The sequence below is a fragment of the Haliotis cracherodii genome, unplaced genomic scaffold, assembly GCF_022045235.1.
Source record: "Haliotis cracherodii isolate W230 unplaced genomic scaffold, xgHalCrac1.p SCAF_19, whole genome shotgun sequence".
Classification (NCBI taxonomy): Eukaryota; Metazoa; Mollusca; class Gastropoda; order Lepetellida; family Haliotidae; genus Haliotis; species Haliotis cracherodii.
The window spans coordinates 10,083,396-10,144,343 of NW_027266274.1; the positions used below are offsets into that span (position 1 = coordinate 10,083,396).

At 39.6% G+C, this 60,948-nt stretch overlaps 2 protein-coding genes across 2 annotated transcripts; one reads left to right on the plus strand and one right to left on the minus strand.

The window, feature by feature from the left end:
* Positions 1 to 7,933: 7,933 nt before the first annotated feature.
* Positions 7,934 to 23,894, minus strand: LOC139466936 (uncharacterized). Its single transcript, XM_071248659.1, has 9 exons — positions 23,765 to 23,894; positions 13,207 to 13,393; positions 12,645 to 12,705; positions 10,287 to 10,382; positions 10,091 to 10,101; positions 9,854 to 9,930; positions 9,120 to 9,387; positions 8,754 to 8,890; positions 7,934 to 7,941 (listed from the first exon to the last, which is right to left on the minus strand). Exons 1-9 carry the CDS (start codon positions 23,892 to 23,894, stop codon positions 7,934 to 7,936), a joined length of 975 nt encoding a protein of 324 aa, XP_071104760.1.
* Positions 23,895 to 34,605: 10,711 nt separating this feature from the next.
* On the plus strand, positions 34,606 to 60,606 carry LOC139467095 (phosphonopyruvate decarboxylase-like). The gene is made up of 11 exons (XM_071248812.1): positions 34,606 to 34,857; positions 43,522 to 43,608; positions 45,557 to 45,695; positions 47,630 to 47,760; positions 49,451 to 49,610; positions 51,035 to 51,090; positions 52,647 to 52,753; positions 53,944 to 54,054; positions 55,479 to 55,584; positions 56,202 to 56,402; positions 57,666 to 60,606. Exons 2-11 carry the CDS (start codon positions 43,576 to 43,578, stop codon positions 57,843 to 57,845), a joined length of 1,224 nt encoding a protein of 407 aa, XP_071104913.1. The 5' UTR covers positions 34,606 to 34,857; positions 43,522 to 43,575; the 3' UTR covers positions 57,846 to 60,606.
* Positions 60,607 to 60,948: the final 342 nt, after the last annotated feature.

The following is a 60,948-nucleotide window of genomic DNA, read 5'->3' on the forward strand; positions in this document are numbered from 1 at the left end:
TCTTCAGCAACCCATGCTTGCCGTTATAGGCGACTATGCCTGTCGTAGAAGGCGACTAAAGGGATCGGGTGGTCAAGCTCGCTGACTTGGTTCATGCATGTCATCGTATCCCAATTGCGTGGATCGATGCTTATGATGTCAACCACTGGATTGTCTGGTCCAGACTCCATTATTTACAGACCCCCGTCATATAGCTGTAACATGGCTGGAAGCGGGGTTAAACAACAAACAAAACAAACAAACCACAGCTCCAAGTGTATATATCAACGTTGTGATATAGTTTCTGTCCATATTTCGTAATGAAACACATTTATCCAGTCATGCTGAACTTAACGTAACTGATCACCTTTATTCTTTTAATAAATGCAAAAAAAAGTTACGTTTTGTTTCATTTATCAATTCTGAACATTATATTACATTTCTGAGCACGTATATATTGCAACAAAAATACATGACAATGATGCATTTGCATATGATATTTAATCATGTTACTAAATATGAAATTGTATTTTTCTGTTCTTATTAAATTACATCAACCTTATCGATTTGAATGGAATTGTTTTGGATATGTTGTAGATTCAGTCATGGATAACACACATACTTTTATGGCAGTCTGAACAGCTGGGTGGTTGTGGTCGTTACTGACTATCATGACGATAACATTTGACTTTGAGGCAGTTTAGTCTTTTTCAATGCAGCGCCTGGAAATCCAGTCTCGCTTTCTCTTTTTACAGAAATACAGTGATACCTAGTCAGAAACAATAAATGTTTTCATTTATCAAAAATCTTTGTTATCATGTGAAGCACTTAGCACCTTCCAAATATCTGTGGCATCATTTTAAGCCAGACCCCTTTCCAAATATCTTTGATGGCACGCACTCGTCCCTTTCATAAAATGTTTATCATTTAAAGCATTTTCTTACCCTTTTCCATGAATGGATTTACGCACTTGAACTTTTTCTTTCTATCTTTGTTCTCATTTGAAGCACTAACCTCTTGCCAAATATCCTTGTTATCATATGAAGCACTTGTCCCTTTCCAAATATCTTTGTTATCGTTTTAAGCACGTTCGCCTTTTAAAATATCTTTATTATTTGAAGCACTTTCCCCTTTCCAAATATCTTTGTTATCTCTTTAAGAACTTTCTCTTTGTTATCATTTGATTAAATTTCCCTTTTCAAAATATCTTTGCTATTATTTGGAGCACTTTCCCTTTTCCAAATTTCTGTGTTATCATTTGAAGCACTTTCCCTTTTCCAAATATCTTTGTTATCATTTGAAGCACTTGTCCCTTTTCCAAATATCTTTTTTTATCGTTTTAAGCACGTTCCCTTTTCCAAATATCTTTGTTATCATTTGAAGCACTCGTCTTTTTCCAAAAATCTTTGTTATCATTTGAAGTACTTTCCCTTTTCCAAACAGCTTTGGACACGTGAAGATGAGATTAGAATATGGGGTATTCAGCAACCCATACTTGCCATAAAAGGTGACTATGCTTGTTGTAAAAGGCGACTTACGGGATCGGGTGGTCAGGCTCGCTGACGTGGTTGATGCATGTCATCGATCCCAAATGCGTGGATCGATGCTCATGATATAAATCACTGGATTGTCTGGTCCAGGCTCGATTATTTACAGACCGCCGTCATATAGCTGGAATATTGCTGAGTGCGGCGTTAAACAACAACCAAACCATCCAATTGCGTGGATCGATGCTCATAGATGTCAATCACTGGATTGTTTGGTCCAGACTCGATTATTTACAGACCGCCGTCATATAGCTGTTATATTGCTGAGTGCGTGAATGAAGAGAGGGCATGATTGAGAACATATAATTTAGAACATTTAAAAAATCCAAAAGAAAAATCCGACTGATGAAGGAAAGAAAGTCCAAACATGAATACTGCTTAAAAACGTGTAGTACGTGTAAGCGGTTCCTCTAAACTAGAATATTCTATAGGCATCGGAAAATATGCAATGAAAATACAGCGGATCTAGGATCTCCGTAATTTTTAGCCCCAAGGAATCTGCATAAAGATCATGACTTCAATGATCAAATTTTGCAGCGATTCAGAGATTCGGAAGTTGGCAAGCTCTGCCAGTCTTATGCTCTCATTCAGCAAGTCGGATACCGACATTTCTGCTTGAGGAAATCGAAAAAGTCAAAAAGGGAAGAAATTCGGAAGTGCGTTGTGACCGAAATGCGAGAATTGGCCGGTCTATCTCTGCAATTTTTAAAGTGTGATCAGGTTTTTCTAACGAAGAGAGAAAAAAAAGTGCCAACTCTTAGGGAAGCTATCAATAAGGGCGCGGGGGGAGTAAAAAGAAAAGAAAAACATTAAAACTAAATCTGAATGCTATTATGCAAAAAGCATAAAAGCATTAAAGGGCCTATACACAGAAAACATGCAAGATGAGACGTTTCAGAAATTGGAGAAATTGCAAAATTGCATTTGCATTTAGAGCCGGACAGTCTGCCAGATGAAGAATCTTTGATGACCAGATTTTATTGCAAAGGAAGTGTTGCGGCCTAGCCAACTAAAACAATTCCCGCAACAGTCCTATGCTTGGCTAAGATCCCTTGTGGTGGCTCGCATCACCCTGTTTAATGGCAGGCGTGGGGATGAGCCATCCCGAATTTTTTCTAAGGAGTGGAAAGAAGCAGTCCCTTCAAACCAGTTTGAAGACACATTGAAGACATTTATGGTTTTTGGTTTGGTTTAGTTTGTTATTTTACGCCGCACTCAACAATATTCCAGCTATATGACGGCGGTCTGTAAATAATCGAGTCTGGACCAGACAATCCATGACGAGGCAGAATGATATCTGATTGGCCAACTAAGATTGCCTTACCTACATGGTAATTCCTATAGTAAAATGAAACAATAGTTATCGTTGTTAATAATTGTAAAAAATACTACCTTCGTTAATTACATCATTGTCATTATATTGTAATTTGGCTGTCAACATTCCCAACTAAATCTTCAGAAGCCCTCTTCAGTTCCTGCTAGGCGTACACGTCTTAGCACAGAGTTGCCCACGACTCTTGAGGATGCGCCAAGCAGGAAATCTCACTTCTGTCCTGCTTCAATACATGCTAACCAGGTATAGATTAATAGGGTGATGTGAGGGATTACTTCTGATGTATTAGAGGTAGTATTCAATGAGAACAACAATGATAACTGTTGTTTGATAATTCTTGTGTACCAAACCTTTATTACATCATTGCCAGAATATGCCACAGGGACTGGATGGTTCTGACATCTAGTGATCACATTGGATAGTTAACAGTTTGCTGGTGATACAGCTGGTGATCTGATGCTTTTAAGCCTAATAGTGAGTGAGTGAGTTAATATTTAGAGTCACATCGGCAATATTTCAGCCATATCGTGACTTGAACAAGTTATAGCATATATAAAAAACTGTCGTCGAAGGACAGTACAACAACTAGCAATATATCACAGATTATAACTTTAAAACCAGTTTTAGAACAATAAAAATGATTGGATTAGGACAGTCGACACATCATAAAAACAAGGCTATTGATCACCAACAACTAAAGTTAGGCCACCACACCAGGGACCATGGGGACTTACAGTACCTTTGCTACCTGCATGGACCCCGGCAGGATTTACACCATCCCTTCAGTTATTGGTGATTATGGAGAAATTTAGCCAAAATTAAAACAAACAAACATTCTACGATTAAAAACCTGGTATATATAAATTACTTTGAATGAAGTGGGCTTACGTACCCTCTCCGGGGGGACAACACTTTCACGCTAGTTCAACCCCCATCAAGGGCACAACCAATAGGTAACACCTTATCGAAATCATCTGAAGAGGACTTAAACTCAGATAAAAGACATGAATCAAGCAAATGTGTGTTACAATTTACTAGGTGTGTTATATTTGCTGATATTCTCACTTGTAACATCCCCATCTGGATGTGGATGCCATCCCTGTCTCACAACATGTCACGCTACTAACTACCTTCATGAATTCATTCATTAGTGTGATGACAGCTCGAATGCAGGTATTATGGAAACGGAGTTTGGTATTCACACGAATTATGCTTCTATCAAAACAGTTGTAAGCTCATTTTGCTGATGAAAATCTTACTTTGTTACTGAACGTTAAGTCCCATTATTATATAAAAATCAATATCCAGGGTACAATAGGTCTTCAGCAACCCATGCTTGCCTTAACAGGCGACTATGCTTGTCATAAGAGGTGACAAAAGGGATCGGGTGGTCAGGCTTGCTGCATGACTTCGTTGATGCATGTCATCGTATCCCAATTGCGTGGGACCTGCGAAGATTCCGGGGTAGAATAGGTCTTCCGCAACCCATGCTTGCCGTAAAAGGTGAATGTGCTTGTCGTTAAAAGGCGACTAACGGGGTCGGGATGCTGAGTGCGGCGTTTAACAACTAAACCAACCAATTGCGTGGATCGATGCTTATGACGTCAATCATTGGATTGTCTGGTCCAGACTATTTACAGGCCGCCGTCGCTTGGCTGGAATATTGCTGAGTGCGGCGTTAAACAACAAACAAGCAAGCAAGCATTTTCTCAGAACATCAAATATGTGTCTATGGCAACAACAATGCAGTCTTAATTTCATTTGTATCTCCCCGATCTGGAAAAATGTGGTGAAACATTGGTAAATACAACATATTAATCAATGAATACTGTTGGAAGTTATGCATGAAAATCTAAAAATGCAAATAGTAAATTAGATTTTGAGTCATGAACAATACTAGCTGGCATGTATGAATAGTTCGTCCAGATTTGTCAGCATCCATTTCAATGATAACTTGTGTTTTTCAGTCTCTGTAAGAGGCGACTAACCGGATCGGGTGGTCAGGCTCGCCGACTTCGTTGATGCTTGTCATCGATCCCAATTGCGTGGGACCCGTGAAGATCCTGGGGTAGAATAGGTCTTCGGCAACCCATGCTTGCCGTAAAAGGTGACTTTGCTTGTCGTAAAAGGCGACTAACGGGATCGGGTGGTCAGGCTCGCTGACTTGGTTGATGCTTGTCATCGATCCCAATTGCGTGGATCGATATGCTCATGATATTAATCACTGGATTGCCTGGTCCAGACTCGATTATTTACAGATGCTCATGATGTCAATCACTGGGTTGTCTTGTCCAGACTCGATTGTTTACAGACTATATATACAGAATATTGTTGAATACAGTTTACTGAGTTTAGGCAGGTCATATTCATACCATGTAGAAGCATTTACTATTTTGTCAATGGTTTACATTATGTATTTGTTTGTTTTGTTTATTAACGCTTCACTGAGCAATATGCAGGCTGTATTACGGCAGTCTGTAAATAATTTAGTTTGAACCAGACAATCCAGTGATTGACATGAGAATCTAGCTACGAAATTGGAATACGATGGCATGCATCAACCAAGTCAGCGAACCTGTCAACCCGATCTCGTTAGTCGCCTCTTACGGCATGCACGGGTTGCTGAAGACCTATTCTAACCTGGCTCTTCACGGGAAATTAAGTCAACAATAGTGTTTGGAATAGTTTTGATTGACTTGTGTATGAGGAAAAGGTCACAGCAGCAGCACATGCTAAATAATCAAAACATGACTGGAAGAAATTGGGGGCCAGGGTCATTCAACCAGAAATGCATATATCATTTTTTGTTGCCAAGATCCGTTACTAACAGACTTACCAGGTGAAGAGACCCGTGAAGATCAGGGGTAGAATAGGTCTTCAGCAACCCATGCTTCTCGTAAAAGGCGACTAACGGGATCGGGTGGTCAGACTCGCTGACTTGGTTGATGCATATGTTGGTTGGTTGTTTAACGCCGCACTCAGCAATATTCCAGCTATATGACGGCGGTCTGTAAATAATGGAGTCTTGACCAGACATTCCAGTGATTAACATCATGGGCATCAATCCACTCAGCAATATTCCAGCAATATGACGGCGGTCTGTAAATAATCGAGTCTTGACCAGACAATTCAGTGATTAATATCATGAGCATTAATCCACGCAATTGGGATTGATGACGTGCATCAGCCACATCTATTGTAAATGAAGATGGTGACACACAAACAGCACAGACTGGCTCTCACGTAAGCTGTTTGAATCTGTATAAAACTATGCATCAGAAAATAATACATAATTTATTCATTTTTAAAAACTGGATATTTGTCTAGTTGGTTACAATTTCTCCTCAACAGGGCAATCCTTATCCATTTATAAGATGTTAATGTCACAAGTTGAAAAGGAGCATGGGTACGCCATAACATGTATGCACAGCAAAGTGTCTCAATCTAAACACAGAGATCACAATGCTTAAAAACCAGATTACACTACAACACTTGAAGATGAAATCCGGCAATTGCGCCAGAGACGGCCTCGATTTTCCATCGACAATATCAAAGACAAGGTATTGAAAAGGTATTGTCAATCATTAACATACTAATGGTTTGGATAAATCATACTTTTTAATACAATTTCATCCTATTATCATAATATCCGGTGATTAAAAAAAATGTTTATTGTTTATCTGTACTAATGTTTGCAATATCTTTTGTTAAATTTATTCAAAATTTCATTGGGGTAGAAAAGGTCTTCAGCAACCCATGCTTGCTGTAAAAGGTGAATCACTGGATTGTCTGGTCCAGACTCCATTATTTACAGACGGCCGTCATATACAAATGTAGCTGGAATATTGCTGAGAGCGGCGTTAAACAACAAAACAACCAAATCATTGGGTACTTTTCTAACTGAATCACCGGTAGATTGGGATGAAACGTGTGCACAGCTGATTGCTAATTCCGGCTTAGTTTACGAGAAAATACACACACTAATCTTAATTTCTGCATATAAATCAATGCCTTGGAGAGCAGGAAATACATTTTAAATGGTAAATCATCATGTCCAGTGGGGTGTGATATCAAATATCATATTTTTATTGACCAAGTGTGTTATACATTACCTGTTTTGTTTATTCACCTGAATTTGCTGAAGGGATACTATGTGTTTTCTTGAAAGCGCATATTAATACTCGATAAATCTGTTTTACACTACTATGAATCATAAGAAAACCTTTTATCCTAATCTTTTTGTAAACTCTGAAAGGTGCTCTGTAAACCATGTTAGGTAGGCAGAGGATGTATACTGTTTTGTTGGTCATATACCACCTACGACTCGACCTCCGTTTAAATCGCTGATCATCTACAACGCTCATCAATTATTTGGACCCCGAAGGTTGGTTGGTTTGTTGTTTAACGCCGCACTCAGCAATATTCCAGCTATTATATGACAGCGGTCTGTAAATAATTGAGTCTGGACCAGACAATCCAGTGATTAATATCATGAGCATCGATCCACGCAATTGGGGTCGATGACATGCAACAACCAAGTCAGCGAGCCTGACCACCCGATCCCGTTAGTCGCCTTTTACGACAAGCATAGTCGCCTTGAAGGTAGCGTTGTAGCGAGGGATCACTGTACCTTTTATACTGTTACTTGATCGGTCTGAATGTTCATGATTTGTCATCTCGAAAGTCCGGATATCTAGAAGTTACCTTTTCCTTCTTTTGACATATACCTTTTCAATGAAGTGCTACGTCCCAGAGAAGGCAGACAACAATGATACATGCATTAATACTTTTTGGAGAAATATCAGAATGGATCTATGACAGATGTGACCTCATTTATATGAAAAAAATGTACTTTAACATTTTCAAGGTGCACAAACAAAGCTCTAACATACAAACCTTTCACAGTATCATCAGCTGCTTGAATTCCAACATTGCTCGCTGCATAAGGGCACTTCACCTCAATAATGTCTGGTAGGAAATGCCTTGCTGCAGGTGACTGGAACATAACTGGTATCGTGAAAGCAGCCTTGACCAGGCCGTCTGGGGAATCCCCAAGCACACCACATTCATGCATCTATATTCCTGAAAACACACGAACATGAATAGATCAGTAGTATGTCAAACAGATTTTGTAATTGCAAGCCAACATTGTGGGGAAAATTAATTTTGATAGTTTTCACATTCTATTCTGAAACGAAAAGATTAGTATTTTCAACAATCAAATTCAGCTTCAAAAGGCACAGTGATTTCAGAAAGCACTTAACAAATAGCACCAAAAACTGTTGATCACCAGGAACCTGATACATTGGATTCCTGGTGATCAACAGTGTCTTGGTGCTATTTGTTCAGTGCTTCTGAAATCACTGTGGAACCTGATACATTGGAGACCCGTGAAGATTCCGTGGTAGAATAGGTCTTCAGCAACCCATACTTGACGTAAAAGGCGACTAACGGGTGGTCAGGCTCGCTGTCTTGGTTGATACATGTCATCGATCCCAATTGCGTGGATCGATGATCATGATGTCAATCACTGGATTGTCTGGTTCAGATTCGATTATTTACAGACCGCCGTCATATAGCTGGAATATTGCTGAGTGTGGCGTTTCTTATGAATATTTACAGGGAGATCAGCTGTGGAATTTGGTCAGTTTGGTAAGAAGGACAATACTATACATGCTATACCAAAATCACATGTTTATTATTACAGATTTGTTCTATTTTCCATTTCCGAATCTCAGTGATGATAAGAACCCACATCATATCATATCAAAATATCAGCTTTTTCTTCTGGGAAGATTATGCTTTAGCAGGGTCCAAAATAGTTTAGAAGAGAGAATGAATCATTCCAGGGGGTAAACCATGTAACCATCAGAACATATGATTTCAGAAATTACCTGTATTTTCAATGAATCCGTCACCAGGTTCATATGCCCTGAGAGCAACTGACTCATGATTTATCTCCCAGGCTACACTCTTCACTGCTTCCAGATTGAAGGCTGAGAGTAACCGCTTCATCAGTGATGTCGGATACCTTCAATGTATTGGACACACAAATAGGTGCTCAATAATACAGAAAAATGTGACAATATACCATGACATAAGCTCACTGGGAATGTATGCCTTGGTGAGATATAACAATACAAGAGCAAGTCAATATGTATATAACATGGAAAGTGGCGCTATTTGACAGAGTCCTGCTTTCTACTTGCAAATAGCATTGAAGAAATATTTCATTTTCTCATCGTATTAGAATTCCATACCTATTTCTCCCGATCGACCTCAACACAGCACCAAAGTTGGAGGCAGTGATTCGGTGTTTCCGAACAATACACCACAGAGGATTTGTCCTCTGTCCGGCTGTCCTTTTTGCAATATCTGCAATCCTGGATGGTGACAGCAGGAGTGCCCTGCTCAGCCAAGACTGCTTACACGGTTCTTCCATGTACGCCTGGCTGAGTACAGCATATTCTACAAATGTTATTATTGGCTCCTCAACTGGTGGTTCTAGTGACAGAATCCATCGGAGTGCTGCAATACATAGTTACATAAATAAGTTACAGGTATATTAGCATGATAAGTAATATTTCAATGACAAAAGATCAACAGTGTATAAGTGATTCAGCCTGAGAAAATAGATGTTATTTTTCAAATTGCATATAGCTCATAATTTAAGCAATAAGTAGCTCAGATACTTTTAAGAAATAGATCAAAGTAAATTACAACTTAGGCATGATTGAGAATAAATTTATATGTATAATATGTATTTTAACACAAAGGAAATCATATCAGTATGATTTGTTGAAATACCAGAAGTAATCCTCTTGTAACAAAACAAGAAACACATTTGCTGTCAACTTGCAAATGTATTTATTCTCAACATTATTAAAAATGGTTAGAGCTAGTGCAAGCACACATGTATAGAATAACTTAATAAAGAATAAAACAATGAGACACTAATAGCAACACATCAACATTCAACTTAAAAGGCAGGCACCAGTGAATCGTCCAAGCTTGTCCAGCTCATCATGCATAAATTTGCGGTCGCCATCTGTGACCTCTCTAGGTAGAGCTCTGGTTTATCAAAGGTATAAAATAAGTACTTACAACAAATGAAATGACATTTTCAAAATAACTAAATCATGGAACATTACCATGATTACATACATATTTACCATATATTGATTATAGGGATATCAAAAGGCTGGTATGCAGCTGTATTGAACACACTCACATGTAACTAGGCTTGCGAGGGGTGTATTATCAATTTCAAACAAGAAAGCAAGCATTAGATGTGAGCATGCTGAGTGAACACATTTTAACATTGACAGAAAATATTGTGGCATGGTGTTCGAAATCAACCGAGCCCAATAAGTCAAGTAGGTACATTATTATCAACAATTAGCCTATGTTTTATTACTTAAACTTACCCAAACAAGTGCAGCAGTTACATGGTGACAGGAAAATTGACCCAAAGTTCTCTCACATGATGAGTATGCCACACCAAAGGTATCATCCAGGTGAGGCTGGAGTTAAAGTTTAACAAAATTGGTATAATCTATTCAAAACGTAGGTCCTGATGGCAAGTGTATGCGAGTGTTTTAGTCTCAAGTAAGTAGTCATTCATGCATCTATGTACCTATCTTCTTCATGGTATACTTTTGGAAGAACTTAAATAATTTATTTCAGTAGTTTCTTAGTATTCTAGCAAGTGCAACATAGCAATAATTATCAAATATTGACAGTAGCAGGTGACCTCGCCTTGGTGAACACTACCAAACTATAATTTGATTCACGCATCATGGAATTTGCTCATGTGAGGCACTGTCTTCATCAGCTGAAGAACATCAACAAATACAACTTCAATACTTTAGTAAATGTGTCCCAATTATATCAAAATTAAAAAGCTAAGACTATTTTCACTTGCACCAAAGAATATTTCTAACAATAAATTATTAACAAAAGAATACAACACTCCATCACAAAATAAAGCCATGCAGTGAATAAGATTTCTCAATGTATTTGCCTTTGACCGGAATCGAACCGATGTCTAAAGATTAGACTACCATTCAAAAGCTTCAGAACATCTTAAAATAAATATACACTTATTATGACTTATTACGCACATCAAAGTATGAACCCATCATATATACTTGTGATGAAACAATAAATGTGTGAACCTATCACACTGGTGGATGAAATAATAAATGTGTGAATCCCATCACATGGGGGGATGAAATAATAAATGTGTGAACCTATTACACGGGTCCATGAAATAATAAATGTGTGAATCAATCACACAGGTCCATGAAATAATAAATGTGTGAATCCATCACATGGGGGGATGAAATAATAAATGTGTGAACCTATAACACGGGCCCATGAAATAATAAATGTGTGAACCTATCACACGGGTCCATGAAATAATAAATGTGTGAATCCATCACACGGCTCCATGAAATAATAAATGTGTGAATCCATCACATGGGGGGATGAAATAATAAATGTGTGAACCTATCACACGGGTGGATGAAATAATAAAAGTGTGAACCTACACACGGGTGAATGAAATAATAAATTTAGGCAAATCTAATTGGGACTCACTGTATTACTTACAATGACGAGAAAGCCGGTTTCCCTCAATCATCATTCAGCCATCAAAGGGTGGAGAGCTCAAGCATTGTTAAGTTTTTGCAAATGAAGTGGCCCATACACGATCAATTGAATTGACATTATTATTGTCAATATAGATTATTGACAATAATATTGACAGTTAGTGGGATGTATTGAAGCAAAAAATGATATTGCACAATATTTTGAAGAAATCAAAACTCTGTAGATTTTTATTGAAGGTCCCTCAATATTATTGTCATTGGTGGTCAGTTTCAATATTATTGATCAATATTTCATTGAGGGTTCAAACTTCAAAGAGAAAACATGTCCTCTCAAAATAAAGAAGAAGAAAGAAGATTCTTCCTTGAGTGCATAGATGTCTACAGAGAATTGTCAGCCCTTTGGAAGGTCAAGAGTGATGACTACAGTAACAAAACAAAAAGGAATTGGCATACGAAAAGCTTTTATTGAAATATCGTGAATATTTTCCAAACGCAACAAAGGGAGAACTTAAAAGGAAATTCAATGCTCTACGCACAAATTTTAGAAAAGGACTGAGAAAAGTGTAAGAATCACAAAAGTCTGGGGCTGGAGAAGATGAGGTTTATCACCCTGCACTTTGGCACTATGATGCGATGTGGTTCCTCCAGGATCAGGAATCGTGAGCCGATTCTAGATGTAACATCAACAATGGACTTGCTTCAGATGATCAGGACAATCAAAGTGTAAGTTTAATTCAAGCCAAAGCACATGTTCAAATATGAATTACCAGTCTGTTCAAGATCCAAGCCAATCACAAATCGCGCAATACTTTTCCAATTTCCAGGGATGATTTCAACATTGTTTTTGACTTTTTTGGACTTAAAGTTTGTCTAAACTAGAAAATTACCGTGTGTGGGACAAATTCGTTTTTACTTTTGTATCAATAATCTCACTTAAGCGATGAGAACATTGCTTAATTATCTACGCAATCCGATATATCAAGATCAAGCAATCAGATTATGGTCTCCCATGGCGTGGAGTTCACTGACACATGCGGCTGTGGCGAGTGCCAGCAGGAAGACCGTTTTTTTCGTCAGATGGTAAAACGACACCGCGTTAAGGGGCTCAGAGGGAGCGTTTCTCAACAGGGTTAGAACTACGTTCAAATCTCAAGCTGGCGGACGACCTTTTGCCTTCTGGTCTTCCAGCCGGAATGAGCGGAGCAAGGCCTGTAGATTGTCGTCATCCGGCGATCTTCCGGAACAGCCAGTACAGAGTTGAATGCCACAAGATTGGTCATAAGATTGGTCATAATGGAACTAAGGAAGGAACTCGGCCAAGATTTGAGGTGATGCAGTGGCGAGGTCATGCTGTTTTTTCCCCTGCAAAAGCTCTTAAAGGATACCCACTTGTTATCATAGAGGCTCCAAGTGGACGGATGATGAGCCATCGTGATGGTCTTCGCCGCTCTGGGCGAGTATCCCTTAGCGTTTAACTCTCTCTGTAAATGAATCAGACATGAAGACATAACCTGTCTGGTCCTGGTGTGGCTGCCTGCTGTGAGGGTGGATCAGCAGGTTTGGTCCGGCTGGGAGTGACAGCAGGTCGCAATCGGACAGTTCTCTGAGGTCGACGAACTAGGCCCTCGACGGCTACATGGGCCCGACCAAAGTCAGATCGAGGCGTCTGTATAGGCGCCAAGGGATAGGCCGGCTGGTAGATATGCGCCACGCTGGGTGCCATGGTAGTGGACACCGCCGTGTAGATGGAATGGTGGCAGTCGTCAACGCAGCCTGAGCAGAGACGGCGATAGACCTAGTGGACATCGTGGCCGTGGGGGCCGTGGAAGCCGCTCTCCTGGAAGTGTCCGATATCTTGCGTCGAAGTTTAAGCACCTGCTGAGATGTACGCTTCTTGGACACTCGGATGTAGTGGCTGAGAGCTGTGGGGGAACGCGGGAGACAGTTTTTACACTTATCTGAATGGAAGCATGTTGTCGCACAATTAAGGCACCGGGGATGGGGATCCCACGCTGATATATTACGACGGCACTTGTTGGAACAAGATGGCATGTTATATGCAATGAAGCAGAGTAAAATCACAATGCATCCCCTCCCGGTTGTGTTTGCTATAATCTGTTTTCCCAGCCATGTGGGTTTATGAAAAACAAGATTACGAAGAACGTAAAACAACACAGTTTAATTAACAACATAGTTGCAAGAACACCTGAGTAATGAAGTATCAACACGTAATCCACGTTGATGAATCGTGTAACCACGTAAAATATTCAAGAAATATTTCTTTGAAACAACAAGACACATGTATTTATTTTAACGTTCTTGAAGGGATACAAGCACAATACAAGCACAAAAACAAGTCATATAATCAAACACGATAGGGACTGAACAAGCGTTATGAGGGATCACAAACAGGTCTTCCTTCTGCTTGTGACATCAGTAATGTGAGGGGATTTGTGACGTCACTTCCCGTCCTCACGTGGGAGCTGCGTGATAGCGTTGGCATCTCAGCTAGTTGAAACAACTTCTTCAAGCGAGATCTTCACACAGATCTTTCTCTCTGTCGAGAACAAGCAGTAAATACTTTAAATATATATATATATAAAACCCGTGAAGATCCGGGAAAGAACAGGTCTTCAGCAACCCATGCTTGCCGTAAAAGGCGATTATGCTTGTCGTAAAAGGCGACTAACGGGATCGGGTGGTCAGGCGCGCTGACTTGGTTGATGCATGTCATCGATCCCAATTGCGTGGATCGATGCTCATGATATCAATCACTGGATTGTCTGGTCCAGACTCGATTATTTACAGACCGCAGTCATATAGCTGGAATATTGCTGATTACGGCGTAAAACAACAACAAACAAACCAACCAACCAACCGTTAGAGTAATTTTGTTAATTTCATTTTGATTTAGTCACTCGTCTCACTAATCTTTTCATCGTCCCCCACAGAATGGATGGATGCTCATGATGTTAATCACTGGATTGTCTGGTCCGGACGCGATTACTTACAGACTGCCGTCACATACCTGGAATATTGCCTCTTACGGCAAGCATTGGTTGCTGAAGACCTATTCCAACCCAGATATTCACGGGTTTAACGCTTGTAAAACATTGTTTTCGTCATGGTAGAATGGCGAAAAACCTACTTTTGATGTCAAGTTATCGAATCTACACTGAGACTACCTCAAATTCAAAACAAATAAATTCTGAATCAACTTTAACACTAAGAACGTACCTGTGGGCGGTAGTGGCTTGGCTCCATTGGTGGAAGTGTTTTTGAGCTAGATACTGTCGAAAATCCATGCTTCTTGCCATATTAACAGGACCTTAACGAATATTTAAGGACGATTGTCTGAACAATATATTCATTTATCTCTTTCTAGGCAATATGGTGAGAACTATCTACTTTAAATGAATATAGTAAAAATGTGATGTCATTAGCATTACTAAAGTCACCATATTAAGGTTAAATATGTAATTATTAAGCTATTTCTGTATTTGGAACGATGAAAGGAGATGCAGTCAACATTTTAACCTATTTCTAAAAAAAACACAAAGATATTATTGTTTAGGATAGCACTGTTTGGAAAAGTTCTCTCTCCGTTGTGCTCGACAAGCTTTAAATGTGCAGGTCTTTATTCTATGGGGTACGATGAAAAGATTAGTGAGACGAGTGACTAAAACAAAATGAAATTTACTGGCCGACAGCATGTCACGTCATGAACATACAAGTTGGCCGTTTAATATTACATCTTATTATGTATAACGAAGTTTGTTGAGGTAATGCTTAATGTTACTGGAACATGCATACCATTTGATATGACCACACGACCATACATTCGTCATATTGCAAGGCTGTCTACATTCAAAGTGTCGACATTCCGCTTCTTTGGTCACTGACAATTAGAGTAAACTCCCTTCGTAACAGATAAAATGTAGCGTTCGTAAAATCTCTGAACAGCAAACCACATTCATACATTGCAGGCTGAATTTGGCCGCTACGTTGGTAAACCAAGCATGTCATCCATAAATAATACCAACTTGAGCAATTAGTGAGTGAATGATTGAGCTGCGTTTAACGCCACTTTGAACAGCACTTTAATCGTATCAGGGAATGACATCTTGTGGGAGGAGTGACCAAGGTGATGCAGATCCTAGATGTTTACTTCTTTAATGTAACCCTTGCGTAGCAAGATATAAAAATGACGTCCGATACAATTCCTATTTTGACTTGTACCATATGTTCCCGGCTTTTTTCAGGTAAACAACTTGCTTGCCTTTGCATGTGTTTTTGACGGGTGCCTCAGACTGAGCCGCGTACGCTTATCTTTTCGTGAACACCTTTTATCATAACTAGTTGATAGTGATTCATAAACACATGGTCATGATATAGTTAAAATCTTCCAACATTTGAAAAGGGTTTCTTAAAATGATATCAAAGATATTTGGAAAGGGACAAGTGCTTAAAATGATAACAAAGAGATTTGGAAAAGGGACAAATGCTTCAAATGATAACAAAGAGATTTGGAAAGGTGAAAGTGCTTCAAATGATAACAAAGGTATTTGGAATTTGACAAGTGCTTCAAATGATTACAAAGATATTTGGAAAAGGGAAACTGCTTCAAATGATAAGAAAGATATTTGGAAAGGGGAAAGTGTTTAAAGTGATAACACAGATATTTGGAAAGGGGTAAGTGCTTAAAATGAGAAAAAAAGATGGTAAGAAAAGTTCAAGTGCTTAAAAAAAATGTTTGAAAAACGGTTAAAGAAATGCTTAAAATGATAAAGATATTTTGAAAGTGAGTGACAATAAAGATATTTGGAAAGGGGTGTGTGCTTCAAATGATAACAAAGATTTCTGATCAATGAAAACATAGGCGCTGACTAGATATCTTAGTATTGATGTAAAGAGAGAAAACGAGATTGGATTTCCAGGCGCTGCATTCAAAAAGATTCAACTGCCTCTGCGTCAAATGTCGCCGTCACGATGGTCAGTTACGACCACACCCATCCAGCTGTTCAGACTGCCATAAACGTACGTGTTATCCATGAGTGAGTGAGTATGGTTTTACGCCGCTTTTAGCAATATTCCAGCAATATCACGGCGGGGGACACCAGAAATGGGCTTCACTTATTGTACCCATGTCGGGCATCGAACCCGGGTCTTCGGCGTGACGAGCGAACGCTTTAACCACTAGGCTACCCGACCGCCCCTATCCATAACTGAATCTACAACATATCTAAAACAATTCCATTCAAAGCGATAATGGTAATATAATATAATAAGAACAGAAAGATACAATTTCATCATTAGTAACATTTTTAAAGCTATGAGTTTCTAATTTCCGCAGCAGATTAAGGCAGAACATTCTAACAGAGTATACATTACCAGTTGTCAATATAAATGTAAATATCATATGCAAATGCATCATTGTCATGTATTTAAGTTTACGTGCTCAGTTATGCAATGTAATTTTCAAAACTGATAAATGAAACAAAACGTAACTATTTTTTTTGTATTTATTAAATGACAACAAGCGCTCATATACGTAAAGCTGAGCATGACTGGATAAATATATTTCCTTACGGAATATTGACAGAAACTATATTTACTCTGAAATGAACATATTTTACAGAAAAACAACAACAGTTGTTTACTTCCAAATCGGTCATGATGTCCCAGGTTTACATGTGCTTGACGTTCATTTCCACGTCGCCAGACACGACCACGCCTATCGACGAAGTGCAAAGTGAATCGGGACTCATCTGAAAACATGACATGTGACCAGCGACGATTACCCCGGTTTCGAAGTAGTGTACACCATTAACGTCTGTTGGCGATATGATGATTTGTTGGGTGCGGCACAAATGGTCCTCGGGGAATGAGATGTGTTACATGTAGTCGATTTGTTTGTTTGTTTGTTTATTTGTTGTTTAACGCCGCACTCAGCAATGTTCCAGTTATATGACGGGGGTCTTTAATTAATCCAGTCTCGACCAGACAATCCAGTGATTGATATCGATCTATCCAATTGGTTGGTTGGTTGGTTGGTTTGTTGTTTAACGCCGCATTCAGCAATATTCCAGCTATTTGATGGCGGTCTGTAAATAATCGAGTCTGGACCAGACAATCCAGTGATTGATATCATGAGCGTCGATCCACACAATTGGGATCGATGACATGCATCAACCAAGTCAGCGAGCCTGACCACCCGATCCCGTTAGTCGCCTTTTACGACAAGCATAGTCACCTTCTACGGCAAGCATGGGTTGCTGAAGACCTATTCTACCCCGGAATCTTCACGGGTCCTATGCAATTGGGATACTATGACATGCATCAACCAAGTCAGCGAGTCTGACCACCCTATCCCGTTAGTCGCCTCTTACGACAAGCACAGTCGACTTTTGCAGTAAGCATGGGTTGCCGAAGACCTATTCTAGGATGATGATTTCTAATTAGGGCTGGGACGGGTAACTCGGGTACCCTGGTCGGGTGAGTACTGAGTAGGACCCGGGTACCCACAGGACTACCCGGACCCGTGGTTAGTCATGTGATATATAGTTTATTGACAAAAATAATCTTGAAGTTTATGGTTACACTACAAGTCACTAATGTTCGCATTTCTTTCTGACAATGCACCCATTCATTCTGACTTTTTATGTGGTTGAAAAAAGATATAACTTAAGTCAACTTCAGTGTATGCATGACCAGATCGTTTAATACATGTATCTCAATAAGTGCTGTGGTAAAAAAATTCCCAATCGGACATTTGGTATCTCTTGAGACCTACAGTGGATACCCGGGTATGGTCGGGTATTAGGGGGTGGGTACCCGGGTAGTAAATTTGGACTCGTCCCTGCCCTATTTCTATTATTTTGAAATGTCTGACTTAATGAACACATTTATTATTTTAATCGAATTTAATTCCACACAGTACTAGGGGGCTCGAGTGGCCCAGTCGTCTAAGGTGCCGCAATTCGCTGTGCAGAGTTTCGTCCCTTGGAACGCCAGAAACCAATGATTGTTGGTTCGAATCCCGGTTCGCCCTAATTATGTTTCTAGGTTTGTCAGCACCATACCCGTGCTCGTGGGTTTCACCGAAGTGGTCAACGTCTAAGATCTGAATCACTTCGGGCTTTCCTCCTACATTGAGCTGACGCGCCCTGATGTAACTGGAATACTGTTAAAAGCGGCGTTAAACACAACTTACTCACCCCATAGTACCGCATACATTTATCTCTGTTACATGTAAACGACGGCTGCATGGACCTGCGAAATCCATGTCACTTTGCCATCGCAACCACGTGTTGCATTCTCAATTCATCGTGCATGCAATCGTATTGATATGGATCTATAATACTCAGTCTGTTACTTGATCTGCCCATCTCGCCCTCCATGCCTCCCCATCTCGAATGTCCGGATATCTCGAGGTTACAACACGGTCCGCTAAGTTCGAGATACCGGGTCCGACGGAATCACAATATGACATTTCCCGGTACAAACACGACCTTGGGACAGCCTAATGATACAAGACTCGCTTGTGCTGAATTAAAATAGACTAAAATCCAAAAACTGAAACCGAAAGAGATTAGCATTTCTCAAAGCTACAACGTTCTGATTTCTTAATCAGACTTAATTATAGACAGGCTGCTTCTCATTATACTCCGAGAGTGTGGTACTCGCTGATAACCTCTGATTTACTTCACCAAATTCTGGTGAGGGGAGGTGAAATGCGGTTTAACGTCGCGTCTAAGATTATTGCACTCATATAGCGACGTGCATGTACGTTAGTGTGTGTGGCTGCTTGTACTAGTCCGGACTGATACCGATTTATAGTGCTAGCTCTCTGAGATTCCATGCCGCAGTTTAACATGAATACTCCACTCAGACACAGTATACTGACTCCGAGCCGACCAGTCCTTGTTTTAGCCCCTTAATGCCGAGCGCCAGGGTAACAAGTACCATCTTTTAACGTATGACGCGGCCGGGAATCGAACCCGGACCTTCCGCTCTCCGGGTAGACGCTTTACCACTAGACCACGGAGGCGGTCCCCACCAAATTCTGGTTATTTACCGGTTGTCTTGATCTCTAAATATATTGCATCCTTTTGCCAATAGAATATTCACTCACTTTGAAGGTTTTTTTACTTTTTTGTGATCAATTTATGATTTTGAATATATTAATTAAATACTCGTTATGAGCGAGTTAGTAATCATGACTAGAGTGTTACTTATAAAGACTAGTTCATTACGAGGTATTAAATATCGGTAGCGTCAGTGCTTTAACGTCTGTCACACATGTTACCATAGGATAGAGACAACTGTCACCAATCCATTTACACTAAACTTTTATATCGCACGGGAAGGCTATCGCTATTGTTTATCGATGTTAATTTATTCATAATTATGATTACCTCAGCAATGGGTTATCGGATGATATGCCGCATATACATTTTCAAATATGGCATCTTACAGACGGTTGTTTACATCATCAGATTTCACTGTTTTAAGAAACTTAGCAAAGTATCTTCTCTATAACTTAGATAATAGACATGCTTATTATATCTACCACTGTATACCTACAATATGTTGTTTTAGTCCGCCGCCATTTTGACTGCTTGTATATAACGATTGACATGTAAAGTGTACTCTAATACCACCATGAGTGGTTCTCTGGAGAATAAAGTGGAGTGGAGTGAAGTGAAGGGCGTCATCAGTGCAGTTCGCCAACAGTGTTATCAAAACAACTTTATGCACCAGTAGGGCTGCAACGAATAACCTATGAGGGGAATACGATTCGTATCACGAATATAGGATAATGAATACGAATATTAATTCACGAATACGATCATAAGTCAGTAGTTGATGTATTTTTTATTATATTCAGTGAAACATTAACAACATAAAATATTTGGTTGGTTAATTATCTATATTATACATTTATATGCTGCACTTGTCCAGGTACTTAGTCTTAGTATCTGCTCAAAGGCTACAATGACCAGTGACCAAATTCCTGTTAAATTAAATATTATAAGGGTGTTGTCTTTAAAGAAATCTATGCATATCATATGTTCTTATGAATGTTTTAGGTACAGGGTATGTAAATGCACATGATTGCATATTCATAAATATTCGATTCTAGTGGCCACGAATAACGAATTCAATTCATGAATGGATACGGTTTGATTCACCGAATACGTGGGTGAATCGTAACGGACCTATGCATCAGTGATTTATGTAATTTCAAGTTTTCCCCTTCAGTTACATTGTCGACTCACCCAGGGTGCTGCTCAAACAGAGTTGTTACCAGCGGATCCAATTCAAAATCAATTTATTGTTGTCAGGAAGTAAAATTTAAAAAGTTTTACGTCTTGCTAAAATATTGTCCCACGCCCAATCAAGCTCAGATGAATTTCACATTACACATCCATCCGTCGAAATCCGGTTGATACACTGTGATACAACCCGGGTTTGCACATTGACTTAATACTTCTTTCTCTCTAGTGTTATCTCGAAATAATTGTATGTTAAGTAATTAATCTGTTTGTCTATCTTTGTGTTTGGTATGATCAGCGGTCTTGTGTTAATAAACAACAATCGTAATCTACTCGGGTGTGCATTTTTATTGTGAGTGAGTAAGTTTACATTTAACGTCGCATCGGCATTATTTCAGCCATGTAGCGACAGTTTCTTATGTTGGTTGGTTTGTTTGTTGTTCAACGCCGCACTCAGCAATATTCAAGCTATATGACGGCGGTCTGTATATCATCGAGTCATCCAGACAATCCAGTGATTAATATCATGAGCATCGATCCACACAATTGGGATCGATGACATGCATCAATCAAGTCAGCGAGCCTGACCACCCGATCCCGTTAGTCGCCTTTTACGATAAGCATTTGTTGCTGAAGACCTATTCTACCCCGGATCTTCACGGGTCTGTAAATCTCCCGGTGTCCTCCCATTAGTTAGACGTCCCAATAGTTAGACAGCTTATAACAACGCTTTAAACGGTTGAGTGCGCACTAATCCTTATGCTTGTTACACTGCAAACATATATATATTTTCCGTATATGGTCATTGGACGGAAAAACGACGTTATTTGGACGCTTTCAAACCATCGTTTTTCCGTCCAAATAACGTCGTTATTTGACATCGGAATTTACTGGGAGAGAACGATATCATCAAGCTCCCCCCTTTCTTGATTGGCATTGTCAATCAAGCAACAGCGTCTACCGGTATTCCTACTTCTCAGATTTCATTGGTCAGTTCTCGCGTGTCAGATTACAGGCCCGAGTTTGACGCTTTCCTCGAAGCGCTTAGCGGAAGTACTGAAATCAGTCGGTCTGCGCATGCGGGTTGCTTAATGCCTTGTCCAAATTTTCCGTTCTGTGCATGCGCGATTTCGCGCATTGTTTCCAGTATATGTCACCACTATTTGACAGTGATTCATAAACACAGTCTCAGGATGAGTTCGGAATCTTACAATGTCGCTTTAATTTATGGCACGTACTTGATCGGCACGTATTTCCCATTAACAAATACAATGATAACGGTAATAATTTTAGTCAAAATAATTAGGAAAGCGCAAGGCTCAGGAAAGTCTGAGTATAGGAAAAGGATTTATACTTTCGAAAGTTATATAGTCGTCAAATACGCAAAAGAATATCAAGCGGCTTTTAAAACTTATTTTTTTAGAAGGTGATCTTGGTGTTTATTGCCAGATAGTATATGCATATACATTTTCCCGATATTGCTTATTTTAATGTTTATTAATAGTTTTAAGGTTCGTCCGCCTAACTGACGGGATTCCACTTTCTCATTTGTACATGACAGTGTTCTGTTACTGTAAACAGATTAGTTTCAAATTCCAAACTGGTGATATCTATTCAGGCTAATGCTTAGTCTCTAAAACTGTATAGTTTTGAAAGAAACAAGTAACTCCATTTAAAATGAAGAGGAGCCCCAGTTATATGGGAGATTCCGAGATGAACCTACTCTATGGATATCTAAGCTGCCACCCAAACCGACCCAAATTGGACCCGAAAGCTTATTGTATGCCCTACTTGTGCACTAGAATTATACATTGTATTCCGGACGATTGTGTTCTTTTATCTACTTTTAAATGTTGCCTATACACTAATCTGGACGTACTACTCATTGTTCTATTTATGTCATCCTATTATATATATATATATATATATATATATATATATATATATATATATATATATATATATATATATATATATATTTATTTATATCAGATATACATTAACGAAAGTTACCATTCTAAAGTCATACTCTCATATAACCTTATATTGTTCATAGTATCAAAGTTGATTCAACAACATCAAGAACAGCAGTTTAAACTACTGAAACACCCAAACACAAGGCTGTTATCAAGCGCTGGTGCAGACGTGATGCATCGTAAAAAACTGTATCGTGATGTCATCAGAAATACAATTTCTTGCAACATTTATACTACGAGATAGTAAGGCTAACGCTTACTCACCGGTGGAACGTAGACAATATCGTTAATACAGATATCACGTATTTGAATGTTAATACTAAAGACAACACTCATTATTTTTGCAGTGACGATATAACACTTATACACGTTTATTGGTGACTTTCATCAGTTTTGCTATTAATTTTAATAACTTTGTTTTCACATATGCAAGTAGCAATACCCGACTAGCCTGTCATACATACTTATGGGGCAGTTTTCAATCTTGTACTGACTTACTCTGGTGTTCCTGAGGGGAGGTTATTGGCTTGGGTGTTATACCCCGTTTTTCTGGTAATCCTATTATTACTTCATTTTATCTATTGACACCCTGTTCTCTGGATCACGGCTCCGTGACTATCCATAACAATTAAGATGAACATTCAGTTCAAGTACATGAATGAGTTTGTTTTGACGCCACAGTCAATCAAAGACCAATGCTGTGCGGTTTGATTACACACGTCTACCAGGTCGAACATCGTGGATCTTTTTCTACCTAAAGAGAATCATAGTTCACATGCTAATCCGTCTATTGCCTATGAAAACCGTCCCGCTCAAGATGACCTTACTTGATGTTAAATCCATTCAAATGCGCTGAAATGTGCGTGTCAAGGACAGCTGATGTCCGATGCTGAAGAACCGTGTTCATAGCTGACCGACTTGGTATTATTCTGCACTGACAGAAACTGGATGTACTGACACACAGCTGTTATAGATATTTAACTAACCCCTGATCAAATAGATGCCCTTCGTTAATCTCTGTGTGGAGGACCGTATATACCTGTGATAACGATACCGGTGGCGATGCTGATGCTGCTGGTGGTGGTGATGATAATGATGGTGACGGCGATGATGATGATGATGATGATGATGATGATGGTGATGGTGATGATATGCTGATATCCTTGCATTTTACAGTGGTGATAAATATTATCTGTGATTGCAAACTTTAACATCTGAAAAATGAAAACACATTAGGGTGATCATATGGTCAAGGCCGCTTGCGTTGCCTAGTGGTAAAAGCGTTCGCTCCTCGTGCCGAAAGTCCAGGTTCGATTCTCTGCATATCATAGGCACAATGTGGGAATCCCCCGACGTGATATTGCTGTAATATTGCTAAGGCGGCGTAAAATCCGACTGACTTAAACTCTCATAAATCACTGTGCCATTGCTAACAAGGTTCTGCAGATGGCACCGGAGTATGTCAAGATTCAACTCTCGGTTGTTCTTCTTCCATTATATCTCACTAGGTGGCGCTACTGGCTTCGCTAGGTCGTTCATTCATCCACAGGGCTGTGTACATAAATGGCGGCACTTTCTTAAAGCGGTTGTCAAGTAGGAGTTTATGTCATGGGAAGTTCACCTCAACCGATTCCAGCAGTCCTGCTTTTATCTGATCCATTGACCTAAGTTTGTGGCTCTGTGACAACACGTACAAAAGAAAGTCTTGGTACAGGAGATGCAATGGGCTATTCATGGCATATCACAGGCTTTTACGGATTGTGAACCGGCCTCGCGATATCTAATCCGCTGTCCTCGCATAGATATTAACATATCTTCGAGATCTGTCTGAATGAATGGCGTGACAGCATTCAAGAAGTACGTTAACGGTTATGTGAAATATTAGAATGATTCCACCACAGAAGCCAAATCTTAAAGTTGTTTGATTCTTCGGTAGCATTTTCAATAAATGTTGTTCACGAAAGGTTCCTGAATACATTAATCGAGATTACGCTATCCGCATGGATGACCTATTACTGCATAGATATATCTAGATCGGTGACGCTAAGCCGGTGACCCGTACCCAGATCCGGACATACCAGTGAAACAGGCACTCACTCACTCACTCACTCACTCACTCACCATGTATCAATCTATCAATCAAACAATCAATCAAAATGAAAATCGAGTGACGGATGCTTGACTCATTGTAAGTCTTTGTACGCCATTGTATCGTTGCTAGTGGTACCAGTTACCGATTTGGGCTAGACGACGCATTGACGAAGCAAAGAGTTTAATCAGACGTCTCCTTGAGGGAGACTGGTATCACACCTGTGATCCCTGGCGATAGGAAATATGACATTGCGTACCAGGCCAGCAGTTAGACGTATCAACGTATAATCGTAAATTCTCCTCGGCGTAATATATATCTTGCAGGTGTACGTAAACAGGATGTGTTTGGTAACTTGAGCAGGAAGCACAAGTGCACGAAGGGATGGTATTTCAGATGACAAATGAAAGAAGACAGAAAGATTGTGACCCAAAGTTAGTGTCGCACACACGAATTTTTATTAAATGTATCCTCGAGAGTCAGTAAGAAACTAGAAATAACTGCCTTTGTTCTGTAAATCTCACCAAGTTTCAGCTTTCGCTGTGGAATGAGGTTTGACATTTGTAAAATGATCTCTGTTATCTGTCTGTACCATCAACTTAACTGCCCCACCCCCTGCAGTTTTCCCGTCCCATATTGCCAAGCAGGTGACCCACAAGGAGGAATACGGCCCTCCCTCAGTCCAGACTCATGAGTTATACTGTGCCTACCACAATAAGTTGTGAATACGTAGCCTTGCTGTGGCCAAACATTTTGTAACAATTTGGCAAACTTTGATATGTAAACAGCACATATAATTCAGTTTTATTTCATCTTAACATATCAGTTGAATCCCACTTGACCTTTGAAGATCCGGTTCCGAATAGATTTACAGCAACCCATGCTTGCCGTTATGGGCGACTATGCTTGTCGTAAGAGGCGACTAAAGGGATCGGGTGGTCAGGCTCGCTGACTTGGTTGATGCATGTCATCGTATCTCAATTACGTGGATCGGTGGTCGTGATATCAATCACTGGACTGTCTGGTCCAGACTCGATTATTTACAGACAACCGTCATATAACTGGAATATTGCTACGTGTGGCGTTACACAAAGAACAACAAACACGGGAAAAAACGGATCCTACTTATTTTGTGGATACCATAACAATAAATCAAACCAATAGATCGTTTGAGCTAGCTAAATATAAAAAAAATAGTCGATAGTCATATTTCCTTCTGTTGGTCCCACGTGAAATGTTCTTCATGAATACTGTAAATCATGAAATTAACGCAATAATAAGTCAGCACATTAATGCGAGTATAGAAGAACCCTGGCCTCCGACATTTATGAGAGTAGCCTTGCAAAATTCACTGTAGTCATAAAAACGATTTTTACATATATAAATACCTACAGAGGAAATGCTTAGCATTTATCTTTTAAGGAAGAATGTGGGACTTGCTTAATACATATGTATGTGGACATATATGTATGTACATTTGGATGAATATAGATATACCTCCTCATAGATAGTGATCGTAGATGTTTGTAGAACGTGCACGAAGAAAATGGAATAATTATGTGAGTAATCGGGTAAATACCACGTTTAGCAATATTCAGCCATACAAGACGGACCATGAAATTATGACTTGAATTTGGACCTGGCTTTCTGGTGTGATGTAACACCTCATAATCTAATGTAGAAAAAGAGCTAAAAGCACGAATAAAGATCACGAGATGAAACTTATGTATACATCTGGGCATATATTTGCGTAGTATTAGCATGGGATCTTTTGGATAGTTGTACTTCACGGTTAGACAAACGCTTAGTCCCTGAAAATACATTATTTTGGTTAAAACGAGAAACTATATTTAAATTTATGGAGCCCAAGTGAGATGGAAATTTCAAACTGAACCCGTTGAACATCTAGGCTTGTTTCATTTGGGGCTATAGCATTGCAGTAAGGCCTGGGCGGAAGGGAAACTAATATGGTTCAGGGACTGTGAGACAAACTGCATCACGGTCTGTATCGCCGTCGTGATCTTTAGAGCTACGAAATTAGAGCCATCTGAGACAGCCACTCGACACCTGTTTGCACCCATCAGATACCAGTCACTACTGTCACTACTCCTCTATCCAAACGAAAAACAACCCGAAAATGTCGGAAGTGTATATTTTTAATCCTTCTAATTTACTTTTTAGATACATGATTTAACTTAAAAGTAATTATATAGATATGTGATGCTGGTACCGTTTTGTCGCCACTGTGGAGTTATTATGAATATCAAATACATGTCTTGAAATATAGACTTGTAAAAGAGTTAATCAAAGAACCATATGCAGCCGTTTAATTGGCGTGTATCGATATATTATCCATTTACTTATACACACTTATTATGGACATATACAGAATTTCATTGTACCTTATTAATAAAAACATTACCCGTGAAGATCAGGGTTAGAATAGGCCTTCAACAACCCATGCTTGTTCGAAGGCGACTAACATGATCGGGTGGTTATGCTCGCCGACTTGGTTGATGCATGTCATCGTATCCCAATTGCGTAGATCGGTGCTCTTGGTGATGATAACTGGATTGTCTGGTCCAGACTGGATTATTTACGAACCACCGTCATATAGCTGGTATATTGCTGAGTGCGGCGTTAAACAACAAACAAAATCGCTTATTAAACACCTTCCAACAATGAGAAATTAAAATTATATTTCTATATATTCTGTTATATTTATAACATAATTTGATTCATAATAATTTAATTATTGCGTTGCTTTCTTCCCTGTCATTCAATGTACATGTTCAACCCCCTAAACTTTTAATATTTCATTTTTCACAAATGGCTACGTTAATGATTTGCCTAGATCTCTCGTTACCTACTCACACAAACAGATTAAAATAATTTGTTTTACTATCATATTTCTGTTTATCTAATTCATAATACGAAATTGATAATTCATTTATCACAGTATAGATCATATTCGTTTATATCACTATCTGATGCTAAGGTTTTATTGCAGAAATTATAATTAATTCGAAATGTAGAAAGATACACAATTTGCCATTATTTGACTTTTAAACTGTACAAAGTATAATATAATGATCAGAATGCCTGTAACGGGTAGTATTTAAGAAAGAAATATTTGTCGATAAGTCCCATTTTTCAGATATGCCCTTCAGTAGTATTATTGTATATCTCCAAAGAGAGGTTTACATTGTAGTTATCATTATTTTTGGATAATTAAAAAAGCAACATAGAAAATATATATGCTACCATGACGAAAGAATACAGAGTATACTGTACATAACTCGCAATTATCCAAAAGAGATTTCAAATCACAATAACATATCTGATATAAAGAGAGGTGGTAATGATTTAATCTCTACATTGTGCCCTTGTTCGTGAGCCCTTGTTCTATTCAGCAAACAGCCCCAAACCGAAACTCAACAACATATCCGATCACACTGATTCAGGATGTCCCAGTTCTTCATGCTATACTGACGCCCGTTCGTCTAAATTTAAAAGGAATCCGGCTCAAGTCTAGAACGATTTTGCAAGCCTAGATTGCCTCAATTCTATCCATGAAAGTAAGCATTAATAAAAAAATATTGTTCTTGTCTGCTTCAGATTATATTTTGTAGAGACATATTTTTAACTAGGAAAATTGTACTGACACCGGCGCTGTCCCTATTGAAGCTATTTATAAGAATTTCGAATTGTCGTCCATTGTTCGATGTCAATACATCGATGACAAGTGAGGATATCATAAAGTAATCGTTGATGCCGCGCTACACAATAATAAAAATTATAATCAAGTTGACTGGTGTGCACAATTACTACAGTGAACATGTACGTGATCATGCCCTAATAATCAAATGCCGTAATGTCAAATACCAATATATTATTGTGTGATGAATTTAACTGGATCAGTGGTAACATGTGATATTTATATTCCATCACTTTCTCTCCTGGTTGGTCCATCCATGTCTACAAAATGAACATAATACAAATAAAATGGAGCCTAGAACAATTCTTAATTTCAGGCTAGGGCTGTGGAAATCTAGACTTTCCCAATCGTTATAGATTTGAGTTGGTCTCATCTTTTACATTATTCTCTTGGGACAACGCCACAGCTCATACCATGCACTAACAAGACCAGCTTGACCCCCGCCGGAGCTCCTGGATTTTGGTTATATCATCTAACATGGCCAACTCTGCTCTTAAGTAAACAAGAACCTAGTCAGCGAGGGGTCCTTTATCATCCCTATGTGACTGCTTATAAAAATCTGATATCTCTTCCCAAAGACCTGGTTAATAATATATTTTCTGCTGATTATTCGAAACAGAGTGAGTGAATTGGTACTACATATGTTTACGGTTCTATTTTAAATTACTGCAGCGCTCCATTATGAAAACAAATTGTTTTAACGCCGCTCTCAGCAGTATTCCAGTGATATATGACGGCGGTCTGTTGTATATGAAATAAACGCAAATTGAATCTTGAATCTTGAAAGTTGTAACATTTCCGCTAATAAGTATCACATGCAGTATACAGTATATCAACTGCAATATACTGTATACAACATTCAGTATACAGTGAGTCGCGAGCTCTGCGCTGGGCTGGAGCACACATTTCCTACCCCTCTCCCTTCGGCAAACACCTCATGAGGGTTGCAACGAGGTCACAGGTCAGGCGGTGCGTTCGTCAGTTGTCTAAGCGGTCAAGAGTAAGATCATCCGGAAGACCACTGCACTAGAGGTATGTGGATTGTTGATGAGGTACTACGTGTTTGGAACTGGGAATCGAAGACTAAGCACTTTTAGAGAAGAGCTCACAATAAAACGTTAGGGACTCGCGGACGGACTTGTGTTTTCATTTCAAGACTTACATGTATCAGGTTGAACTTCTAAGACAGATGTAACTTGGTTATCGCTTCCTAACTGTAGCATTAACTAAACTTTACGCCTTTTATACACATTTGTGATGATGCGACAATGCGACAACGAGACATATTTTGACCTTGAAAATGTCGCGTTACGGCATCGTCGCCCTTTTGTAAAATAAAGAAAAGGATTATTCAAAGAGCGACAATGCAAACACGCGACAATGCGACAAATAGCCAATTGTCGCGCTTTTGTTAATTTTGACACGTTTTGCTTATTTTTGTAAGGGCGTCAATGCGACAATGCGACAATGTCCTTTCCATAGTGATCCGTGCAAATAAAACTGAGTTATGAAATAGAAGTCTGACATACCAATTAAAAGATAAAGTGTTGCAGCTTCTGATTTCATAGATCTTCAAGAAGGATTATCAATAATGGGATGGGTGATGAGTTCAACTGCATGCCGAGTCTATACGTTGTGATTAACAATAATGCTCCGAGTCAATACATTTTGTCAAAATGTATGACATGTATTACGCGAATGAACATATTGTTTATACTCGTCCATGTTTTAGACGGACAATATAATTTACATGCTCGGTAAAAGTGAGGACGGGCATCATTGTGTGTTCCCGTGCTTTGGTCAGGTGAACAATTGACTTGTCCTTGCATGTGTTTGTGATGGGTGCCACTTGTGTGGCAGGATACGCTCACCTTTTCCCGAACACCCGTTGGATGTACAGTTGAAAATGGTGTTTAATGCGATTACCGTAGTGTGTTACTGCAACTGTTCAAATGTTGTGCAGTGCTGTTATGTAATATGTAAAAGAAAGCATATTCAATTATCCAATTGATTTTACTAACGCCCCAAACCGTAATTTAAACACATATAATAACAGATCATATACACGCATGGTGCCTTGACTAACTGCTAACTTTAATAGGCCATCCCGGGATAAAATAGTTCTCCCCCCCCCCCCCCCCCCCTCCCCATGTTTTAGTATGTTTACAAGAAATATATTCCAAACAATATCCTCATTAGATGAGAATTACAATGGCAGAGCGTCGTAATACATTTACAACAAGTACAATACGTCAAAATGGCCGACACGATAAACGTGACGGGACATATTTCCGAAGTTGTTAATTAACCTGTGGCTATTTTAAGCCTTTGTCATCACTGATCAATTGGCCGATCGTTGAAAGGTGATTGTAAAGATTTGTCAAATAGATACTAAGGTAAATTCATAGCTTGCTGTAGATTGTCACTACGATAGTTTGGATGTTTTTTTCGTTTGTTTTTTCTCTGGGATGGGTTGTAGCGAGGGTATCCTTAAACGGGCATGCAACCATGCTTCTGTATGAATTCGTACCAGGGAATTCCAAGGGTTTTCCCCAGGAATGTGGAAGTAGTCAGTGTTTACGCCATTTCAAGAATACAGTCACGCGAAGAACGTCATGTGACCGACCTCTCGTCCTAGCCGTATATCTTGTAAACTTCACATTAAAAAATAGTTATAATTATAACCAAATGAAACACAACCCATTAATCGATAGGGGTAACTGTTCATAGCCGAGGTATATGTTACCACAATAAACTTGGTAACATTGTTTGGTTTGACTTCTTGGCGCGTGCCTGAATTCCATTAACATGTTACATATCCTTAAACTGGCTTATCAGCAAATCTCGCTGCACTGCGCGCGACAGATACTAGAGCAAGGCATGCCAGAAATACGAAACCTAAAGCTTTCGAAAGGAAGCCTTAGGAATCACGTGCGTCGGGGGACCAGCGCCATCTGATTGGGCATTAACAGGTGTACAAGGCGGAGCAAAAAGCATCGTTTTTCCGTCGATTTTACGCTTGAAAAACTCGACCCTTTTCTGCACACTTTCTAGACGCTCACCAATTAATCAATTTTAATGAATTTTTAGTCGTTTTTCCGTCCAATGACCATATACGGAAAAAAACGACGATTTCGTGTTTGCTGTGTTATTCTCGTTAATTCAATCGTACACAATCAACTTTTGTTTGTTTCATAGATGCGATGAAGGCATTTGATAGGGTGAACAGAAGCTGTCTGTGGTACAAATTACAGAAGCTTGGAGTGTCTGGAAGATTCTACGACGCAGTGGTATCCATGTATGAGAATACATCGAGTCAGGTTAGAGTAAATGGTTACCTTACTGACCCGTTTGATGTGTCCAATGGAGTACGTGAAGGCTGTATCTTATCGCCGTCTATGATCTCCGTTTTTGTAAACGATTTAGCAATTGAAGTTAATAACCTGCAGTGTGGAATCAAGGTCAATGACAGTTGAGTATACTCTCATATGCAGATGATATTGCACTTATTACTCCAGATGAAAGAAGTTTACAGCGTATGTTGGACACAGTCAGCACCTGGTGTTCCAGATGGAGACTACAAGTAAACATCAACAAGACTAATGTTGTCCATTTCAGATGCAAAGGGAAAGACAAATCTGACTTTAGTTTCTCAATCTCGGGACAGGATGTTCACTATACAAGTACCTTAGTCCGTGGTTCGAAGAAAACTTGGACATGAATTTCGCTACGAAAGAACTAGCCAAGTCAGCTAACAGAGCTCTATCAGTTATAATCAGTAAATTCAAACAAACTGGTGGCATGGCGTTTTAGGTTTATAATACACTCTACAACAATTTAGTCGTACCGATCTTAACGAATGGATCTGGAGAGTGGGGAACAAGGGAGTTTAGATGCATAAATAATGTTCACCACCGTGCTTGCAGATTTTTCCTTGGAGTTGGCGCGAAAGCCCCTAACCTAGCTGTGAGAGGCGAACTGGGATGGTACTCAGCCTCACCCTACAACAGATTGAAGTAATCAGACTCTGGAAAAGGATCAATCGTCTTGACCCAAATAGAACGCCCAGAGTGGTCCTAGCTTGGTCTCTTCGATACAGGAAAGGGTGGGCAAACACAGTGATTACTCTGCTTCAAAGACTGAACTTGAATATTCAGGATATACACAACATGAACTAATTTGAATTCAACTGTGTCAAATCCAAGCTGTTAGAACTTGACAAAGAAAAGTCTCCATGATGACAGTGGACAGAGTACTTGTTATATTGTATCACAAAATCTAGTCAACTGTGATCCCACAGGAAATAGTTTGAAGAGGTATTTGGCGGAGTTATCACTTGTTCGTGCTTGCAGTATTTTCTCAGATAAGAAATTAAAGACCTATGAGGTTACACATCGACAACAGTCTAAAACTATGTCTTTTGACATTTTCATTTGGTATTCTCACTAGAAGATATTCCCTAACATTTAAAACTTGCACGTATTTACTAATCAAGTGGTTTAATCATACTGGTGTTAACATACACATAAATAGGTGTTTTGGTGGTTATTTTTCTTATTATTTTGTATTTTGTCAGCCATTTGGTAACTTGCGATCTTAACATGCACATATAGCGTTAAAATATGGTGTCCAACAAAATTGACAGTTCCTTGGCTGCTGGAATAAGAACAGATGATGGTACAATGTAAGAAAAAAGCTTACAATGTTATATTTGGATACTTTTATACATGTTATAATGTACATACGATGTCTCATAAGGCTGTAAAGGCTGGGTGCAATACCGATGATAATTGTTTTTTTTTGTTTTTATGCAGTATGTATAAGTTATTTGCACGTGACATCTTAATAAAATAGTCTCTCTCTCTCTCTCCCTCTCTCTCTCTCTCTCCCTCCCTCTCTATCTCTCTCTCCCTCTCTCTCTCCCTCTCTCTCTCTCTCCCTCTCTCTCGCTCCCTCCCTCTCTCTCCCTCTCTCTCTCCCTCCCTCTCTCTCTCTCTCTCCCTCCCTCCCTCCCTCTCTCTCTTCCTCTCTCTCTCCCTCTCTCTCTCTCTCTCTCTCTCTGTCTCTCTCTCTCTCTCTCTCTCTCTCTCTCTGTATTCTGAAACCCAAAGGCCTGCCTCGCGTGTAGACACCAAATATACTACGACGCGTTGTCATTGTGTCTGGCTTAGTGGAGTACTTCCTAACAGACCTGTCTCATCTAATGGTGATATTATTTGTATACATGTGTTGTGTCGGATCTTTCTGAAGAGGGGTTCGAATCCCGGTTGGCCCTAATTATGTTTCTAGGTTTGTCAGCACCATACCCGTGCTCGTGGGTTTCACCGAAATGGTAAACGTCCGAGACCTGCATCACTTCGGGATTTCCTCCCACATTAAGCTGACACGCCGCGATATAACTGAAATACTGTTAAAAGCGGCGTGAAACCAAACTCACTCACTCACTCACTTTCTGAAGAGCATGTTGTGCAAAAACACGCTCATGTCACATCTCTTTTTGAGTAACTAGTTTATTCCGGGATACAGCTGGTTGTTGTATGGCTGTCAGTGTAAACATGAAGTCACGGTATATTGAATACAATTGTGTATAGATCTAGCAGGCCTACATCCTTTGAAGTTCGAAATTGTGATAAAAAATTATAAGAATTGACTTTTACTTTGTGTGAGTTCATTGGAATGTGAACCTTTATAGAGTTAGGGCAAACTCGCACAAAGTGAAAGTCTTAAATATCCTTCTTCAAGAAGTGACTTCTACTGCAGTTTAGGTATATTTGATATGCAGAATTATTCGCTTGGGCAATCACTCGTGTCGATACAAAACCTGTTATATCCAGAAACTATATAGGCTATTATCAGTATTACATGTTCATTCGAACTGTGTAGATGATAATCATTATCAGTATATATAAAATAATAACCATGTTATGCTAAACGGAACTTCGATGATTTTCATGAAACACTGAAGAACATAGAACACTGAAAAGATCGAGTGAATGGGTTTTCTAGCGGTATTCAATTGGGATGCATAGAGTTACCTACCTTCTTTGATCGGAACATGTGCTACATAGATTGTTTATTATGAATGACTAGCTTAACAATGTATGCGCATATATTGATTACTTTAGGTTAGATTTGCTGATAAAAATAGTACAGGATTCAATATGCATTTGTTTAGATAGCTTTGTGGTTTACAGTTGGAACCGGCTATGAGGGCGTGGCAAGTGTGTTGATATTTGACCTGTCATTCACATAGCGGTGTCATAGATTTCAGCGGTGTGCATAGATTTCAGCGGCAACACGTGCACTTCCCTGTTCGCCACCATAGGTAAGCGTCATACACTTTTACCTTCTTAAAAATCAAATTAGTGTGCGAAAAACGTTAAATCATGTTGAAAATAATCCGATGATTGCTTATAAATAATATGAGTCGACAAAAATACGAAGGTAGGGGTACATAATATCATATAGGCCTAGATCCTAGCTTCGTTATATGACCGGCATTACTCTATCAGCGGTGTCTTCTCAGTGTGCCTATGCTTATCTTAGCAAAAAACTGATATGCACTTGGGGTCCAGTCCATTTACCTAAATAGAAATAAAACTGAGTTCCCAATGTGCCTACAGAATATCTGTAGGCAAATCGGGATGTAGGCACATTGGGATTGAACCCTGTCAGTTACAGCAAGGCTGTGAGATTGATGATATTTGGAAAATATAAATTTCCAGTGTTGAAATGGGTGATGCTGTTCTGTCATGTGTCAGCTGGTGTTTGCACATGTATATTACATGGGTGTTCAAATAAAGAAGCATTCAATTAACTATGAAAACAATCATTGATAGAAACTGACATTAGCCCACCAGTCCTTATAATGATAGGGGCACGGGTGGCCCAGTCATCTAAGGTGCCGCGATTCGCTGTGCAGAGTTGCGTCACTTGGGCACGCCATAAACCTATGATTGTGGGTTCAATCCCGGTTTACAGTTCTAGGTTTGTCAGCACCATACCCATCCTCGTGGGTTTCACTAAAGTGGTAAACGTCTGAGACCTGCATGATTTCGGGCTTTCCTCCCACGTTAAGCTGACACACCGTGATTTAACTGGAATACTGTTAAAAGCGGCCTTTAACCGAACTCACTCACTCATTCACTCACCTTAACATATATATACTGAACAACGAAAGTTCCTGTGACATTGAATAATATTTAATGCAAAGTTATGTTTTTTACCAAATCTGAAACAATTTCAGTTTGCATCAGATAAAAGACTCCTGTAAGTGTTCAAATGGTTTAATTTGCCATACTGACTTCAGAAAATGCGTGATTTCATAAAAAACATGAACATGCCAAAATGTCAATTTACAAATCAGTAGCATGTTTGTCCACTTCTGGTTGCGATGCTAGCAACACATCTTTGTCTTATGGAATTGACAAGGCGTCGCACAAAATCCTGTGGGATATCTGTCCACATCTGCTGGAGCACAACTTTACTTGTTTGAAAAATATACTAAAATATTGGTGTCACAGGAACTTTTGTTGTTGAGTACCGTATTTTCTTGAGTAAAGTGCGCACCTTTTTTCCAAAAAACACAGCTGTGTAGAAGGGGGTGCGCATTATACTCGAATTAATGAGTTTTGATGTTTTTTCCCCCATGGAAAGACATTACCGTGAGCGCTTAACACCGGAAATACCATGTCAACAAATCCATACTGAACTAGGCAAATTAATCACGTAATTACACTGTCTGGCTATAAAAATTGTTCTTTGTTTATCTTGGCTTATGTTTGTAACTTATTTTATTAATTTTATTCAAAATTCCTTTTAATATTGTTTAAATTCATTTCGACGAAATTGTGTGTGAAGCGATCTGAAGATCGCACAACTCACCGATATTAACTGCAACCACGGTCAGATTACCCCTATTGACGCCTTGAAATAAACTTTAGTTGACAGAATGGATACATATATCATAAATGCCATATTGTGACTCGGTACATATCAAAACCCATAAAAATGACTGATCCTTATCCTGCCTTAACTGTTTAGTGGTTTGGTAAGGACTAAAGGATTAGTGCCAATTTCTATTATTGATAATTACAGAGGTGTGTTAATATGGTCATCCTTTTCATTACTTTTCTAGCATTTGCAATAATGATAAATTCTGTGCATATATAGATATATTACACCGATTTCAGTACCTTTGAAATCTAGAATGACTGGACAGCTCAATTTATTTTATGTTTCATACGCTCCTAACTGATAAGTCGTAGGTATAGATCTAAATGGAAGATTACCATATGGCCAAAATTTAGCATTTACCGTATTCGACGTAATAAGCGCCCAGGGCGCTCTCAAAATTAGAAATAAGGGGCTCTTATTAGAATATTATTTTGGTGGAAAAAGGTGAGGTGAAAGTTAAATTTAGTGGTTTATGCTGACACACTGAAATGTTCATTTGCGACAGATACATTTTTCCAGAATTTAATAACCCATAATTAAGAATGCATATAACACACGAGTGCGTATTATACGCGGATAAATAAGTGTTGTGTACATTGATCAATCAGAAGGGGTGCTAATTGGGATTGTTCACTAGCCAATGTATTAGCAAATATCGCCGTGGGCGCTTATTAGAGCAGGGCGCTTATTACGTCGAATACGGTATTTATTATTATGGGCTCGTTTGTAGTGTGTATCGACCACATCAGTGGCATGATGATGTAAGTAGTAACACATGCAATAACTACCATGAGACATGTATCAAATGATTAGATTATGCGTACACTGAATTGACACAAGCTTTATCTTTATGCGAACATTAGCGACTTGTAGTGTAACCACTGAGCTATAGTGAGTTTTTGTCATTAAACAATATATCACATGACTAACCATGGGTCCGGGTAGTCCTGTGGGTACCCGGGTCCTACTCAGGACGCGCCCGAACCGAGTACCCAAGTTACCCGTCTTAGCCCTAGCACACATGCTTTGCAGATCCTGCGATCGACTGAAATCTGCACAGTTTACAAACCAGATGTCAATTTTGTTAACCGATTTTGACAATGCATTACTCGTTAGTCCAGCCACAACATAACTCCTTAATTTATTTTGTTTTCAGAGATAGTGATCAAACCTAATTCAAACGTCAATGACACGAAACCTGTTTCGAAAATAGTTGCCAGGCAATAATATAAATCTGGAGTGCTGTTTTCCTGAAAAAGTCTCAAGACAATGTGAACTGTGATGTGGAGTTTCAGTCTTAGTTGGGGCGCTCAAAAGGATTACTTACAGACTTGTCTAGAAGTTAGTCAGGTGTAGGTAATTGGAGCTGCATGCTTAGTACGAGGAATACGGTAGTTTAACTGTGGCTACAGTTAGTCCTCCAGTTGACTAGATACCGTTTTGGCAGCTGTTTCATCCCTTGGCAATATTCTACACGGAATGTCCATTAATTATTCTGTACTAGAAATATTCTTGACATCAATTTTGTAAGCTATATCAAAGTGTGTCGTAAAAATCAATGAAAAAGTGGGTGACATATGTGGACATTATTTCTGCAAAATATCAATTGAATCTAACTGTCAATCTGTCACTGGTTTCATAAAGCAGAGAAAACCAATACTGTCACGCCAAACATAATTTCAATTTTTTATGATTAGGGTAACTCACTGAGCATATCTGGAGTTATCTGCCCTTGAGCAGAGTGCTGAGGTTCGTCCTTGACCCCTGGCTGTCCTCTCCATCCAATCAGAAGGAGCAGTGGAATACTGTAAACTTTTCGAGATGTCGGTGGCATCAAGGGGTTCACAGTATTGCCCAGACCTGAGTTCTACAGGAAACAAAATATTATTACCTTGTTATTTTCAATTAAGGCTAAGAATTGTTCTGAAAAGAAATATACTGTTCCATTTCCCGGGGAATTATCTTGGATTCCAAACTAAGTGCTCTTCCAGGCAAACTGGGAAAAAATCATTATTTTGTTCCAAATTGGGATTTTTTAAAATTTCTTATTTTCCTTTGATTGAATTTTAACAATGCGTTTAATGCAATAATGTTAAATTAAGCATTAAAGCCTCTACCTCTATATTGGTCCTCAGTGATATGAATAACATTACATTACAGAAAGAGGGTGGAAACTGGACTTTAATAGTCAGTTAACTCCTTTACCTCTGGAAGACCGCCTCTGTGGTCTAGTGGTAGAGCGTCCGCCCAGAGAGCGAAAGGTCCGGGGTTTGATCCCCGATCGCGTCATACCAAAAGGGGGCGGTCGGGTAGCCTAGTGGTTAAAGCGTGTGAAGCCCATTTCTGGTGTCCACCGCCGTGATATCGCTGGAATATTGCTAAAAACAGCGTAAAACCTCACTCACTCACACCAAAAGATGTTAAAAGATGGAACTTGTTGTTACCCTGTCTGGTGCTCGGCATTAAGGGGCTAAAACAAGAACTGGTCGGCTCGGAGTCAGTATACTTTGTCTGAGTGGGGTATTCATGTTAAACTGCGGCATGGTATCTCAGTGAGCTACCACATAAATCGGCATCAGTCAGGACTAGTACAAGCATCCAAACACACACACGTGCATGCACGTCGCTATATAAGTGGAATAATCTTAGACGTGACGTTAAACCCAATTTCACCCCACCTTTACCTCTGGAAGATGCAAGACAGTTTGTGTGATTTCTAGGGTTTGGAAATAACAGAGGCAGTGTAGTTACAATGTATGTATAAATGTGTTATAGGTTGTGGTAGACAGACTGTGAAGACTGTCAGATGTGACTCAAAGTTTAGCATCAAGCATTCTTAAATAGTATTAAGTGCTTGACCTGTGCGCATTTGGTTGAAAGCTAATTGGCATCAAGATGACTGCTAACCAGGGACCCGGAAATCGATCTGTGTGCCGGACTTGTCCAATTGTGACTGCAAAATGTCTGATTTGAAATAATGCAAAACGGACATTTTAAAATTTGGTCAACATCAGTCTCAAACAGGCACATTGATTCTGCATCCCTATGTATGTATCGAGTGTTGTTGGCTATGAAACACATCAAAGATATATCCACGAATTCAGGTGAATGAAAAGGTATAACAAACTTGGTCGATAAAAATATGAAATTTGATATAAAACTTCACTACACATGATGATTTACCATTAAAATTATATTTCCTGCTTTCCAAGGCATTGTTTTTTATGCAGAGGTTAAGATTACCGTGTGTGTTTTCTCGTAAACTAAACAATCTTCTGTGCACACGTTCTCGCAACAATCTACTGGTGATTCAGTCAAAAAGTACCCAACGATACACCATCAAAGAAGTTTGATACAATGGTCGGAACAAACTGTATCTGAAATTATTATTTTATCAGGAAGAATGTATTTCAAAATCGTGTTATTTTAGTTGCGGCTTTTACTATATACATTTATAATTATAAGAATCATAAGCATAACACTTTGGTACAGTCGATTGCTATTAGCAGGATATTTTTACGAATGGACCAATTAGACCAATCACCGTAGGGACTTCCCGTCCTACATGTATTTTTATTGTGAAAACGTAATGTTGACATGTTACTGTCACATTGCCACAAATATGACTTTAAACAAGTCAAAATATGGCATTTATGATAGATGTATCCATTCTCTGACAACTATAGTTCGTTTCAAGCATCAAAAGCAGTAATCTGACTGTGGTTGCTGTCAATTATGGTGAGTTGTGAGATCTACCGATCACTTCACACATGATTTTGCCAAAATTAATGTAAACAATATGGAATTTTGAATAAAATTGAAAAAATAGATTAATTTAAAGTCCAGATTTTATAACCAGAAAGCCTGATAATGGTGTTACGTGCTGGCGGTGATCAGCTGATAGTGTTTTTTGAGATGGGGAAAAACATCATGTCAGTGTAAACCCTGAGTTATTTAAAAATGTAATTAATTTTGGGAGCCACTCTCCCTCTCCTTCTCCCCCACCTCTCTCTCACCTTTCCCTGTCCTTCTGTCTCCCACTCCTCTCTCGCTCTATCCCTTTCCCTGTCCTTCTGTCTCCCACTCCTCTCTCGCTCTATCCCTTTCCCTGTCCTTCTGTCTCCCACTCCTCTCTCGCTCTATCCCTTTCCCTGTCCTTCTGTCTCCCACTCCTCTCTCGCTCTATCCCTTTCCCTGTCCTTCTGTCTCCCACTCCTCTCTCGCTCTATCCCTTTCCCTGTCCTTCTGTCTCCCACTCCTCTCTCGCTCTATCCCTTTCCCTGTCCTTCTGTCTCCCACTCCTCTCTCGCTCTATCCCTTTCCCTGTCCTTCTGTCTCCCACTCCTCTCTCGCTCTATCCCTTTCCCTGTCCTTCTGTCTCCCACTCCTCTCTCGCTCTATCCCTTTCCCTCTCCTTCTGTCTCCCACTCCTCTCTCGCTCTATCCCTTTCCCCGTCCTTCTGTCTCCCACTCCTCTCTCGCTCTATCCCTTTCCCTCTCCTTCTGTCTCCCACTCCTCTCTCTCTCTCTCTCTCTCTCTCTCTCTCCCTATCTCTCTCTCTCCCTATCTCTCTCTCTCCTCCCTATCTCTCTCCTCCCTCTCTCTCTCCTCCCTATCTCTCTCTCTCTCTCTCTCTCTCTCTCTCTCTCTCCCTATCTCTCTCTCTCCCTATCTCTCTCCTCCCTATCTCTCTCCTCTCTCTCTCTCTCTCTCCCTATCTCTCTCTCTCCTCCCTATCTCTCTCTCTCCTCACTCTCTCACTCTCCTTCCTCTCTCTCCCTACCCTCCCCTTCTCTCGCTCTCACCTTTCCCTCTCCTGTCTCCGTCTCCTCCTCTCTTGCTCTCTCCCTTTCACTCTCCTTCTGTCTCCCTCTCCCCCTCTCTCTCTCTCCCTCACCATCTCTCCCTCTCTCTCTCTCTCCCCCCCCACTCTCTCTCCCTTTCCCTCTCCTTCTGTCTCCCTCTCCTTCTGTCTCTCTCTCCTCCCTCTCTCTCCATGCTTCAAACAAAATGGGGGCAGTTGGGTAGCGTTTGCTCGTCAAGCAGAAGACCCAGGTTCGATTCCCGACATGGGTACAATGTGTGCTAAAAGCAGCATAAAACCATACTCACTCACTCACTATAGTGTTGGGACAATACACCGGTGCATCGAGGGATCGTGTTGTTTTAACTTCCCAATACAAGTAGCAACCACAGTCGCTCACTGAGTAAAAAATATGGATTCTTACCTGAGATGATTGCTTTAATAACTGTTACACCAAACAAACACTAATCAGAAGTGAAAATATATGGTGATCACAGATCAGTTTTCTCTTGTTTGTTGATATGCAACCATTCCTTACATTTTAAGGAGACAACAAATAAAATAAGTGACAAAAAGCTGTGTATAATTTTATTTAAATGTTTGCTGAAGTACATGCAAGTATCGCGATACATATCGGATCAGGTGTATCGTCCCAGCCCTACTGACTTGGTTGATGCATGTCATCGTATCCCAAATGCATTGATTAATGCTATGATGTCAATCATTGGATTATCTGGTCCAGACTTGATTAGTTACAGGCCATGGTAATACAGCTGGAATAATGCTGAGTGCATTTTGAGCGTTAGAAATTGGCACTAGTCCTATAGTCCTTACCAAACTGCCCAATAGTAAAGGTATCCTAAGGACTAGAAGAAATTGGCCCATTTTAAGGGTTTTGCTATATGTTATCATTATAAGGACTACTGGACAAAAACTTTTAGTTTCTAACCCTGATTTTAGACAACACACAAGCAAACAAAACAAACAAACAAACAAACTGGTCTTAGACAAATATGGGTGTTTTTTGTTTGTTTGTATTTTGACATCGCAGCTTGAACAGTTGAACACCACCATTGATATCCATGCATTCATTGTCAGTCATCACCCAGGTCATACAAGCACACGCTGTCATCAACACCTGCCATGTGTCAAGGTCACTGACACATGGTCAAGGTCATCCAAACATAGTTGCATAAAACTTCGATACTTAAATAGTTGGAAACATGGGACTGACCATTGGCTTGTGTTTTCCCAGCCAGAAGCAATGTTATTTCACATGTTAAACCAAAAGTGCACCCTGGTCGCTGGCGTAGCCTATAGTGGCCAAAGCGCTCGTTTGTCATGCCAAGGCCCCTGTTTGATTTCCCTCCATGGGTAAAAATGTGTGATGCCCATTTCTGGTTTCCTCCACTCTGATATTGCAAGAATATTTCTAAAACTTAAAGCGGCGTAAAACCTTACTCACTCACTCACCAGAAGTACACCCTATTTTTAATGTAGCTATTGGCATGGGACTTTCTGGTTTGAGCTTGTCAGCATGTGTTCCTCGAAACTGGAAGTCATGTCATCTGTCAGAATGAGCATGTTATGCATTCTTAGCTCACCTGAACTTATGTCGTGTCCTGCATGTCCGTTGTCCGTGGTGTGTCATCTGTTGGAAACATCTTTTCCTCAGACACCACTGGACCAATTAATGAAGCTGAAACTTCAAATGCTTGTTCCACCGAATGTTGGTCAAATTCAATTTCTAATATGGTTGCCATGACAGTCGTATTGATAAACCTATTTATGGCCATTACATTTGGTACATCTGTAGTCAATACTAATAATTCTAGTGCGGCTCAATATGTTTTGACCATACTCTTAAGGGGCGGTCAGGTAGCCTAGTGGTATAAGCGTTTGCTCGTCACGCCGAAGACCCGGGTTCGATTCCCGACATTGGTACAATGTGTGAAGCCCATTTCTGGTGTCCCCCGCCGTGATATTGCTGGAATATTGCTTAAAGCGGCGTAAAACCATACTCACTCACTCACTCACTGACCATACTCTTAAATTCTCTCAAACTTATGTTTATGGCACTATTTTGAGACCTTTTAGGAAAACACATTTCAATTTCGTTCGTTCGTTGAAATCGCTTTGACTAATTGTGCACATTTATAGTTTGTTCCCTAATCACTGATTCCTTCCTTCATTCACTTATTCACTCACTCACTCATTCATTCAAACAGGTAACATAGCTTCAGGAAGAAATATCAGTGTGCAGTGTGGTACCAACATTTTCGATGACAAGGCATATATTCACGCATCCTGTGATGGTAAGCATCTCTGTATCTCCAGTATCTCCAGTATCCAGAGGGAAGGAGGCAGGAGGGGGAGGGGGGGAGGAGAAGAGTCTGGTTCTCATTCATTTGAACACTTCTGATTGATTCATGTGGACTTACATCTCCTTCTTACAAAAATGGAGGGCAATCGATTAGCCTTGTGGTTAATGCGTTCGCTCATCATGCCAAGAGCCCAGGTTTGATTCCCCACATGGGTACAATGTGTGAAGTCCATTTCTGGTGCCCCCCCTGCATGATATTGCTGGAATATTGTTAAAGTGGCATACTCATCCTCTCACTCACCCACTCTATAAATTCCTCACAGAATTCTTATCCAATTTTAAGCATGGGTATTATTTTTTTCAAAATAGTCATCTCAGGTGCCACAATTTGCTGTGCAGAGTTATATCCCTTGGGCAAACCAGAAAACTATGATTGTGGGTTCGATTCCTGATAATATTTCTAGGCCTGGGTTTCTTCAAAGCGGTAAACGTCTATGAAACAACACTGAAAGCTGGAACTTCTCATGGCTTTTACTGAGCCATTTCTGTTCGAATTTAATGAAATTTGGAGTATGTATTGTTAGCCATGGGCTCAACAGGATAGTTTGCATTTTGACATTTATTTTGCCTTTACACTTTGACCATGCTCCTAAAATATCTCAAAATGCATTAGCTGGTGAAACTAAAACTTGCCACCAATAATGATAATTGAGGTTCAAATCTGATTTTGAACATTGCCATCTCACCAGCCTTTTTTGGTTTTTAGACCTAATATGTTTGAAAATGTTTGACTGTCATTGCTGTCAGCAACATTTGTTAAGTGTCTGAAATTTTTGACATTATTTACTTACAGTACAGTGGCACTAAGTTTCTAAATAATTGCACCAATTATGTTGATTGTGGGGCGGTGGGGTAGCCTAGTGGTTAAAGTGTTCGCTCATCATGCCGAAGATCCGGGTTCAATTCCCCACATGGATACAATGTGTGAAGCCCATTTCTGGTGTCCCCCGCCGTGATATTGTTGGAATATTGCTAAAAGCCAGCAAAACAATATTCACTCACTCACTGTTGATTGTTGTCTCCATAAGGTGGAAGCATCATAACAATATTTCTTTAAAGTACAGGTGAGCTACAGAGCCTTGTTGCACTATTTGCTCTTTTATTGTTTACATGTTTTGTTTAGGGAGCGACCTTTTGATATTCTGGGGTTATATGAAGAGCATATATTGTTTTTTTTATTAAATCTATAAACCTAAATAAAAAAAATAAAATACCAAATTTTTTGGTCAGCAGTCTGAAGTGTAATTATTTCCTGGACAATTTCAAATCCAAGGTCTCCTCTCCCCTATATAGTCTTGTAGATGTGATAGTACCCAAAATACTGTGTCTTGTACTAGGGAAAATACCAAAAATATTGTGTCTTGTAGAGGGAACAATACCCCAAATACTATGTCTTGTACAAGGGACAAAACCAAAAGTACTGTGCCTAGAAGTGGGAGACAACATTAACATTATTGTGTCTGGTAGAGGATACAATATGAAAAATACTGAGTCTTGTACTTGTCTTGTCCCTTTCTCTGTCCAGTAGAAGGAGGGGGCACGGGTGGCCCAGTCGTCTAAGGCGCTGTGATTCTGTGCATGCCAGAAACCTATGATTGTGGGTTCGAATCCTGGTTTTGTCAGCACCGTACCCGTGCTCGTGGGTTTCACCGAAGTGGTAAACGTTCGAGACCTGCATCACTTTGGGCTTTCCTCCCACATTAAACTGACGGGCCGTGATATAACTGGAATACTGTTAAAAGCGGCGTTAAACCAAAACTCACTCTCACTCACTCACTCACTCACTCCAGTAGAAGGGACAATATTAAGACGACCATCTTTTTGAAAAGGGGGATAACTCCAGTGTGTATGAATTATTTGTTATTCTAAATGAATTCCAGCGAAGAGTCTGCAGCTTTGCATTACGCAGGATGTCCAGTGATGCAAGACAGATGAAGTTGAGTCCTGCCTTTTTCCATCAGTGCGTCACTGACATTGGCGTGAACTTCTTCACTGGGGTCCCCGACTCCTTGCTCAGTGGTAAGTTCTGTGATGACAGTATGGTTAGTTTTTATTTCCATGTGGCAGTTTTCACCTTTCTTTCACCTTTTCATTACATGTACTTTGGATTAGGGCTGTTTTGAGTCACTCGCATATTCGGTGAATCAAACCGTATCCATTCATGAATTGAATTTGTTATTTGTGGTCACTTGAATCGAATATTAATGAATATACAGTCATGTGCATTTACATACCCTGACCGTTAAAATATCCATAAGATCATATTATATGTGTGTAGATTTCATCAAAGACAACACTCTTTTATGTTTAATTTGACAGTATTGTAGTCACTGGTCATTGTCGCATTTTAACAGATACTGCTATCTGGATAAGCAAAGTATATAAATGTGTAATAAATTGATAATTAACAAACCATCTCAAATTGTATTCGCCTCATAGTGTATTCGTTGAAGAACCTACTTTGGATGTGTTTTTATAAGAGTAGCAAAGTTACAAAGTAATTGTTGAAATATTGCCCAGGCTGCACAGCCAAATGTTTGACAATAAATAATTAATAGTAAGGATGTTATTTCGAGCCTGAGGCTGGAACAAGAAGTTGATTGTACTGTCGTACAATTTATTGGAATATGATAATATGTTAAAAATACCTCAGATGCTGACATATGTTATCTTATCTGAAGGTCATATTACATAGATTTATGAAGATTTGCTCAGAGGCCGATATTCGGCCCCAAGTTTGAAGCAAATGTCAGTAACAATTCCGAAATTGAAAGGAAAAAATTGTCATGTTGTGGTAGTATGTTACGTGGTAGCAGTATCATGAGGAGTACATGTGGTTTTATGTGCCAGCGTCAGGTTTTATGCCACAAGAGGAAGGCTACCATCTTAACTCTGATCTTCGTCCTTACTCTGATCACCATTCCTTACTCTGATCACCATCCTTACTCAGATCTTCGTCCTTACTCTGATCACCCATCCATGCTCTGATCACCCATCCATGCTCTGATCACCCATCCTGGCTCTGATCACCCATCCTGGCTCTGATCACCCATGCATACTCTGATCATCCATGAGACGCGACGTTAAACCCCATTCCCCTCACCTCGCCAGATCACTCATCCTTACTCTGATCACCAATTCTTACTCTGATCACCCATCCTCCTCTGATCACCCATCCTTACTCTGATCACCATCCTTACTCTGATCACCCATCCTTACTCTGATCACCCATCCTACCTCTGATCACCCATCCTACCTCTGATCACCCATGAGACGCGACGTTAAACCCCATTTCCCCTCACCTCCCCTGATCACCCATCCTACCTCTGATCACCCATGAGACGCGACGTTAAACCCCATTTCCCCTCACCTCGCCTGATCACCCATCCTATGTCTGATCACCCATGAGACGCGACGTTAAACCCCATTTCCCCTCACCTCGCCTGATCACCCATCCTACGTCTGATCACCCATCCTTCCTCTGATCACCATCCTTACTCCGATCACCCATCCTTACTCTGATCACCCATCCTTCTCTGATCACCCATCCTTACTCTAATCACCATCCTTACTCTGATCACCATCCTTACTCCGATCACCCATCCTTACTCTGATCACCCATCCTTACTCCGATCACCCATCCTTACTCTGATCACCCATCCTTACTCCGATCACCCATCCTTACTCTGATCACCATCCTTACTCTGATCACCCATCCTTCCTCTGATCACCCATCCTTACTCTAATCACCATCCTTACTCTGATCACCCATCCTTCCTCTGATCACCCATCCTTACTCTGATCACCCATCCTTACTCTAATCATCATCCTTACTCTGATCACCCATCCTTACTCTAATCACCATCCTTACTCCGATCACCCATCCTTACTCTGATCACCCATCCTTACTCTGATCACCCATGCATCTACCCCTATTGTTTGTTCTGTTTCAGACTACTGCGCTTATGTTCAGGTCAATGTACCAGAAACAGATCATGTGATCGCAGCTAACGAGGGCAACGCAGTAGGTTTGGCTGCTGGCTATCATTTAGCTACTGGGCACCCGGGGCTTGTTTACCTACAGGTGGGTAGAGTGGATATATATTTCCTCATTGACAATACAATGTTCGATGTTTGTGATAATTCAAGTTGCCATCTTTGACTTGAAAAAAAATACAGTGTCCCAAAGTTCTATGATTCTGAAACGCTATAAGTGAGATTGATGCATGTCGAAAACAAACATACAGCGGTGGTTCTCATATATTCTGTTGTTCCCAAACAATTCTAGTCCTGTTATTCCATTATTATCCCCCTCCGCGAAGTAGAAGGGGGATATAGAAATGGGTGCTGTCTGTCCATCCTTCATCCGTCCGTCACATTTCATTTCCAGAGAAGGGCGGTCAGGTAGCCTAGTGGTTAAAGAGTTCGCTCGTCGCTGAAGACCCGGGTTCGATTCCCGACATGGGTACAATGTGTGAAGCCCATTTCTGGTGTCCCCCGCCGTGATATTGCTGGAATATAGATAAAGCGGCGTAAAACCTTATTCACTCACTCATTTCCGGAGCTCAAAAACCATGAGAGATATCTCAACCAAACTGGGACATAGATAGGTCCTGGTGGCGAACCAGTGCCTTTTCATAGTTTGAGATTTTAGAAAAAACTATTTTTCGAGTTTTCATGGCAATGACTTTTTGACTTAGACTGAAAATGGCGGTATTGACAGGGGACAAGAGTATTTCATGCTTGTTAATTATGCAACATAAATATTAATGAATGATATGACTAAAACAAATTGTCATATTTATTATGGCTGATCCAGGGTATTAATTCTGTGTGCTACTTTAATATTTGGGTACTGCATTAACTACAGATTGTTCAGTGAATGTCATTTTGAAATCCAGTTGGTCATATATGTTATATGTCATACCATCAATGAATTAAAATATATCTACTTAAGTGGAGTTTGAAGATAAGCCCACTCTGTTTGATGTGTTTGAATTTTCATTGCTGACCTGTGAAGATCCGGGTTGGAATTGCTCGTCAGAAACCCATGCATGTCGTAAGAGGCAACTAATGGGATTGGGTGGTCAGGCTTGCTGACTTGGTTGATACATGTCATCGTATCCCAACTGCGTTGTATCCCATCGATGCTCATGTTATCAATCACTGGATTGTCTGGTCCAGACTTGATTATTTACAGACTGGTGTCATATAGCTGGAATATTGCTGAGTGCGGCGTTAAGCAACAAACAAACAAACAAACAAACAAATAAACAAACAATTGTTGAACTTTAGTAATTCTTCATATATGAACCAACATGTTTAGTATTCACCTTTCTTTTGTTGAGTAAGTGGCATTATATTTGGTATAAAATTGTATTATGCAAGCCTTTGGCAAGCAATATACATATTTTTTATTCCTAATATTTGATATTTATGATATGGAAATACATATGGATAATTATCATATGATGTCTTTCTTTTATGTATTGTTATTTCTTTCTCTGATAACAGAACAAGTAGAGGTAGGGGCTTCCATGCTTAGTTTAAAATTATTGCAGTAAACGCATTGTTAAAATTCAAATAAAGGAAAAAAAGAAATATTAAAAAAATCCCAACTTGGAACTAAATAATGATCTTTCCCAATTTGCCTGGAAAAGCACTACGTTTGGAATCCATGATACATCCCTGGAAATGGAACAGTATGTTTCTATTCAGAACAATTCTTAGCCTTAATTGAAAATAATAAGGTAATAATATTTTGTTTCCTGTAGAACTCAGGTCTGGGCAATACTGTGAACCCCTTGATGTCACTGACATCTCCAAAAGTTTACAGTATTCCACTGCTCCTTCTGATTGGATGGCGAGGGCAGCCAGGGGTCAAGGACGAACCTCAGCACTTTGCTCAAGGGCAGATAACTCCAGATATGCTCAGTGAGTAATACCAACCAGATAATATGTTTGGTGCAACAAAATTGTATATCTGCTTTATGAAACCAGTAACAGATTGACAGTTAGGTTCAGCGTAGAGGTGTCACGATAAATCAAAATGTTGATATATTGCTATTGGTAAGCACTTAAAGTCAATAAATCGATTGTTAAATCAGTTTCCGATCAATAGTATCGATTTCAGTCAGGAATATTGATAGTCTCGATTGTATTTACCATATTAATAAAATACATGCAATGCTGTTCAAATTTGTTTTTCTTTTGATCATGAGTGGTAGTAATTTACACACGCTAATGTGGAAGTTTCTTTTTCTTAAATTATTAGGGTAAAGAAAAAAACAAATCAGTCATATCTCAAACTTTACTTTTTATTTGTTGTCATGGTTATCTCATTCAAAGGAAACTTCAGTACCAAGGTTTAATTCAACTGTAAAATCCATGTAAAATGATACACTGAAAAAACTGTTGATATTTATCGCAATAGTTTCTTTCAATATCAGTTGAAAAAGCAGCACGGTACACAAGGAAATGAGCACTGATAATAACGGGCCGATTGGTGTTGCCATGTTGTTTACACAAACATTTTCAAGTTGTTGGTGCTTAGGGATCGTGTTAGGAGTAGGGGTTTAATTCCTTTGTTTTCGAGAGATTATATTAATAAACTGGAGAAGCCTGTTAGTAAGTGATGGTCATTTAATGTGTTCATAGTTTATTTAATTCAATTGGATTAACATACAATAGTGGTATAAAGGGGGTATAAAAGTTGGTATATTTTTACTGACTGACATTCTCATCATGAGTTTGAAACGAATACGCCATGCTTACGATGCTGAATTCAAACTGCGAGTCTTCGCTCTAGCTGATATATTTTCTCATGGGTTCATAATTCTATATACACCGATTCACAAAATGGCGCTTCGTTGTTGATGGCAACATATAACGATCATTATGAGATTAAAAGAAAACAGTTCCCACATTATGAAAGTGGATGACTGGTTTGTTAAATCTTTATTAGAAATAATAATGACTTTTTCAATATAATTACAATGTTTTTCATCTTATATTTTTGAATATCTGCGAGTACCGGCACATTTCTTGCAGTCTGACTTCTCAGTGTTTTTTGCCTTTCACCTCCTGGTTCGGCTTATCTGCAGGTCATATCATTTTCTTTCGTATTTCAATGGTCAAGTTAACACCTCGGCTTATCTACAGGGTCGGCTTATCCGCGGTCATATACGGTAGTTATCGCAATAGTGATTTCCAGACCAATTGTCACCCCGAGTTCAATGTGGAGAAATACTGTAAGTTATACCTATGAAACAACATATGTCACCCTCTTATTCATTGATTTTTTTTACAAAAATTGATGAAGCTTACCAAATTGATATCGAGAGTCATTTTTGTTACAGAATTGATGGACATTCCGTGTAGAATATTGCCGAGGGATGAAACAGCTGCCAAAATGGTATCTATTCACATAGAGGACTAAATGTATCGTCTGTTAAACTACCGTATTCCTTGTATTAAGCGTTCTGTTTATGACGTCACCTGTTACGAGCCCATGTTCAAGTCTTCAGAAATGACGTCATGATAACAATGTTTTATCATAAAAATTCAAGTTGGTTGTTTCGTTTGTTGTTTAACACCACACTCAGCAACATTCCAGCTATATGACGGCGGCCTGTAAATAATCAAGTCTGGACCAGACAATTCAGTGATTGATATCATGAGCATCGATCCATGCAATTGGGATCAGTGACATGCTTCAACCAAGTCAGCGAGCCTGACCACCTGATCCCGTTAGTCGCCTCTTACGACAGGCTTAGTCGCCTTTTATGGCAAGCATGGGTTGCTGAAGACCTTTTCTACCCCAAATCTTCACGGGTCCCTTGTGATTAAACACAATGTGATGAAATGTAAAATCCAATGACAAATGTTTTCCTTGTGATTACAAAGAAAACATTTGTCATTTGATTTTAAATTCCATTACATTGTGATGCAATGCAAACTCAATTTCTATTGATAAACATGAATATGTTACAATGTAACGGAAGTTGTATTAATAAAATCTCCAGGATATTATTTAAAATCCTGGGATATTATATAAAATCCCAGTGATATTGTAACTTAATGTAGCAGATATCCCGGGGATATTATAATATCCCTGTTTATAAGAATTAACCCGACTGGAGAAAATTACGGGGGTGGGAATCTTCCGTGGATCTGCAAATTTCTGCAAATTTTAGTGACCACAAATTGGTTAAAATCTGATGGCTTCCCCCCCCCCCCCTAAACACCTCCAAATTATAGACCACACTCCATTGCAAAGAAGTTTCAGCTGGAAAGGAAAATATCCATTCTCATCCCTGAAAGGGGATGACCTCACTGGAGGGGTTATAAGTAATGTTAAATGTTAAAAGCTTGAAGGTCCAGGTTAGAATAGGTCTTCTGCGACCCATGCTTTCTTAAGAGGTGACTAATGGGATCGGTTGATCAGACTCGCTGACTTGGTTGACGCATGTCATCGTATCCCAAGTGCGTAGATCGGTGCTCATGATGTCAATCACTGGATTATCTGGTCCAGACTTGATTATTTACAGACCGCCGACATACAGCTGGAATATTGCTGATTGCGGCGTTAAACAACAAACAAACATTGTTTCATGTTTTCCAAGAAGCTCCTTACAGCTCTGTTTTGTTCCTTATGGAGAGCATTACTGATGTGTCCCATGCTGCCATGGAGCTCTGCAAACAGTAGATGAGTCACATAGAACATGTTGACTGATTCTTGTCACAAAATCTTGTCTGATTTCTGTTGACTTAACCTTTTCAGACATGTTATGGTAATATTTATGTGCCTCATTTTGTTACTTGTTTTCCAAAAGATAGAAAATATATTAAAACCATGGGAATCTGACCTTGTATTGTAAAAGATATATCTAAAACTTTCTTTGTATGTAAGTAATTCCTCTTTGCTAAATTTTAAGATGCAACGCTTCTACTAATAATGTTTATTTTCAGGTTGTACAAGAAGCTGACCAACATTTCAAGACGAAGAAGTCCCCTTTCAGTATACTGGTGGAAGCATCTACATTTTCAGAGTTTAAGCAGCCTCCGTTACAGGCAAAGTAAGCTACCTCCGTTACAGGCAAAGTAAGCTACCTCTGTTACAGGCAAAGTAAGCAACCACCGTTACAGGCAAAGTAAGCTACCTCCGTTACAGGCAAAGTAAGCTATCTCCGTTACAGGCAAAGTAAGCTATCTCCGTTACAGGCAAAGTAAGCTACCTTCGTTACAGGCAAAGTAAGCTACCTTCGTTACAGGCAAAGTAAGCTACCACCGTTACAGGCAAAGTAAACTACCTCCGTTACAGGCAAAGTAAGCTACCTCCGTTACAGGCAAAGTAAGCAACCACCATTACAGGCAAAGTAAGCTACCTCCGTCACAGGCAAAGTAAGCTACCTCTATTACAGGCAAAGTAAGCTACCTCTATTACAGGCAAAGTAAGCTACCTTCGTTACAGGCAAAGTAATCTACCTCCGTTACAGGCAAAGTAAGCTACCTCCGTTACAGGAAAAATATACTACCTCCGTTACAGGCAAAGTAAGCAACCACCATTACAGGCAAAGTAAGCTATCTTCGTTACAGGCAAAGTAAGCTATCTTCGTTACAGGCAAAGTAAGCTACCTCTATTACAGGCAAAGTAAGCTACCTTCGTTACAGGCAAAGTAAGCTACCTCTATTACAGGCAAAGTAAGCTACCTTCGTTACAGGCAAAGTAATCTACCTCCGTTACAGGCAAAGTAAGCTACCTCTGTTACAGGAAAAATATACTACCTCTGTTACAGGCAAAGTAAGCTACCTCTATTACAGGAAAAGTATGCTACCTCTGTTACAGAAAAAATATATTACCTCCGCTACAGGCAAAGTAAGCTACCTCTGTTACAGGCAAAAGTAAGCTACCTCTGTTATAGGTAAAGTAAGCTACCTCCGTTACAGGAAAAAAATACTACCTCCGTTACAGGCAAAGTAAGCTACCTCCGTTACAGGCAAAGTAAGCTACCTCTATTACACCCAAAGTAAGCTACCTCCGTAACAGGCAAAGTAAGCTACCTCCGTTACAGGCAAAGTAAGCTACCTCTATTACACCCAAAGTAAGCTACCTCCGTTACAGGCGAAGTAAGCTACCTCCATTAACTACCTACTAGTTAATTTCTTACCTTCAGTTACTGTCACAGTATAAGCTACCTCTGCCCCACCGTTACACTGAAAGTAATCCACGTCTTCCCATCTGTTATGTTATATTTTGATGTTTCAGCTTCCCCCTACTGAGAGAAGAGGCCTTGAAAACTGTTGTAGATGCACTAGAAGAGTCAGACATCATCGTTGCGACCACAGGGAAGCTGTCTCGGGAACTGTTTGAATACAGGTGTTGTTAACAGATTCTTACACTGGTCTTGGTGTCATACTGATTTTGCAAGTCAAGTGCCAAAACGCATGGATTTTGATCAGATTGTAATAATCTTTTTCTTATCCTAACTTCATGATGAGCCGCACTGATGGAGACTTCTATTAATGCAAGTATATTGCTGAAAGGATGGTGATGCCATCAATGATATGCTTTGATGTCATTACTGTTTTGACATTGTTAAACGATGACCTGCCGTGGGGTTCAGGTTAAACTTGGTCCACAGCAACCTATGCTGGTCATAAGCAGTGACCTGAACATCTTCCTGAGTCAAGGGAGTTACCTGACTTTGAAAGTCCAGTTTCCACCCTTGCTGAACTAGCCTGGTTATATTTTGGCTGGACTCAAAAGTCTGTGCATAGTCCAATCAAAATCGTATGACGAAATTGAAGTCCGGTTCGTAAACTGCCAACTCAGGCTCAACAGATATTTTCCAAATCTTTTCAGGTTGTTAATCAATGTGCTCACATGATTTGATGTACGTTTTATCACACTATGGATATTGATTATTGATCAGATTGTCTTGACTGGGCGTTGCCATTTTGTTTGAAGCAAATGTAAATGAAACAAGAGGTGGAATCTGATTGGTCAGTAGGAGAGGCATAGAATGAACACAACTCGTAATAACCACTGGTGGCGCTGTGATCGACACCAGAAATTCCAGCCGAGTTTGGCAAGGGTGGAAACTGGACTTTTATAGTCAGTTAACTCCCTTGCCTCGGGAAGATGTGACCTGAATGGATTAGGTAGTCAGGATCTGTGAGTTGGTTTAATGCGTGTCATTGTACCCTAATTGTGGGGATCGGGGCTGATGATGTCAATCACTGGATTGTCTGGTCCTGATTCGATTATCTACAGGCTGCTGTCACATGGCTGGCATATTTCAAGAAACATCACGTCATCCAAAGTTGTTGCTTTAGAAAGCTGTAGAGTGCATGAAGTACAGATTGTCTTTACACCCATGAAGATCCCGGGTAGAAAAGGTCTTCAGCAACCCATACTTGTCGTAAAAGATAACGATGCTTGTCGTAAGATGCGACTAACAGGATCGGGTGGTCAGGCTCGCTGACTAGGTTGATACATGTCATTTGATACATCCTAATTGCTTGGATTGATGCTCATGATATATATATATGGATTGTCAGGTCTAGACTCAATTATTTATAGACCTCCGCCATATTGCTGGAATATTGCTGAGTGTGGCATTAAGCACAGTTGTCTTTAACTCGATCTTGAACATGCGGATAATATAATACTGTACTGACAGAGCGGGTCGTTGAACCCTGAAGACTTTGGTTGTCTCATGCTATCAACCACTGATAACAGTCTGCTTGATTTAGGTCACTTTTCTGATGCAAACAATTTTGTTCAATGTTTCTTCTCAGAGAATCCAAAGGTGAAGGTCATGAGAAGGAGTTCCTCACTGTGGGGTCAATGGGTCATGCGTCTTCTATAGCACTGGGTATCGCTAAACACCAGCTGGACAGGAAGGTTGGTACATTGCTTGCATGAGCTGTCTGCTTCAGTAGTCCGTAAGTCCCCTATCTGTAAAACACATTGACTCCTCAGTGAAATACTTCCAAGTCAGGGCCCATGACGATTTGGGGTAGAATAGGTGTTCAGCAACCTATGCTTGCCATAAAAGGCGACTATGCTTGTCGTCAGAGGCAACTAACAGGATTTGATGGTCAGGCTCACTGACTTGGTTTGATGCATCTCATCGATCCCAACTGCATGGATCGATGCTCATGATGTCAATCACTGGATTGTCTGGTCCAGACTTGATTATTTACAGACTGCCGTCATTTACCTGGAATATTGCAGAGTGTGGCGTTAAACAACAAACAAACAAAAATACTTCCGTGTCAGATATACACTTAGCAGTCAGTAAAATATTCCCCTTGGTTGATGCATATCATCTTATCCCAATGGTGTGGATTGATGCTCATGATGTCAATCACTTGAATTACTTGATTTATTTTCAAACCGCCGTCATGTAGCTGAAATATTGAAAAATTAGTGTGGCGTTAAACAACAAACAAACAAGAAAGTATTGTGATGTTGTATGAAATGTTTTACTTACACATTCTTTCCTGCTTTCACTAAAGGTTGTGTGTCTAGATGGTGACGGCGCAGCTCTTATGCATCTTAGTGCCATGGCAACTGTAGGTCAAAGGGCGCCCTCAAACTTCAAACATATTATCTTCAACAATGGATGTCATGACTCTGTCGGAGGCCAACCTACAGAAGCAAGCCATCATGAGACATTCTCATTTGGTGGTATAGCTCTAGCCTGTGGGTATAGGAAGGTGGGTTACTAACATTCTCACTTGGTGTTATAGGAAGGTGGGTTACTGAGTGACATTCTCACTTGGTGGTATAGCTCTAGCCTGTTGGTATAGGAAGGTGGGTTACTGACTGACATTCTTACTTGGTGGTATAGCTCTAGCCTGTTGGTATAGGAAGGTGGTTACTGACTGACATTCTCACTTGGTGGTATAGCTCTAAACTGTGGGTATAGGAAGGTGGGCTACTGACTGACATTCTCACTTGGTGGTATAGCTCTAGCCTGTTGGTATAGGAAGGTGGGTTACTGACTGACATTCTCACTTGGTGGTATAGCTCTAGCCTGAGGGTATAGGAAGGTGGTTAATGACATTCTCACTTGGTAGTATAGCTCCAGCCTGTGGGTATAGGAAGGTGGTTACTGACTGACATTCTCACTTGGTGGTATAGCTCTAGCCTGTGGGTATAGGAAGGTGGTTACTGACTGACATTCTCACTTGGTGGTATAGCTCTAGCCTGTGGGTATAGGAAGGTGGGTTACTGACTGACATTCTCACTTGGTGGTATAGCTCTAACCTGTGGGTATAGGAAGGTGGGTTACTGACTGACATTCTCACTTGGTGGTATAGCTCTAAACTGTGGGTATAGGAAGGTGGGCTACTGACTGACATTCTCACTTGGTGGTATAGCTCTAACCTGTGGGTATAGGAAGGTGGTTACTGAGTGACATTTTCACTTGGTGGTATAGCTCTAAACTGTGGGTATAGGAAGGTGGGTTACTGACTGACATTCTCACTTGGTGGTATAGCTCTAAACTGTGGGTATAGGAAGGTGGTTACTGACTGACATTCTCACTTGGTGGTATAGCTCTATCCTGTTGGTATAGGAAGGTGGGTTACTGACTGACATTCTCACTTGGTGGTATAGCTCTAAACTGTGGGTATAGGAAGGTGGGCTACTGACTGACATTCTCACTTGGTGGTATAGCTCTAACCTGTGGGTATAGGAAGGTGGTTACTGAGTGACATTTTCACTTGGTGGTATAGCTCTAAACTGTGGGTATAGGAAGGTGGGTTACTGACTGAAATTCTCACTTGGTGGTATAGCTCTAAACTGTGGGTATAGGAAGGTGGTTACTGAGTGACATTCTCACTTGGTGGTATAGCTCTAGCCTGTGGGTATAGGAAGGTGGTTACTGACTGACATTCTCACTTAACACACATAAAGTTTCTCTTTTAAGTTTACGGCTGCACCTCGACCACATCGTTGTTTCACCTCTTCTTCAGACTCTGATAGCCGAGACTGCAGAGGAACTGGTTACAGGTACTAGGCAGCTGTTGGACACCGAGGGGCCAGTTCTGATGGAGATTAAACTGTCCGTGGGCTCTCGGAGCAACCTGGGTCGACCAACTCGAACTCCCATAGAAAACAAGTCTGATTTTATGAAATACCTTGGGTCTGCTTGACGATCTGCTGTTGTCTAGTGCTGTTGTTTAGTGCTGTTGTTTAGTGTTGTTGTTTAGTGCTGTTGTGTTCTGTTTGAGCTTAGTATACACAACTAAATAGAAGTTAAAGAACATCTGATTTTTTACATGATTATAGATGTCATGTGACAGATAAACTATAGTCATATGAAATAAATCGGTGTTCTTTAACGTATTTTGAGTAGTACATTTACATATAAATAATATATCATTGGATCATTGGTTTTCGGACATCATACGTTTTCAGACGGCCATGTTTATCGCGATTAGTCGTGCTATTACACAGATCTTGTAAGTACTCAGAAGATGGCCTGTTTTTAAGATAAAGTTGTCTTTTATGAGTGAGTAACATGTTTTACAGTTGTTCTTGTAGTTTGCGAGAAACTACGATTGTTTTTTAAGTGTCCAAAAACCCATAACACATGGATATATAGTTATTATTACTGTATGCCCATGATGATTATAATTATTTCACTGGAGGACAAAGTGGGGTTTACTGGGAGGTGTGTTGAACTTATTTATCATAATCAGCTTTGACTTTTTCTTTGGGACAAACCTGCCAAAAAGATGTCAAAAGGTAGGAAAAAACAATTGTTTGATTGCATTTCTTTTTCACACACATATTTATCCATTTATTATTCTTTTAAATCAATCTTTTTTAATTTTAATTTTAATTTAATTTCATATCTGCATTATTATTGTTATTTCTTCACCACTGTAGATTGATAATAATTGAATAGATCAGGCAGAATTACCTTGATTATAGTTATTTATTTTATATCAGAGGTTTTAGATCATATTACTGTTAGAACAGGTTTAGGAACGCCAGGTATAGATAGTGCCGGGATTAGATAGCGCCAGGATTAGATAGCGCCAGGATTAGATAATGGCAGGATTAGATAGTGCCAGGATTAGATAGCGCCAGGATTAGATAGCGCCAGGATTAGATAGTGCCAGGATTAGATAGTGCCAGGATTAGATAGCACCAGGATTAGATAGTGCCAGGATTAGATAGTATTCACAAATAAATAAGTCTTGTGTTCATTGATCAATTGGAAAGGGTGCTAATTGGGATTGTTCACTAGCCAATATATTAGCAAATACAGCCACGGGCGCTTAATAGAGCGGGGCGCTTATTACGTCGAATATGGTAAATTTATCTACTGCTTACCACTGGGCTACCTGAGACTAAGAGTAAACATAATTGGCGACAATATCTGTTTTGAGATATCTATTGGCTCCTAAAAACTTAGGTTTGGCTCCTAGAATATTCATGTTAAGAGCCGCTTGGCTCCTTAGCAAAATACAAACTTAGAGGGCTGTTTTGCAGACTTGTTTTTGGCAGTTGTGATCTACATCAATGCCAGTTTGACCGCTAGTTTCTTGTTTGGTTGTGGGTATGTAATGGTCCCATCCTAAGAATGTCACTTAGTGTTTGTCTTTTCCTGTATGCTGTGATGTGAGGGTCTTTAACCATTTTTGTGCAGGCATCTGACCTTTTAGGTAGGCGCCAAGTTTTGGAGCTGACCTTGACTGCAGGAGGGTTTTAATCTGTGATAACTGGTTTAGTGTTTTCAGAAAGTGTCTTTTTGTTTGTTAAGAAGAGCGTTCTCTCTTTGTGTTTGCTCTAAGTTTGTTATTCTTTGGGTGTTTCTTAGGATAGCCTTTCCTAGGGTAGTACTTGACCAGATTGTAGCTGTGGAATTCATACTGCGATCGTGAACTGCATATCCTTTAAGTCGTAGGAATTGACCATCACTTGACCTGGATGTGACAAGGCCGTGTATACCAGAGAAGAGTGTGTGTATGTTAGCTTGCAGTATAGGTCAAGTTTCATCTTTGATGTGTGGTAAAAAATGACCCACGTGTCTAAGAAGGCTACCTTATCCCATGAACATTCAGCACTGAATTTTATGCAGCATGCAAATTGCAGTGCTCTAGTCTCCCTTCAGACTCCAGTGCCTTTCTCTTCCGCATCTCCTGTGCCTTATTGACATGAAGCTTTTGAATGCAATATTAATCACTGATGATAAAATTGAGAAAAATAATCTTGATTCCTGGTGATCAACAACATGATCTGGTTTAGGTCCAAAAATAATATAAATTATGATGTATGTTTTGACTTTAAATAAGACACACCAGATCCGACACCAGTGTCTTTAAAGAACTTGCCTGAGACCTAACTGTTGATGCCCTTTCAGCCTTATAGTATTTTTAATATGGTGTGTGTTCATAATGTATAAGCAGCATAATTCTGTTCATTTTTTGTTGATTTTATTGAAATTTTTATGATTAGTGTTAACAGTTAACAAACAAGGCCAAAACATGAACAGCGCTCCAGATGTTGAGCAAGTGAGTTTTTACTTTTGGTTTCTATGTTTAATGGGTTATTGGGCTACCAATATTTTTTCACTCATCTATTCATCACTCTATTGGTTTTTTTCCAAAATGAGTGAAGATTTTAAGAATTGAAAAAAAGGAAATAATGTTTTAGATGTATATAACTTTTCTAAATAGATGGGCTTGACTCGGGAAGTAAATTAGCTTGTAATTGTTATTCGGAAACAAGCACCTTTGTACGCATGCTGAAAAAGCTTCATTGGATATTTACGAGTGCTGTTTTTATACATTTGAGTTTTTCATTTAATGCATGTGTTTTTTGGATATTTTTGGGGGATATTTTTTACGCAAATACGCTGCTTATCTGTAGCTCTGCTTGAATGTCCATAATAATAATAATAGTATTAATCAGGGGTCCGGAAACCGTCATATGCGCCGGACATGTCCGATTGGGAATCTCAAATGTCCGGTTTAAAATATTGCTTACCGGACATTTAAATTTTTTCTGTCCGGACATTTTAAAAAGTATTGTCCGGACATTCTTAAATTTTGACCGGACATGATCAACAGTTAGGACTGAGCAATTTCTGTCTGCAGTTGTAACACAATGAAGATTATCTACACTGACAAGCTTTGTTTGTTTTGATTGCTGTAAATACATCGTACCTAGAACATGTAGAATGATAGTCCAATCGGTCAATCACTGTAATAGGCAATAAACTGAGTTGACACTGATTAATCGAGG

Bases quoted from the DNA above. Each gene is read 5' to 3' on its own strand.
- LOC139466936 (XM_071248659.1), bottom strand. From the start codon at position 23,894: ATGCAAGGATATCAGCATATCATCACCATCACCATCATCATCATCATC. The intron at 10,383-12,644 runs GCAAAAGGTCGT...CTTTAACTCCAG, and splicing joins TCCGGCTGGAAGACCAGAAG to CCTCACCTGGATGATACCTT. The intron at 8,891-9,119 runs GTATGGAATTCT...AATACATTGAAG, and splicing joins AGGTCGATCGGGAGAAATAG to GTATCCGACATCACTGATGA.
- LOC139467095 (XM_071248812.1), top strand. From the start codon at position 43,576: ATGACAAGGCATATATTCACGCATCCTGTGATG. The intron at 51,091-52,646 runs GTATCTATTCAC...GTTTATTTTCAG, and splicing joins ATGAAACAGCTGCCAAAATG to GTTGTACAAGAAGCTGACCA. The intron at 56,403-57,665 runs GTGGGTTACTAA...CCTCTTCTTCAG, and splicing joins TAGCCTGTGGGTATAGGAAG to ACTCTGATAGCCGAGACTGC.